Source organism: Nicotiana tomentosiformis, chromosome 9 (assembly GCF_000390325.3).
Source record: "Nicotiana tomentosiformis chromosome 9, ASM39032v3, whole genome shotgun sequence".
Taxonomy (NCBI): Eukaryota; Viridiplantae; Streptophyta; class Magnoliopsida; order Solanales; family Solanaceae; genus Nicotiana; species Nicotiana tomentosiformis.
In genome coordinates this window covers 67,654,021-67,718,646 of record NC_090820.1, presented here as the reverse complement: position 1 = coordinate 67,718,646, position 64,626 = coordinate 67,654,021, and the positions used below count along the sequence as shown (strand labels likewise).

The window sequence follows — 64,626 nt, the reverse complement described above, 5'->3', positions numbered from 1 at the left end:
TCGATCCGCCGTTACGTGTTGTCGCAATTGATGTGTGTTAGAGGGATTGTCAAGAGAATCGGCTCAGGTATGTTAAGGCTATCCCTTCTTTCTTTTGGCATAATCTATAAGACACGAACGAAACGAGAAAATGCACAATTTTCATAAATGACTCTATTCATAGAAATATTAGGGGTGTCTATATTCTTGATTCCCCATATGAATTATTATTATATCTTCTGTTCATGGGTCTCAGAAAAATACGTATTTGATAAAATTTATCCGACGGGCATATTATTTTTATGACATTATGTGAAAATATTATTAATGTATTTCTTATGCATTTTATGCATTTATACATGTACATTGACCCATGACCAGATGGCGTTATATACGGGTATATTATATGTATATGGGATATGGAAAAAGGTTATGGTGTTATATACGCACCACCACCTGATCAGCTGGTATTCGTTGATGATTTGCCCACAGTGGCCGAAATGATATGATGGGATGCCCTGAGAGGCTTGATGATGTTATGAACGCATATACCAATGCATGGCATGATATTTATACGCATATGCATGACATTATAAAAATGAAATGATTCACAGAGCTATGCAGACGTACATGTCGAGTCTTTTACTCAATGTTTCTCTCATGTCTATTATTTACTAATTTTCATTCCTTTCATACTCGGTACATTATTTGTACTGACATCCCTTTTGCTTGGGGATACTGCGTTACATACCTCTAGGTCTCGATAGAGAGGTCGAGAGTCCTCTAAGTAGGCGATCAGCTCAACGGAAGATGTTGGTGCACTCCATTTGTTCCGGAGTTGCTTGTTTGGTCAATATGATTTAGATGTGTATTGTTTGGTATGGTGGGGCTCTGTCCCAACCTTTATGACAATTATGTATTCTTAGAGGCTTGTAGACAGATGTCATGTATATGAAAGGTTGTATGGCCTTGTCGGCCTATGTTCAGTGTACGAGTGATCGTTTTGGGTCTTATAGGCCAGTATGTCATATGTATAAGTTTATTCCCTCATGATTTACTCCGGTTCATTTACCTATGATGGAATGATATGAAAGATATGTTATGATTGGTACTCAGTTGAGTAAGGTACCGGGTGCCCGTCGCGGCCCATCTGTTTGGGTCGTGACAGTTTTCTTGAAGGTCTCGCCGATGAAGGGAATCATGAGGTTTCGGAAGAAGGGCAAGTTGAGCCCAAGGTTTATATGACCATTTGAGGTGTTGGGACGAGTTGGGGAGGTTTTTTATGAGCTTGAATTGCCTCCCAGTCTGTCGGGAGTTCATCCATCTTTTCACGTGTCTATGCTCCGGAAGTATCATGCCGATATGTCGCATGTGTTAGACTACATCACGGTTCAGTTAGATGAGAGCCTAGGTTACGAGGAGGAGCCAGTACCCATTGTTGACAGATAGGTTCGCCAGTTGAGGTCCAAGAAGATTTCTGTGGTAAAGGTTTAGTGGAGGGTTCAACCAGTCGAGGAGGCGACTTGGGAGACCGAGGAGGACATGCGGAGCAGATATCCACACTTATTCGGCACTCCAGGTAAGATTCTAGACCCGTTCGAGGACGAACGTTTATTTAAGAGGTGGAGAATGTAACGACCCGACTGGTCGTTTTACTTTCTAGATCCCCATTCCCCTAAGTAAGACTACCCGTACATGCTTTTACTATTTTATGACTAGTGGGGATGGTTAGTTTGGGTTTGGAAGGGTACGGGTTGAAATCGGAACACTTATTTCCTTAATATTGACTTTAAAAGGTTAAGTTTGACTTGGGTCAAAATTTCTAGTAAACAACCTCGAAATCAGGATTTGACGGTCTCGTATGATGATTTTAGACTTGGACGTATATTCGGATCGGGTTTTGGATGACCCGGGAGTGTTTCGGCGCATGAAGTTGAACGTTGGCGTATTGAAGGTTTTAAAGTTCTTTAAATTTGATTTGGAGTAGGTTTTGGTGTTATCGAGGTCCGTTAGGGATTCTGAACTTGGGAATTGTTCCGTGTGGTGATTTAAAACTTGCACGCAAAATTTAGTGTCATTCCGAGTAGTTTAAGTATGAATCGGCGCGTTCGGAGTAAGTTGAAAGAATTTGAAGTTCATAAGTTGATTTTATTGGTTTTGGGATGCGATTCTTATTTTTAATATTGTTTTCCGCATTCTAAGGGTGCGATCTTGTCCATTTTATGTTTACAAACTTGTTGGTATGCTTAGGCGAGGCCCTAGGGGCCTCGGGTACTATTCGGACGATGCGCGGATCAAGTTTTGAATTTGGAGAAGAGCTGCTGGTGCCTGTCATCAGGTGCGTTCGCACCTACGGTGGAATGGCCGCAAAAGCAATGCCTTGCTCATAGAAGTGGAAAGGGGAGGGGTTAACGACCTCCGCAGAAGCGAACTCGCTTCTACGATGAAGGGGTCCGCAGGTGCGGAAGGGGTAGCCTGGCCATGGTCGCAGGTGCGCGAGGCGAGCCACAGAAGCGGGATCGCAGATGCGGAATTTGGCCGCAGGTGCGATTGTTCATGGGTCGAGCGTGTTTCGCAGATGCAGATAGTTGACCACAGAAGCGGTCCCACAGAAGCGGTGATCCTTCCGCAGGTGCGGAAAAACCACTGGGCGGAAGGGTTGCATTTAAGTCGAGACTTAGGCTTATTTTTTTATTTCTCTCACTTGTTGGTCGAATATAGAGCTCTTTGAAGAGGGATTTTCGCCTAGCACTTTGAAGGTAAGCAATTCCTACCCAATGTAAGTTAAATACATAGATTATGGGGTGTATTTTAATATGAAAAATTATGAGAATTTTTGGTTTAGATGAAAAATTTAGGTTTCGATAAAAATAGGATTTTACAACGAAAATGATTATGGGATTGAGTGAAAATTATATATCTCAGTTCGTGAGGTTCTGAATAACAATTTTCTTCGAAAAGTTCCGTAATCCGGGCAAGTGGGCCCGGGGGGTAAATTTTAAAAATCTTCCAATGTGGGTTGGGTAATTACTCTAATAGCTGAATTATTAAATCATGAGCGTATATTGATTATTTTATATAACATTTGGCTAGTTGTGGATTGTTCGGCACCAAGTGGGGTCTTAAAAGTGAATTTGTGGCCAAAAAGTGAGCTTTGAGACGAGGTAAGTCTCTTGCCTAACCTTGTAAGAGGAAATTTACTCCATAGTTGATTTAAATTACTATTTGCTTCTAATTGTGGGGGCTACATACGCACAAGGTGACGAGAGTCCGTGCGTAGCTACTAATTATGCTTATGTCCGGGTAGTTTAGGACCGAAATAATAAAATATTTGTAATGCTTGCACCCTACTTGATAATTAAAGTGCCAAATTTATATTGGAAGTTGATAGAAGAATTGAAAAAGATCGAATTTCACTCACTTAAGTTTTGGTGGGTTACTTGACCGTTAATAGAAATTGTGCTCCTTTGTGTAGTAGCCTTGTAATAGTTTTTGAATCGGATGTTCATAAAGTATCCTCTCTTCTTGTGGAGCAGGCCGAATGCCTCGACAGTAGAATAGATGCATCTATGGTTCATGCCGCTCGACCCTCGGCAATGTACACATTATCCTGGATCGGGCCGTACGACCTCGGCATAAATGGTGCGTAATAATACACAGAACATAATTATACTTGATATTATTTTATAGCTCGAGAGGTTGTAATTATTAGTGACAGAATTTGACCTAGAATTTATGGTTAGTGAAATAATTATGTATTTACTGCTTGTTATTGAGTTTTTATTATTGTTTATGTAACCCATGCTTATTTAGAATTTACGTATTTTATTGTTAGCCCATAGTAAGTGTCGAAGTCGATTCCTCATCACTACTTCTTCAAAGTTAGACTAGATACTTACTGGGCATATGTTGTTTATGTACTCATGCTACACTTCTGCACTAATCGTGCAGGATCTGAGGCAGGTGCATCTGGCGGTCATATCGGTGCGCACCCCCGTTACCCCGAGGCCTAGGGGTGAGCTGCTTCCTGAGCCGTTCTACAGCACCTAGAGTCTCTCTTTTGTATCTATTTTCTGTCTACTTTATTTCAAACAATAGTTAGAGTTTTATATATTCTACTAGTTGCTCATACACTTGTGACACCAGGTCTTGACACACATACTAGTGGTCTTTATAGTTTTGGATTACTTATGTAACTATATTTGCCACTCAGTTGCCTTCATTTTATTTTATTAAATTTTTCACTCCTTAATCTCTTAATAAATGAAATTTAATTATTTGAAAACTTGTTAAAAGAGTAATCACATGGTCAGTTTACCGTTGGCTTGCCTAGTGGCGACGTTGGGAGCCATCACGGCCTATAGGAGAAATTGGGTCGTGACAAAAGAGATACCATGCTAACACTACTGCTACCAATCTGACAATGCAAATAGAAACGCTAACCGTCCACCCTAATTCTCAATCTTCACACCCTTCTATCAAGGGTCATGTTCTCGGTAAGCTCTAACGGTGTCATGTCCACCCTGATTACATCTCCCCAATACTTCTTTTGTCTACCTCTACACCCCTCATACCCACCAAGGTCAACCTCTCACACCTCGTAACTGGGGCATCTGTGCTTCTTCTCTTCACATGCGTGAACCATCTCATCCTCGCCTCCCCCATCTTATCCTCCACGTGGTCACTCCCATCTTTTCCCAAATAACTTCATTTCTAATCTTATCTAACCTGGTGTACCCACACATCCATCTCAACATCCTCATTTCAGCTACTTTCATCTTCTGAACATGAGAGTTCTTGACTGGCCAACGCTCCGCCCATGAGACTGCTCTGCTCTATTTGTGTAAACTCTTTAAAACACTAGCCTTTTGTCTTTGAACATCGTTTTATCTTTAAGTACAAATTAGAGTAGGTAGGCATTGACAAAAGTGAAACCAGTGGGTCTTTATATGAAAAGAAATTCTTGTGTGAACTTGAAAAATTAAAACTATTGCATCATAAGAATTGTTAATGTGTTGAAATTGCAAGCTTCAGCGTCTGCTTTATTTGTTTGCCTTCTTCTTTTTTTGTGGTTTTATGTCCCCCCCCATAAAAAAAGAAATAGAAAAAAGGGAAACAAAACACAGAAGATATATATTGTTTTTGGTTTCATTTTCCTTTCACGTTCAGAACTGCTTAATCAAAAGGCAATGAGATTGTATTGATCATAACCAGAGCCACACATGAGATCAACTTCTCAAGAGGTTGTATTTCAGTTGAGATGCAAGCAAAAATCCACCCTCCTCATATGCATTGCATTTGCATACTGTTGGGTTACTTGGTCATTCTCAGAAGTTGTTGGTGTTGCATGGAAATTCACATTTATCTTGTCCTTTGGAATGCAAAATTTGACCCCCGGTGAGAATTTTGGAGGTGCTACATTCGGGTTTTGCCCTTGGCTTGTGGATACACTCGACACCTTATTTTGAGATTTGGCTATTCTATCTTCTGTAATTAGATTACATAGTGTAGTTAGCCGTAGCCTTATATACTTTAGATTTGGTTTTGGACAAATTGTAAACATCGAATTATATATATATATATATATATATATATATAATAACCGTTTGACTTTCATGTGCAAATACAAGTTTTATGTAATTAATAATTTAGTATTCATCAACAAACATATTCAAATTAAACAGTGTAGCACCTTGTGATCAACCCCATTGAAAACAAAGAGTATAATACACAAACCTCAAATTTGGAGGATATATTTTACAACCAACCACGTTTAAGTGCTTCCTTTTAGGACATACTATAATAAGTAAATTGTCCGTATAAATATTTTACACTATCAGTATAGTTTCCATGAAATAAACACGTTTACGACTTTTTACAAAGAAACCAATTAAATGCTTAGCATAGATTTTTTCCTTTAATTACCTTATAAGTAAATTAATGTGTAAAATCAATTAGACTCCTCTTTGAGTTTAACTAATATATACTAACAAAGTAAAAAATATTTACACTATTAGGTTTCTTTACCTATTGTAACATGTAATCTATCTTAATTTTAAGATTACATGTCTCACTTTTTATGAAGGTGTCACGACTCGGACCGATCCAAGGTCTCAAAAAACATATGAAATTATCACATCTAAGAATCAAAGGTCAAACCACAAGTTGAACTCTCTTATGTTCAAGAACTTCTATACTTCCAGCCAAGTATCTGATTCATACTTAGACACTTTGGATCTCAACCAAAACCTTACACACAAATTCCATTCAATAACACAAACCTAGGGCTGTGCATAATTTGGTAAATATTGAATTACCGTACCGAAATCGAAAATTTTGGTATTCGGTATTCGATATTTTGGTATTCGGTATGGTATTTAGTTTAAGTTTTAAATTTTTTTTGGTATTACGTATGGTATTTGGTATTTTAAATAAAATATCGAAATATCGATACCGTACCGAAATATATATTATATTACACAATGCATATTTTATTAATTATTATATAAATATAAGAAATCTAAAATTTTACTTTCCTTCATTCTCAAAGTTCATCAATTAACTCTAATTAAGCAAGTAACAAGAGGTTTTCTCTCTCTAGGTTGGTATTTGCTGGTTTTGGACAAAACTTTTGTCAACAAACATTTTTAGTTTTATATTTTTGAGTACTTTAATTAAGAATATTACCGTCTATGACTCTATGCACTAGTTAGTATTCAAACCGAATAAACCGAAGTTACCGAACCGAATAAACCGAAATCGAAAGGAGAAAAACCGAACCATACCGAATTTAATTAGGTACGCTATTGGTATAGCATTTTACGAAATCGAATACCAAAAATACCGAACCGAAATGTCTAAATACCGTACCGTACTTACCGACGAACACCCCTACACAAACCTATCCTGAGTCCCAAAGCAACAATCGGAGTCCAATGACTTCAAAGTCAACTAACCGTCAAACCTATGAACTCTCGAATTCTTCAAATTGTCAACTTTCGATAAATAGAGCCAAAATCCTCTAGGCGCATCTAACACCAAATCCGAATAAACGCCCAAGTCCAAAACCACCATAGAACCTATTGAAACCATAGAAATTCAATTCCGAAATCGTTTGCAAAAGAGTCAAACTTTGGCCAACTCTTATAACTTAAGACTTCCAAAATGAAACAAAGTGTTCCAAATCACTCCCGAACACTACTAGAAATTCGGTAAAAATTGACCAAAAAAACCGACCAACGTTGGTCGGTAATGGCAAAAAACCGACCAAAACGCGACCATTTACGTGTGGACGGTATTTTTGTGGTCGGAAAGGAATACCGATCAAAGTTGGTCGGAAATTACCGACCAACTTTGGTCGGTCAACTAAATTCAAAAAACAAATATTGCAAAAAAAAACCGACCAAAGTTGGTCGGTATTTTAATTATGTAAAAAATATTTCACCATCTGGGAATCGAACCGGGGTCTGTACTGTGGCAGGATACTATTCTACTACTAGACCATTTGTACATTTTGTTTTAAGACTGTATTTTATTTGATTTATACTCTTTAATTGTATTTTCGCACGAAAATAACTGACCAAAGTTGGTCGGTTTTATTAAAAAGTAAAATCACCGACCAAAGTTGGTCGGTTTTTTTAAATGACCCGCCGAATTAACCGACCAATTGTGGTCGGTTTTTTTAATATTAATTTTTATTTATATTAATTGAAAAACCGACCAAAGTTGGTCGGTTTTTTGAAACATAAATTTCACGGGACTCAAAAATAGTTTTTCGCATTTTTGCACCAAAGAAAACCGACCAAAGTTGGTCGGTTTCGTAAAAAAAAAAACTATTTTGAAAAACCGACCAACTTTGGTCGGTTTTTTGGTCGGTTTTTTTACCGACCAAAGTTGGTCGGTCGACCTTGGTCGGTTTTTGCCGAATTTCTAGTAGTGGAACACTTGAAAATAAAATTACCCATCCCCGCAAGTTATAAAATATCAAATAAGCATACGAAAAGTATCAAATAGGGGAATGGAGTTTTAATACTCAAAACGACCGGTCGAATTGTTACAGAAGAATTTATACTTATAGACGACCTAATAGTGTTTGTTACACTATGGATCTAAAATTGTGATTAATTAGGCCTTCTTTACCAATAAAACCATTCATGGTTCTCCTTAATAAGCTCCCACTAATATGTTTATGGTTCATCACTTCCCTTTTTCCTTTTCTTTCTCTTTACCTGTCAACATGAATGGTTTAACGTTCATATCCCTCCATTCTCCATCATGTTCGCTGTCTGTCCATTTCTTCGTAACCTATAAAAGCAACCTTTGCACCTCCAGAATACCTAAGTTGTGCAGTGTTTCTCTTATCACCTAGAGAAAATACTGCAATTCTCAAAGAATAATCAACCTAGATCTCTTTCAAAATCAATACATTTCATAAAAAAAAATAAAAATAAAAATGGCACGACAATTGATTGTTTTTGCTCTTCTCTTTGTTGCTTTAGCAGGATTGGTCTCTGCTGCCACATCACCAGCCATCTCACCATCATCATCACCATCATCATCCCCATCTTCATCCCCATCATCGTCCCCTGCGGCTGCACCTAAGAAAAGTGGAAATGCACCCACACAATCACCCAAGTCATCATCCCCTGCATCTTCACCTAAGGCCAGCTCACCATCATCCTCTACCTCTGAATCTCCAGATTCCTCCAGCTCAGCAGAATCACCTGAGGACGAGGATTATGTCTCATCTCCCCCTTCTCCTTCTACTGACTCTACCACCGCTGACTTAGCTCCCACACCAAGTGCCACATCAGCTGATCAGGCACCCACGTCTGCCAGCAGTGCCGCCACCTTGAAGGTTTCCTCAGTCTTCTCTGTTGCAGCTGTTGTTGGATTCTTTTTCTAAGATGTTAAGGGCATGCTTCATTTAGTCATCTGAGGGTTCTAATTGGTTGAGTTATTCGTTTGTAATACATTTGCAACAAAATTTCAACATCATATAGATAATGATTTCTGTTTGAATAATTACATACGTGTCATCCGTTCTTCTCTTGAAATTAGAAGAAATGTTTTGTTTATGTTTCTATTCATACGTACCCATGCATGTTGCAATTTCTGGCACAATATTTTTCTTAGTAAAAAAAACAAACGTTCAACTGGGCGGTTTCAAGAAAAGAAAGTGGTCATTCATGGTTTGTGAACAGCACCATTCTTTTCGTGATTGGTTTGGTGTCTTTACAGAGCAATTTCAGCTTCAGATCTGTATACTTCTTTGGGTTAAAACCATAGGTATCTAGGTTATATGACAAGCTTAATTAATTCCTGGTTTTGCTTGCATGCAGCGCTCTGCAAATTAAATGACTTGATCAAATATCAACACTTGAATCCGAAATAGCAAGTGCAAATGTTCCTTTTATGGTCTCAAAACGAGGCCCTAGCTAATGATCATTTTGTTCTTTTTACGCTGAAAATGACGATGAAGATGGGGGTTCTCATAGATACGTCATAATAACAACTGCGAAATATCTAATGGAATAAAATTGTTCATGTTGTTCCCTTCCGTTTTGTAAACCTTTTTGGGCATAGTCATTTATTACTTAATAATTAGATTAAAACATCCATGATCTTAGGTGTTGACGTTCTTGGACGAAAAAACAGATCAAACTATAGTTATTGTAGTATTTCACCGTAAATGCTAGTTTAGGAGATTTATGGCTTCTCCTTAGTAGAAAAGGACATGCAGCAACCATGACTTAGGTCACCGGTCATTCGGAATCCTCATAAGCTGATGAACTCCCTTTATCCACATCCTACTAATCCCCTAAATGATGTAGAAAAACTAACAACCATCTTTTGGTTCCCCGCAAGATACAATATTTGATTTTTTTTTTCTACACCCATAATAGTATATTTATAAGTTATAACTAGGGTTTAGGAAGAGGACAAGCTAATGAACTAATTAGCACCACCCTCCCTCTCACACATAAGGGAGTGTGTAAGCTCCACCAAATAGAGAAAAATATATTCTCCTTTAAATTCTCTTGCACCATATATAAAGAGGTAGTGCGACCAACATACTTTGAGAGCATGTTGCTATACAAATGTTAGAAATATATAGCCTCTTGTTGTAAAAAAAAAAAAAAAAATCTTCTAGTAGATCACAAAAAGTATGTGTAGTGCCCTAGATCAATTTAATAACATTGATGCATTCCTCTAAGTATCATGTATCATAGTTTCTAATGTTTGCAATTATGACCTATAAGTCATAATCAGTACTGATAAACATAAACTAAATGAGATTCCATTAATGATCTGTCTTTTCTCATGAGCCTCTCAACTTGTATCCAACTTGCTTTACTAGTCATGCTCCACCAAACCAAATATCTCATGGTCATTTGATAGCATGCTAAGTTAGCATACATTGAACCAAGCTTCAAGACTGATAGGCTATCAAGATGCTAAGCCACACTACGAAAGTCTGGGAGAGGATGGTGGAAGCAAGGGCGAGAAGAAGTGTGTCTATTTTTGAGAATCAGTTTGGATTATTACCGGGGCGATCGACTACTAAAGCCATTCACCTTATTAGGAGACTGGTGGAGGAGCATAGGTATAGGAAGAGAGACTTGCACACGGTATTCATTGACCTAAAGAAAACTTACAACAAGGTCCCGAAAGAGGCTCTACGGAGATGCTTGGAGGTTAAAGATATTCCTGTAGCATATACTAGGGTGATTTAGAATATTTATGATGGTGCTAAGAGTCAGGTTAGGACGGTGGAAGGAGACTCGAAGCACTTTTCAGTCGTGATGGGTTTGCAACAGGGAATCTGCTCTTAGCCCGTTTTTTAGTTGCCTTAGCGAAAGATGTTCTGACGCGGCACGTTAAAGGGGAGGTTCCATGGTGAATGTTATTTGAGGATGACATAGTACTGATTGACAAGACGTAGGGTGTTAACGCGAGGCTGAAGGTTTGGACATGGGCCTTAGAGTCAAAATATTTCAAGTTGAGCAGGATTAAAATAGAATATTAAAATATAAGTTTAGCTACGTGACTCATGATGCAGACGTGAAAGTGAGGATGGATTCACAAGTCATATCAAAGAAAGGGATCTTTAAGTACCTCAGATCTATAATCAAAAGTGATAAAGAGATTGAGGAGGATGTCACACATAAGATTGAAGCGTGGTGGATGCAATGGAGGCTCACTTTCGGGTTTTTGTATGATAAGAAGGTGCCACTAAGACTTAAAAAGGTAATTTTTATAGTATGACGATCTCGCCGGTCGTTTTATATATTTGAGCCACGTTCCCCTATATAATACTTCCAGCATGTTTTCTTTTATTTTATGACTTGCATGGATGGTTGGATTAATTCCAGAAGAGTTTTAGTGTGAATTGAAACACTTAGTTCCATTATTGGAAGCTTAAGTTATAAGAGTTGACCAAATATTAACTTTTAATTAAACGACCTCGGAATGGTGCTTTGATTATTCTGGTAGGTTTGGATGGTAATTTTGGACTTAGACGTATGTCCAGATTGGGATTTAGAGGTTTCTAGGATGTTTTGGCTCTAATTATCAAAAGTTAGAAACTTGAAGGTTTGAAGAATTGATAAGTTTGATTTATAGTTGACTTTGTGGTAATCAAGGTCTGTTTGGGATTTTGAGCATTGGAAAAGGTTCGTGTGGTAATTTATGACTTGTGTGCAAAATTTTGGATATTCCGAGTTGGTTAGACGTGGGTCGACATGAGTTTGGAAGTTAGCAGTTTGTATTGAGGTGCAATTTGTGGGTTTGATGTTACTTTGTGAGATTTGAGATCTCGAGTAGGTCCATGACATGTTTTGGGACTTTTTGGTATGGTTGGACGGGGTTTCGAGGGGCTTAGATGGGTTTCAGACCACCCAGATGGAGATTGGAGTTGGCTGGCAGCTGTTGGTTTTAGTGTTCCGCACCAGCAGAACTTTTTTGCAGGTGCAAGGTTGCAAAAGCATTGAAGTGAGGTTTGGCTTAGGTCTGGGTGTCCGTAGGTACGGAGGTTGGTGCGCAGATGCGAGGTTTGGTCAGAGGAGCAGATCTGTAGAAGCACATGCTTGGCTGCATGTGTGAGTGGTGGGGATTTTAGTGAAGCTCGCAGATGAGTAGCTTGGGTCACAAATGCAACTTCGCAGAAGCGGAAGCAGGAACCACATATGCGATATCCCTGGCATAATATTATAATCGAGTGTTTGGCTTCATTTTATCATATTTTGAGATTGAGAGAACTCGGATTGGAGCGATATGTGAGGCGATTTTCACCCACTTGGATTGGATACGTGTTCTTAACTCAGATTTGATTAATATTCGTGATTATATCCTTGACATTGGTATTTGGTTGATGAATTTAACATAGAAATTGGGGTTTATTTGTTAGAAATTTTGGAGAATGAATAATTGAGATTTGAACCTTGATTCAGATTTGGATGAAACTTGTATATTTGGACTCGTATTTGAATGGGTAGACGAGTTTGTGACTTTTGTCGGGTTGCAAAAAGCGGGGTCGAGTTGAAGTTTTTGTTGACTTTATAGTTGAAGCTTTTGTTGACTTTATATAATTGAATAAAGATTGAAGCTTTATTGTTTGGAATCGATTCATATAGCCTTGTATGACGCTATTGAGTTATTTTTTAGCTAGATTTGACCAGTTCGGCGGCTGATTTAGAAGGCAAAGGATTTTTTGAGTATCAATTCTCACGCTTTGAGGTATGTATCTTGCCTAAGCTTGGTTTGAGGGTAATTTTCCTTTTGGATATGATATTTGATATATAATTGGGGTGACACACGTGAGGTTACGAGCATATATGTATGCACCGTGGTTATTCATTATCCAGGTAGACTGTAGGCTATTATGTGCCTTTTTTTGCTATCATGCCTCGTTGATACCGTGTTTTCTTTACATGTACGACTACATGAGCTATTATTCATGCTAGAAAGTTTGTCTAGGCTATGTGATTTTCTGTTTGAGACATGATAGGGCGATTTTTGTTATATTGAGCTGTATGCCTTAACACTAGTCATATTTTCAATCATGATATTATATTCGTGTATTATATCTCTGTCTCAGTGCTCTCCTTATATGATATGTCACATGTTGTTGTTGTTGTCCTTATTTGTGTTAAACGAGTTTGAGCTGAGTTATGGCATGTTGTTATACTCTATGCGGTATTTTGATTATGGTACTGGGAAAGGTTGGCACATTGAGACTTGAGGAGATTGATAACTATTCTAAGGCCATAGATTCGTGTTAGTATTAATAGTGAGATGACTCGTGTGCTAGGTCCCATCAGGGCTGACTGATATTTATCGTTAGCTTTTGATCCGATCAGCGTTTGGGCTAGGATCCGCTCCTTCGGAGTCAGTGAGAACCCATATTACTTTGGGCCCTGTGAGTGCAGGAAATTGATACATTCTTGCTAATGGACTTATATCAGGCACTTGTATAGTTTTGTGTGTGTGTGAGAGAGAGAGAGAGAGAGAGATGATTGAGGCATTCTTACTTGTTCCAGGCACTATACATGTGCTGAGCTTTGGTATACTTGATGATTGAACTACAATATCGTTAATTTTTGGCATGTAAACCTATCATGTGGGGAAAAGGTTGTATATTTATCATGCTAACTCATACTTGATATCTCTATTTTATGTTTAAAGTTTATAATCATAGTTTAAATTAATAATCCATGTTTAGGTGATTTCTGTGAAATAATTGATGCCTTGTGTGATATAGTTGAAAAGCATTCTTATTTCTCCTCTTATTATGATAAAGTTGAACTAGATATTACTTGAGCTACTTTTCCTTTTGCCGTGATTATGTTTTTATTTATGTTGTTGCCTATTGAAAATTAGCACTGGACCTTGACAAGCATGTCACTGCTTTCAGCCCAAGGTTAGACTTGTTACTTATTGAGTACCTGAGATCGGTTGTACTCATACTACACTTTGCACTTTATGTGCAGATCCAGGTGTTGCCGATAGAGGTGATTTCTAAAGGGTGGCATAAATACCTATTGGAATTTTGAGGTAGCACTACTATTCTGTTCGCAGGCCTTGAAGTCCCTTTTGTTAGTTCATGCTATTAATGTTTAGTCTTTCAGACAGTGTGGTATTTCGGTTTAGACTCCGCATTTAAATTCTGTAGAGCTCATGCACTCAATGACACAAGATTTTGGGATGGTTTTCAATTGTATTGCTATTTTGACTGCAGTTATTTATATTATTCCGCATTTGAGACTATTTAATATTATTATTGAAGTTTATTTATCAACATTGATTCTTGGCTTGCCTAGCAAGTGGTGTTAGGTATCATAATGGCTCCAATGGGATTTTGAGTTGTGAGAAGTTGATATCAGAAACACTAGGTTGCTTACATCTCACGAGTCATGAGCAAGTCAAGTAGAGTCTTGTAGATCAGTACGGAGACATCTGTACTTATCTTCGAGAGGCTACATTACTATTGGGAAAACTTCTCTTTCTTTCATTCTCTGTCTTGCAGATTTGTTTATCCCTGAGTCTAAATATTTGCTGTTCTATTCTCTCATAGATGGTAAGGACACGATCATTTTGTGTAGCTGAGCAGGCGTCGGTAGCCCAGGCGAGGGCTGCGATAGGCCGAGGTAGGAGCAGGGGTAGAGCACACGTGTAACACCCCAGAAAATTTTGAAGTACTTAGGTGGTAAGCCCGGTAAATTTTGCAAAGAAAATAATATTTCATGGTGTCGGACTAGGCTTACATGTTTGAGGATTGTAGAAATTCTTCGCGGCGAGCAAGCTTGCCGCGGCTCAGACGTTTTGGGTTGAATAATGCACTGGAAAGTAAAAAAAATAATTGGCGGAAAAGTGCATTTTTGCGGTCCATTATGCGACCGCAGAATCACTCTGCGGACCGCATAATGGCCGCTTGGGCCATTTGGAAGCAATTATGCGGTCGACTATTGGACCGCCTAACTGTTATGCGGTGCATTATGCGACCGCATAATGGTTATGCGGACCGCATAGTGACCGCATACACAAACAATTCTTTTGGCTATTTTGTAACTAACTATGCGACCGATATGCAGTCCGCATATCGGTTATGCGATCGCATACATTATTCTGGAGCTCCATTTTTGGGTTTTTAAAACCCGACCCTACTTCGTTAAATACACTCTTTGGGTCATTTTTGAGTTATTATCTAACATTTTAGAGTGAGAGAGGGTGCCTTAGAGTGAGAAGGTGTTCTCCAATATTTGTCCTTCAATTCTTGCCCAAGTTTTGGAAGATTAAGAGAGGAAACTCACTAGGTCTTCATCCTAGAGGTAAGATTCTACACCCTAACCCTCAATTTCGAATTTTGTGTAGAAATGGATAATAAGAAAGATAATTTCTGGGCAAGAGGATTGGTTATCTTACATGCATGTGTTATCAAAGGATGTAGGAAGATTGTTGAGCTAAAAATGGTAAAGACTGGGTTGTGGGATGATGGAATCCTCCATAAAAAGGGCCTTAAAACCTTAATGCACACCTAGTGTTTGATAAAAGGCTCAAATGAGCTAGAACCATAATCATCTTCCTAATTGTGGTTCAATTTGTTATATTTCTAAAATAGATTGAAGTTGTTAAGAATTTCGGAACATTTTAGAGTTTAAGGAAGCTCAATTGAGGTATGTTGGCTAAACTCTTCTTTAAGAGTTGGAATTCTCGTTATCCTTGTAAGTTTCGAGATGTTTATTATAAATTGAGTATTTCGATAAGTTTTGTGATGAAGATATATGTTCAATTCGTATTTCAAATGCTCTTATCATATTGCATTATAAATTGAGGATGTGTCCCAAAGTATGGATTACGTATCCACATGTTATAATTTCTAGTCGTGATTTATGTGAAAGGTATTATGCCAAGTTGTGTAGAGATTGTGATTGTGATACACCTCCACCCACATATATATTGGGGTGAGGCGGTATGACCGCTTTGTGTGGGGATTATGGTATAGAGATTGTGATTGTGATACACTTACACCCGCATATATATTGGGGTGAGGCGGTATCATCGCTTTGTGTATGGATTATGATATTGTGGGACTGCACCTCCACCCGCTTACATTGGGGTGAGGCGGTACGACCGCTTTGTGTATGGTTTTGATATTGTTGTGGCACCACCACCCGCATACAGTGGGGAGAGGTGGCATAGCCATTTTGTGTTGGCATTGGTATCGTTGATGCATTTCCACCCGCATACATTGGGGTAAGGTGACATAGCCACTTTGTGTAGGTTCTTGGTACTGTGGTTATACATCCACCCTCATGCATTGGGGTGAGGCGGCAGGGCCACTTGATTAGAGTTGTGGTATTGTACGTACACCTCCACCTGCATACATCGGGTGAGGCGGGGGATCCGCTTTGTGTGAAGATGGTTATAGAGGATCTCATCTTAAATCCTATAAATGTTGTTGATAGCTTTTAATAAGCTTTATATGGTTGAGACGGTTATCTATATTATTCTATTGCCGCACTGGTTCATCATAATTATCTTGTATTTCTAAATTCTTAAATTGGTGTTTAGTTTTCATACTAGTACTATTCGACGGTACTAACGTCCCTTTTGCCGGGGGCGCTGCATCTTTAAATGGATGCAGGTGGTTCCACAACAGGAGACATTGATCAATAATAGCAGTACACCTTATTCCCAGCTGACTTGGTGAGCCCCACTTCATCCCGGGGTCATGTATTTTTTGTTCTGTATGTATTATGGTTGAGGTATAGCCGGGGCCTGGTTGACGACATTATCACTATACTTTTCTTTATTTATAGAGGCTCCGTAGACATAATATGGGTTGTGTATTGGTACTGGGAAAGACAAACTATGCTATGTTGTGTTTGTATTACTTGTCCATTTGAGACTTTAAAAAAATGGTGAAACTTATGGTAAGAAATTGGTAATTGCAGACACGACCACTTTATTGTTTAATTAAGGAAAACATATATTCTCTTTATTCATGAATGAGTTTGGGTAGAAGAAATCTAACAGGCTTGCTCGGTCGGGTTCACTCGGTTGAGCGCCGGTCGCGCTCTATGGTTTTGGGGCGTGACAAACTTGGTATCAGAGCCTAAGGTTTTAAAGTGTCCTAGGATGTCTCGGAGCCGTGTCTAGTAGAGTCCTTATTATTGGTGTGTTATCGACTATATCTATAAGTAGGATGCTACACGGGCATTTAGGAATAATACCTTTCTTTCATGTTCTCGATCGTGCAATAAAGCTGGTTGTAAGACTGCTCCTCCTTTAACTCCTGCATTGCTCTAATTTTTAGTACATGGCACCTAAGAAGAAGGCAAGAACTGGTCAAAGAGCCAATGTCACCCCAGGAGTGACAGTTGACCCTATAATTGATGATGCGGGTGAGCACCCGAGGAGTGAGAATATTCCTCTAGTTACTACACTGCCTGACTCTACTACAACTGATCAGACCGCACATGTCCTTACACCTACAAAAGGTGCAACAGTTCCTCCAATTGATGTTCCAATTCCATCTCCAGCTCCAGTTTCTGATTCTGGTGTGTCTGATATTGATATTTGGGGAGCCATACAAATGTTGACACAGATAGTGGCTTCTCAGGCCCAAAGATCGAGTGTTAGGCCTACTCTTTCCAGTCATCCAGGAGAATCCGCTAGTTCCAGGGTGGACAAGTTTCTTCAGTTAGATCCTCCAGTGTTTACGGGTACTGATCCCGAGGAGGACCCCCAGGACTTCATTGATGAGATGCACAAAACTCTCCGGGTTATGCATGCTACAGAGATAGAGGGAGTAGAGTTGTCCTCTTACCTCCTGAAAGGGGTGGCCTAATCTTGGTTTGAGTTGTGGGAGGAATCTCGTGAGGAGGGAAGCCCTCCGACAAGGTGGGGTGAGTTCACAGATGCCTTTACGGAGCATTTCTTGCCTGCCAAAACTAAGGCAGCTCATGCCGCTGAGTTTGAAAGCCTGAAGCAGGGTAGTATGAATGTGTGGGAGTACCATATGGAGTTTGCGCACCTGTCCAAATATGCTATTCACATGCTGCCCACTATGGAGGCTAGAGTACGCCAGTTTGTACAGGGCCTTAGCCCCTTGGTTATCAATGAGGCCTCTACAGCTGCCTTAAATTTTGATATGAACTATGGTAAGATGGTGGCATTTGCTCAAGCCATAGAGACCCGAAAATTGAAGAATAGAATAGAGCATCAGAGTAGCAGCAAGGCCCGGTCCGCGGGCAACTTTGTTGGCTCTTCCGGTGGTAGTGGTGGTAGGTCTGCATTCTGGGGAGCGTCATCAAGACCATCCTTATCATTCGCCCAGTCTTTGATGGTTGTACAATCGTCTGGACCCAGTCAAGGCAACAGGGGATCCTACCAGCAGGGTCGGGCCGACAGAAGGTTCCAGCAGCGGAGGTTTCCATGCGCTAAATTCTTCGCGACGAGCTTGCTCGATGCGGCTCGGACCTTTTGGGTTGAACAATACACCAGAAAGTAAAGAAAATGTTTTGGCAAAAATGTGCATTTCTGCGGTCCATTATGCAACCACAGAATCACTCTGCGGACCGCATAATGTCCGCAGAGTGAGGCAGTTAATTGGGCAATTTGGAAGCAATTATGCGGTCAACTATGCGACCGCATAACTGTTATGTGGTGCATTATGCGACCGCATAACGGTTATGCAGACCGCATAGTGACCGAATACACAAACAGTTCTTTTGGCTATTTTGTATCCAACTATGCGACCGATATGCGGTCCGCATATCGGTTATGCGATCGCATACCTTGTTCTGGAGCTCTATTTTTGGGTTTTTAAAACCCGACCCTACTTCGTTAAATACATTCTTTGGGTCATTTTTGAGCTATTATCTGACATTTTAGAGTGAGAAGGTGTTCTCCAATATTTGTCTTTCAATTCTTGCCCAAGTTTTGGAAGATTAAGAAGGGAAACTCACTAGGTCTTCATCCTAGAGGTAAGATTCTACACCCTAACCCTCAATTTTGAATTTTGTGTAGAAATGGATAATAAGAAAGATCATTTCTGGGCAAGAGGATTGGTTATGTTACATGCATGTGTTATCAAAGGATGTAGGAAGATTGTTGAGCTAAAAATAGTATAGACTGGGTTGTGGGATGATGGAATCCTCCATAAAAAGGGCCTTGAAACCTTAATGTACACCTAGTGTTTGATAAAATGCTCAAATGAGCTAGAACCATAATCATCTTCCTAATTGTGCTTCAATTTGTTATATTTCTAAAATAGATTGAAGTTGTTAAGAATTTCGGAACATTTTAGAGTTTAAGGAAGCTCAATTGAGGTATGTTGGCTAAACTCTTCTTTAAGAGTTGGAATTCTCGTTATCCTTGTAAGTTTCGAGATGTTGATTATAAATTGAGTATTTCGATAAGTTTTGTGATGAAGATATATGTTCAATTCGTATTTCAAATGCTCTTATCATATTGCATTATAAATTGAGGATGTGTCCCAAACTATGGATTACGTATCCACATGTTATAATTTCTAGTCGTGATTTATGTGAAAGGTATTATGCCAAGTTGTGTAGAGATTGTGATTGTGATACACCTCCACCCACATATATATTGGGGTGAGGCGACATGACCACTTTGTGTGGGGATTATGGTATAGAGATTGTGATTGTGATACACCTCCACCCGCATATATATTGGGGTGAGGTGGCATCATCACTTTGTGTAGGGATTATGATATTGTGGGACTGCACCTCCACCCGCTTACATTGGGGTGAGGCGGTACGACTGCTTTGTGTATGGTTTTGGTATTGTTATGGCACCACCACCCGCATACATTGGGGTGAGGCGGCATAGCCGCTTTTTGTAGGTTCTTGGTACTGTGGTTATACATCCACCCGCATACATTAGGGTGAGGCGGCAGGGCCGCTTGATTATAATTGTGGTATTGTACATACACCTCCACCTGCATAAATCGAGGCGGCGGGGCCGCTTTGTGTGAAGATGGTTATAGAGGATCTCATCTTAAATCCTATAAATGTTGTTGATAGCTTTTAATAAGCTTGCTATAGTTGAGACGGTTATCTATATTATTCTATTGCCGCACTGGTTCATCATTTTTATCTTGTGTTTCTAAATTCTGAAATTGGTGTTTAGTTTTCATACTAGTAATATTTGACGGTACTAACGTCCCTTTTGCCAGGGGCGCTGTATCTTTAAATGGATGCAGGTGGTTCCATAACAGGAGACATTGATCAGTGATAGCAGTACACCTTCTTCCCAGCTGACTTAGTGAGCCCCTCTTCATCCCGGGGTCATGTATCTTTTGTTCTTTATGTATTATGGTTGAGGTATAGCCGAGGTCTTGTTGCCGGCATTATCAGTGAACTCTTCTTTATCTATAGAGGCTCCGTATATATTGTGTGGGTTGTTTATTGGTACTGGGAAAGACAAACTATGCTATGTTTTGGGTTTATTACTTGTCCATTTGAGACTTTAAAAAAATGGTGAAACTTATGGTAAGAAATTGGTAATTGCACACATGACCACTTTATTGTTTAATTAAGGAAAACATATATTCTCTTTATTCATGAATGGGTTTGGGTAGAAGAAATCTAACAGGCTTGCTTGTTCGGATTCACTCGGTAGAGCACCGGTCGCGCTCTACGGTTTTGGGGCGTGACAACACGTTGTTGCAATTAAGGGATGTGCTTGAGCAGTTGCCGTAGAGCTCTCATATTAAAGAGCAGGTTCATGATTAGTTGAGCCGGAGGTACCGGCTCAGGTTCCCAAGGTTTATTTGTTTCGCCAACCGTTCAAGATTCTTTTGTCCATATGGTTAGTATGTTTTAGAATTGGCTCAGGCCGGGGCATTTCCAACTATACTAGCTACTTCACAAGTATGAGACAGAGTGCAGACTCCAGCTACTCATACCCCAGAGCAGGTGACCCATAGTTATCAAACCCCCGGAGGGTTACCAGTTGGGGGAGCTAAGCTTATTGTTGTCGCGCAGCCTGAGGATAGGCTCACGATGCCAACTGACGAGATGAAAGGGCTAGATAAGTTCACATAATTGCATCCTTCTCACTCTAGTGGTACACCTTCAGAGGATGCCCAGGTGTTCTTGGATCGTTGTCACTAGATTCTGTAAAATTTGGGACTAGTTGAGTCCTATGGAGTTGACTTCACAGCCTTCCAAATGCAGGGTCTAGCGTAGAAGTGGTGGCATGTTTATGAATTGGGCAAACGAGCATAATCACCTCCTCTTCCCTGGGCTCAATTATCCAGGGTCTCTTTGGAGAAGTTTTTTCCCCGCACCAGGAGAGAGGAGTTGAGGAGGCAATTTGCGTACCATCAGTAGGGTCTGATACCAGTTACCGAGTATGAGATGAGGTTTACCAAGTTGTCCCATTATGCTACTACTCTGATTCCATATGAGGAGGAGAGAGTGAGGAGATTCATTAATGGTCTTCGCCATGGTATTTGCCTTGTTATGGCTAGAGAGGAAGAGCCCTAGACTAAATTTCACCAGGATGTGGAGATAGCGCATCATATAGAGCGCATCCGCATTGAGACTAGAGAGATTATTCAGGGTAGGGACAAGAGGTCCTAACATTCAGGTAGCTTCAGTGGTGCCTCATTTGGAGGCCAAGGTCGATTTGGGAGAGGTCATTCTTGTAGGCTAGTTTATCATTCACCACCGCCCAGTCGAGGAGCTTCTATGCAACCCTTGTTCATTGCACTTCAAGTGCAGAGTTCTCATCTCGCTCCATCTATTCCGGGTTTATCTATACCAGGTTCTTCTGGTGGGTATTCTTGTTCATGGGGTCTGACTTAGGCCCCGCAATCATTTTCGGTCAGAGATTGCTATGAATATGGATATCCATGGCACGCCAAGAAATACTTCCCCCGTATTCGTAGAGGTTCAGGGTAGTAGGAAAGACATACTATGATTCCTGCACCAGTTGCTACACCCGCTCTGCTAGCTCGATGTGGCATTATCCAGGATGTGGTCGTCCTAGAGGGGGAGCTCAGTTTAGTAGAGCTTAGGACAAATGCTATGCTATCCCAGGGAAGACCGAGGTTGTTGCTTCTGAGGCAGTGATTAGATGTATTATTTTTATGTGCCACTGAGATTCTTTGATATTATTTGATCCTGGCTCTACTTATTCATATGTGTCATCATATTTTGCTTCTTGTCTGGATATGCCACGTGATTTTCTTGCTACCCTTGTTCATGTATCTACACCGGTTGGGGATTCTATTTTAATGGATCGAGTGTATTGGTCATGTGTGGTCACCATATGTGGTTTTGAGATGATGGTAGACTTCCTTTGTTAGATATGGTCGATTTTGATATGATATTGGGTAGATTTTGATGTGATATTGGGTATGGATTGGTTGTCTTTGTACCATACTATTCTTGATAGTCACACTAATACCGTGATGTTGGCTATGCTGATGTTTTCGAGATTGGAGTGGAATGGTTCCCTTGGATGCACTCCTAGTAGAGTGATCTAGTTTATGATGTCTCAACGGATGAGAAGGGATGCTTGGCGTATTTAGCTTTTTCCAATTATGTTAGTGTTTATAGTCCTACTGTTGAGTCTGTTCTAATAGTGAGGGAGTTTTCGTATTTATTTCTTGTAGATCTACTGGGCATACCACCTGATAGGGATATTGATTTTGGCATTGATTTGGCACCGGACACTCAACCTATCTCTATTTCTCTGTATTGTATGTGTAACGACCCAACCGGTCGTTTTTTGTATTTAAGCCTCGTTTCCTTTTCCGATGCTTTACACATGTGTATTTGTGGTTTCAAGACTTGCGGGGTTGGTTAGTTTCGTTCCGGGAAGGTTGGACCCTTTTGTTCTTTGGTTAGAAGCTTAAGTTGGAGATTGTAACGAGCCGACCGGTCGTTTTGAGCTTTAGCATTCCGTTCAGTGGTTCGAGGTCTTGAGTGGCTTCATATTGTGTATTATTACTTTCATATATGGTCGGTTTTGATTTTCGAGAGTTCCGAGATTGATTTGGAAGAATAGTTTTCATTTTAGAAGCTTACATTGAAAATGTTAACTGAAGTTTGACTTGTGTGAAAACAACCCCAGAATGGTATTTTGATGTCTCCGATAAGTTAGTATAGTAATTTTGGACTTGGCCGTGTGCTCGAAATTGAATTCGGAGGTCCCTAGGTTGATTTGGCTTGTTTTGCCGAAAGTGGCAATTTGAAGGTTTAGAATTTCCTTAGGATGGTTTACCTTTATGGCAACCGGGTTCTGATTTATTGCTAAGATTCATCCTACCTTGCTTCATACATGGTTGTTTTTGTGATTCTGTCTACACTGTTTATGTGTTCACGCCAGTTGGGGGGTTCTATTTTTATAGCTCGTGTCTATCATTTTGGTTTAGTCGCTATTGAGGGTCATAAGGCTTGGGTGGACTTTCTGTTAGTTAATATAGTAGGTTTTGATATAATTTCTAAATGGTTTGGTTTTGACTTGTGATTTGGGTGCTCTATAGGTGTGAAAATGTTTGTTACGTGTCGTGGTTATGTTCTATAGGATTGAGTTACTAGAAGGTTTTTAGTCGTCGGGATGATTATCTTGTTTGTGATTCCGAGTTGAGGATGTGAACTTTGTGTTCCTTGTGGTTAGGTATGTTGGACCGGGTGACATGCCACGTTGAGGTTATGTTAGGGTGAGATTCGTTGTGGTGGTTGCATGTGTCTTATTTATTCATGGTAGATTGAATCTGTAGTATGGTACTGATTTGAGTTGTACCTATTGGACTTGTTTAATAGCTTTAATACATTTCTCTTTCCATGTTCAGTTATATTCCACTTGTGCTTATGAGGTTTGGATTGCGATGTATGTGCCCAGGTGGCGTTTGGTGTGGTTTGTTGGTCGGGTGAGTAGTTATGAGATTCACATGTTTCTTGCATCATTATCAGTGTTGGGAAGGTTTGGGATAAGGTTTTAGTTAATATGAGGCTATTTACCGGTACCGGATTTCCTAATGGGCAGATATTCCAGTCAGAGTTGTTGATATGGACATATAGGTGATGTGTTACGATGTGTGGTTGTACCTTGTGGATGTATGCATGAGGGGTTATGGCTGGTTGAGGATTATACAGTGTGTTTATTGGAGAATCAGGTCCTTGATGGATGTTGAATATGGTTCTATGGCATATCGGCGTGAGTGGAAGGAATATGTTTCGGTTGACATGATATTGTCGATCTTATGTGGTTTGGGGTGACGTAGGATCACCCATGTGTATGTGTATGGCGAGTTTATACAGTGATTTGATGGCCTTGGAATGACTCTTAGCACTTTTGAGGATGAACATTTATTTAAGAGGGGGAGAATGTAAGGATCCGACCGGTTGTTTTGAGCTTTAGCATCTCGTTCTGTGGTTTGAGGTCTTGAGTGACTTCATATTATGTATTATGACTTACGTGTGTGGTCGATTTTGATTTTCGAGAGTTTCGGGATTGATTTGGAAGAATGTTTTTCATTTTAGAAGCTTTCATTGGAAATGTTGACTGAGGTTTGAATTTTTTTTTAAATAACCCCAGAGCGGTGTTTTGATGGCTCTGATAAGTTTGTATAGTGATTTTGGACTTGGGCGTATGCCCGGAATTGAATTCGGAGGTCACTAGGTTGATTTGGTTTGTTTTACCGAAAATTGACAATTTTGAAGGTTTAGAAATTCCTTAAGTTTGACTATGGTTGGAATTTATGGCTATCGGGTTCGGATTTTGATTTTGGGGACTTGGAATAGGCCCATTTTATTATTTGGAACTTGTCTTCAATGTTTGGCATCATTCGGAGTTGATTTGATAGGACTCAGACGCGTGGTTGTGTTTTTAGAAGTTTTTGATTTTCAATGTAAATTTCATGCATTTTGTTGTCCGATTCATGCTTCCGGATGTTATTTTGGTGTTTTGATCATGCGATCAAGTTTGTATGGTATTTTTAGATTTGTGTGGCTTTTTGGTATGGAGCCCCGAGGGCTCGGGTGAGTTTCAGATGCGTTTTACAGTATTTGAAAGAGTTTCAGTTCTGCTGGTTTTTGCACAGGGGCTTCAGGTCTCGCATTTGCAAGATATGGTTTGCATTTGCGATCCTTGCACTTGCGAGGATCGGATCACATTTGTGAGGTTAGCTGGGGGAATGCATGGTTCTCTTTTGCGATAATTTAATCTCATTTGGGATGGTGCTCTAGGCAGGGGAGTTCCGCAATTGTGATCATGAGGTCGCTTTTGCGAAGTATTCTTTGTTCGCATTTGCAACTTTAGCAGGACTTTGATGGAGCTCTCGTTTGCGATCATTCTTTGCATTTGCGGGGTTCGCATTTGCGACACCTGCGCTAGAACATAAAGGCTGGAAGACGGGATTTTAGTCTCATTTTTATATTTTAGAACCCTAGACTCGGTATGAGGCAATTTGGAGAGGAAATTTTCATTACAATCACTAGGTAAGTGATTTTGATCTATTTTCTATTATATTACATGATTATATATATGAGATTTAACATCTAAGTCATGCGATTTGAAAGAAAAATTTGGGGATTTGTTTTCATGTTTTGAAAAATGAAAATTTGGGATTTGAGAGTTGAATTAGACTTGGATTTTGAAAGAAAATATATATATGGACTCATGGAGTTGTGGGTAGTCAAGATCTATCCTTGGATGCGGGTTTTGACTGGACGGCCCCAGAGTTGACGTTTGAGGAATTGTACAAAGATCACAACTTTACTTATTGGAATTGGTTTCACTTGCATTATTTGATGTTATTAAGTTGATTTTGGTTAGATTTGAGCCAAGTGAAGGTGAATTGTAAAGGAAAAACTATTTTTGAGTGTTGATTTGGCCTAGTTGAGGTAAATATTTTTCCTAACTTAGTGTGGAGGAACTACCCCGTATTGATTGGCTTTATTGCACTATTTGAATTACATGAAAGACGTGTACACAAGGTGACGAGTGTGTACACAGACTTATATGAATTGACTGGTTTATACTCTTAGTCTATTTTCACACATCTAATTGAAGTTGTCATATCATGTTATACTTTTCATTGTTAAGTTTACTCTTACATGCTATATTTGAAGTTGTTAGTACATACTCTATCGTTTATTGTCAATCTTACTCATACATGCTTTAATTGAAGTTGTTACTTCTTTTATTGTCATGCTACCTCTTTTAATGTCGAGTCGTTCTTAATTAAAGTTCATTTCATGGTAGCCCCTTTTATTATTAAGTTACCCTTATTTGAAGTCGTTATTACATGTTATCTCTTTCATTGCTGAGCTTATTCTTCCATCTCATTGTGTTGTTGTAATTCATTCGTTGATTTACTTACCGTACTCTCGTGTTATTATTGTTGTAGTTGTACTCAATGCTGTTGATCCATGGGCTATGTATTGTTGTGGTATTGGTATTGTTGTTATGTAAATGTTGTGGCTTATGGGCACATGTGGTGCGAGTTGTTGTGTTTTGGCATAGGTGGAATTATTGAGAATATTGTCGGGGTGTTTGCGCGTGAGTTGTCTGTGCGGCTGTGAATGATAATGTGGGCACGAGATGCCATGTGATTACAATTCGTGATTTGGGACCCGTGATTGGTGATTATGAGGGGTGGTACCTTGGGGTGATTCTTGTGTAAACCTTGTGGAAGAAGATTTATTATTTGGTTGTCATTTGTGCTCCTTAATTGGATTCACTGGTACTTTAACTGTATTCAGAGTACTCTGCATCATTATCACATGTTTTCTCCTTGTTGCTATATGTCGCTTCTACTTCCCATTTTCTAGGGTTATATTGTTATTCTTTCCATGTTTAGCCTTATATTGATATTCATTTGTCTTATACCTTTATATTGATGCTTGCACAAGTTATTATGTCTAGTAGGTATCTTGACTTTACCTCGTCACTACTCCATCGAGATTAGTCTTAATACTTACTAGGTATCATTGTGGTGTACTCATACTACGCCTCTGCACATCCTTTATGCAGATCTAGGTACCTTGCAGCGTGCCGGTCATTAATTAGCTGATTGTGAGTTGCAGCGGAGACTTCAAGGTATTACTGCCATTGCATTTGCAGGCCTTAGAGTCAACTTCTGGAGTTTTACTTTGTTAATGTTTATTTTTATTTCAAACAATGATGTGTTTGATATTCTTAGTTTCTTTTAGAAAAGCTTATTACTTTGTACTACCGAATTTGGGATATTGTATATCTATTGATGGTTGTTGGCTATGTGTGGAAATTGTTGGTTCATGTTTAATGGTTAAATGGGTTAAATCCGTTAATAACTTAGCATGGTTTAGGTTTACCTAGTCATATATACTAGGTGCCATCACGACATCCTAATATGGGAATTTGGGGTCATGATAGAGATGTTGACCGAAGCTTGTTTTGTGAACGCAAGGGGAGCAAGTATCACAATTACGATGCCCCACTCGCAATTGTTAAGAGTAGGCTAGTCTGGGTAGGATTGCATTTCCGACAATTTCATCGCATTTGTGATGAGAGCAGGCTTCGCAAATACAAAGGTAGTGTCGCATTTGCGACTTCCCCTTAGGTTGTCAGGAGCCGCAATTGCGAGACTTTCTTCACAATTGCAAGGGTTCACAATTACGAACCCAGTGTCGCAATTGCGACATCTGCAATTAAACAAAAGGGTTGCAATGTCGGGATTTGATCACATTTCCCTCATTTTAGAACCCTAGGCTTAGTAGGAGGCGATTTGGAGAGGGGGGTTGCACCTACAGCTGGATAAGTAATTTTAATTAATTTACAACTATATTTCATGATTATATATGAGATTTAACATCAAATTTATGAGAATCAATGAGAAATTTTAGGGATTTTTGTCTAAGTTTTAAAAAATAAAAATTAAGGATTTGAGAGTTGAATTGAACTCGGATGTGAAAACAAAACACATATATAGACTCATGGGGTTATGGGTAGTCAAGATCTACCCTTGGACTCGGATTTTTATTGGAGCGGGCCCGGAGTTAACTTTTGGAGAATTATGTAAAGATCATAGCTTTATTAATCATCATTAATTTCTCTTGCATTATTTGATGATATTAAGTCATTTTTGGTTAGATTTGAGTCATCTAGAGGCAAATTTTAAGGGAAAAGCTATTTTTGAGTGTTGATTTGGCTTAGTCGAGGTAAGTTGTCACGAACCATAATCCAACTAGTCGTGATGACACCTAACCAACCCGCTAGGTAAGCCAATTAACAACTATCCAATTTAATGAGATTTATTGTAACAAATGAATGATAAAATAACTGAACCTTTATACATTTCCCAAGGACTGGTAGTACAAATCATGAGCTTCTAAGATTTAGAATTTACAAATCTGGTATGAAATAAAATACATCATCTGTTTAAAATATACATTAGCAGATTAAAATTCTAAAGCTACAAAGATCAAGAGGCAGCTATGACCGGAACGCATGTACGTCTTCAAATCCAGCTCCCGTCGTGCATGGCAACATCGGCATCAAGCATCTACATGCAAGGTGCAGAAGTGTTGTATGAGTACAACCGACCCAGTCATCGGCGCTCCGCCTCACTCAGGCATCAATCTCTCCAGTCTCTCTGGCTCACAATGTCATGCAGATCAGCCGAAAATGATGATGTGATGTATCAATAAATGGTAACAGAGACTGAGATATGATATGCAAATGAATGCGTATGACTGAGTATGTAACTGCAATGTAAGAAAATAACTCAACAACATAAATGTCCTCAGTGGGTCCCAACAGGATAAGCATATAGCCTAGACATGGTTTCTAACATGGATCACATCTCAATTACTCTAGCACGTAGACATTTCATTGATACAAATAAGATTAGGTAACTACACACTACCACAAAAATAACCGAGTCACAATTCACACAGTGCACGCCCACACGCCCGTCACCTATCATGTGCGTTACCTCAACACCAAACACATATCACGTATATTGAGGGGTTCATAGCCTCAGCACCAAGTTTAGAAGTGTTAGTTACCTCGAAAATGGTACTCCAAAAATTCCATGTGATGAATCCTCAATTAAATGCCAAAAACTAAGATAGATTCATGAAATAAAATCGAAACCGAGTAGAGAACACTTACCCCAATCCATGTGATGAAAATCACCTTCAAAATCGCTTCAATCCGAGCTCTATTGCTCTATGATAAAATGACTCTAACCCTCGAAATGAAAATTAATAGAGTCTGCCCAGTTGTTACACTTCACAAACGCGGACAATCCTATGCGTTCACATAGAACAAATCCCACTCATTGGCAATATCCAAGGCTACATATGGTAAAACTGGTGAGAAGATCAACTTCCTTTGTAGTAGTGGAGGCTTTACATATGATCTCTCATGAACATGGTTGGGTAAAAGTAACTTTGCTGAGGCTTTTGGAGATATGGTTATTCCATTTTCCTATGTAGATTGTTCCACATCGTTACATCAAGCTCCATGAGTGAATGTCACCACTGTGATACCATTGTCCTCAAACCTTGAGGACAAGGTTCATTTATAGGAAGGGAGTATTATTATGAATCAATCCCAACCAAATAAGAATACCACCAAGTATGTCACACAAATAGATCTTGGGCTAAGAAGAAGCAATGGGCCAGGCCTTCACAAAGGTTAATTTGGGATCTAGGCTAAGGGCACTTGGTATTGTGGTTAAATAGCACAGGGTATCACATTCAGAGGCTATCGTGAATTATGTGCAAAGGTATTTCTGGTATCTTTCCATCCCCAATTATGTATCAATCTTTCTCATCCCTTTTTTTCTTAGTTCTGTTGCAATTTTCCCTACTCTAGTTAGTGTTTGCTTTGTAATTCCAATTTAATATTCAATATAATTGATCAGTTCTATTATAATAGAGTCGTCCACTCTTAGTTTGTTACATCTGCATTTTTGCTGTGTTTGTAGTTTTTGTAGAGAATATTTGAAAATTTAAAATGTGAAGAAAGACTGTGATTTATTGACCGATCATAAATTGTTTTACTTGACTTCGGTTGGTATATACAATTTGTATTGTGCATAAAACTTTTCACCATATGCTAGCCAGCTAACTGAGATCAGCTTATGGGTAATGCCTACAACTTCGAGTGGTACCTCATGTATACCTAAGTATCGACAAGATTTGTTCCTCTTGCTTCAATAAAAGGTTTTGAATTTTGCCTATCCTCATGTTTCAAGTGCCCTCACCACAAAGAAAGTCCTAATTTGCACACACTTTTTTGAAGTATTGTTTTAGGACATTTTTTAGTACACTCAACTCAGAAAGATATTCAATGCGTGCGATCGAGATACCATATACTTGGCCTTCATGTAAGTATCCAATAATGTGAGAACACTTGGAATAGGATCATGTAGGGCTTTGTTATTGGCTTGTAAGGTAGTCTTAGGGACGGGTAAGATATTGTTTTTTTTGGTGATAAATGTGACTAATCCTTCTTTGAGCATTGTACTTCATCCGTATTTTTGGCGTTCGAACCCTGCTTTGACGCCTGATCTGCTCGGCACATTGTCCCTTTCTTTTGTTTTGACTTCTTATTGAACTTGTAGGAGGTTCCACTTCCTTTTTGGAATTTATTCCTTCCTTTTTATTTTGAGGTTTTTCCTACTTTGCAGGAGTTTTTCCCTTCTTATTAGAGCTCCTCCTCTTTCAATTTGTGGACTTTTCTCCTCTTTTTTTATTTTTCTTCGAATTAGCGGAAGTTTTCTCCTTCTTGTTGGATCCTCCTTTAGAATTTAGGGAGTTTCCTTTTTTTGTGTAATGAACCAATTGGTTGTTTTGTGTAATTGCACCCTGTTACCCCTTTTCATTGCTTTACACTTGCGTGTTTATGTCTTTATGACTTGCGAGGGTGATTAGTTTCGTTCCAGAAAGTTTTCAGGTTGATTTGGATCCTTTATTCTTGACTTAGAAGTTTAAATTTGAAAATGTAGACCAAACTTTGAATTTAGTGAAAATGATCCCCGAAACTGTTTTTTTATGACTCTGATAGCTTCGTATCATGATTTCGGACTTGGGCATATGCCTGGAATAGATTTTGAAACTCCGTAGGTTGATTTGCCAAAATTTGGCAATTTTAAGTTGAAAATTTTGACCGTAGGTTAACTTTTAGATAGCAAGATCGAAATTTGATTTTGATACTTGGAATAGGTCCCTTATGGTATTTAGAACTTGTCTGCAAAATTTTGTGTCGTTAGGAGTTGATTTGATAGGATTCAGACGCTTAAATGTAATTTTAGAAGTTCTTTAAAAAAAATTGAATTTCATGCATTTTTTAGTTCAATTCGTAGTTTTAGATGTAATTTTGTGTTTTGATCACGCGAGCAAGTTTGTATGAAGTTTTTAGACTTGTGTGGATGTTTGGTTTGGAGCCCCAAGGGCTCGGATAATTTTCGAACATGATACAGAGAGTTTAGACAGAAAATTTGTAGAAATTTGGTACATGGTGCTCTGGTGTCGCAATTGCAAACACCAGGCTCGCAAATGCGAAGGCGACAGTAGGGGGCTAATGTTGCAAACGCGACCACCCCTTCGTATTTGCGAAGAAATCAAAATCTGGGCAGAGTTTGCAATTGCGAACAAATGTTCGCATTTGCGATAATTACAGCTTCGCAATTGCGAAGCATTTCTCGCAATTGAGATGAAGTGTAAGGCTGTTAGGGTTTGCAAATGCGAGGGCTAGTTCACAAATACGACATCTATTGTTGGTTAAAGGGTTGGGAGATAGGAGTTTTGAACTTATTCTCTCATTTTTGAACCCTAGACTCGGTAGGATACAATTTAGAGAGGGCATTTTCACCTACAATCCTTTGGTATGTGACTCTAACCTATTTCTAATCATATTCCATCAACATATCTTAGCTTTCAAAATCAAAATCATGTGAATCAAAGTAGAAATTTATGAAACTTTGTCAAGTTTCTGATAAATAAGAAATTAAGTTTTGAGAGTCGATTTGGACTCGGATTTTGAAACTAATCACATATATCGTGGGGTACCATTGGTCCCGAGTTTTGACCGGCCGAGCCCCAAATTGACTTTTGTTGACTTTTTGGAAAAGGTGTAAAAAACATAATTTTATCTATTGCAATTGAATTTCCTAGTATTGATTGATGATATTGAGTCGATTTCATTTAGATTTGAGCCGTGTGGAGGCGAATTTTAAGGGAATAGCTATTTCGGAGTGTTGAATTGGCCTAATTGAGGTAAGTGTCTTGCCTAACTTTGTGTGAGGGAACTACGCCTTGGGATTGGTATTGTTTGATTCAATTATGCTAAGTGAAATCTGTATACCCAAGGTGATGAGTGGGTACACGGGTTATACGTAGTATTTGACCGGTTTAGGCTACTTAGACTATTTCCATGCTTAAATTGAAATGCCCTATTATGTTCTAAACTCTCATAGTCAAATTATCCTTAATGGTGTTAGAATATCCCTAATTGCCTTAGTTGACTTATTTAGTAGTTGTTCTACATCCTACGTGCTAAATTGCTCACATGCTTTAATTGAACTTGTTGTCTCCTTTATTGTTGCATGTTATTTCTTCATTGTTAATTATTATTGCTGAAGTAATTGTTCATATTATCCCTTAACTTGTTGATTTCCATTATTTGAGACTCATTGTTGAATATTATCTCTTTTACTTTGAAGTTGGTTTTATCTAATATTGTCGTTATACATTATTTCTCTCATTGTCGAGTTATTTGGTGTTGAAGTTGTGGAAGTCGTTAATACGTTGAGGCGATATTGGTTATTGTTAAAACATTTATCTTATTGAGCATTTTTCATCCATTGTTATTGTTGTTGATATTCTCGTATACATTGTGTTGGAGCAATGGGATATTGTTGTGGAAACACTAATATTGTTGTTGTTGGCAAGTTGTGATATATGGGCACTTGTGGTGCGAATTGTTATTGTGATATGATGTTGACGCGCATGCGACGGTATAAGGTTTGGGTTGATATGCCTGCGGCGGTATAAGGTGGGACTTATGTGCGTGATTGCTTGTAGGGGAACTACGTGAAGCCATGCGGCTTCATAAGGTGGGCTAAAGTGCATGTAGCTATTTCGGGAAAACTGTTTTCAAAACCTATTTTCATATGTAAGTCTCACATGGCGGTATAAGGAAAGATTGTGATTGAAATTGAGAAATGTGAATACAAGGTGGTACCTCGGTTGTGATTCTTGATTATACGAGGTGGTACCTCGTTGTGTTTCTCGCTGTTTGTTTCATGTTTCAAAATGTTGCGGAAGGAATATTTCTCGTTGCTTCATTCTTTATTATTCTAGAAGTTGTAGTCCGTACATGATCATTGTAGCACTTTAGTTGCTTCTTTTATGTTATTTAAAGTGTTAGCTTCTGGTACTAGTTCTTGCTATTATCTTGTTCCGTATCAATTATTCTACACATTTTGTTATTTATCCCTATTACATATTATACTATATTTCATATCCTAGTAGGTGTCTTGACCTAGCCTAGTCACTACTCTATTGAGGTTAGGCTTGATACTTACTGGGTGTCGTTGTGGTGTACTTGTCGCGCCCCCATTTTCTCATGAAAGAGGACTTCACGTATGACAACTCTTTTAAGTGGGTGTTAAAAAATGAGTCACCACCTAAGGATTTTTAGGGTTCGTTAGGGCACCTATTTGCAAATAACTCTGTTTGACTAGTCTACATCACCAAAGATCGGGTAAGGGCTCAAATTACCTCAAAGAGAAGGTGTTAAGCAGTCTTCGAGGACGACAATAGTGGGTCCCGACCGAAGTTTACACTATGTGGATTATAAATCATAACTGTCCTAAGCGATCATATAAGTGAAGAAAAACACGGAATTTAAAGGTTCTATTTATGAACACGTGCAAAGAAACCGGACAATAATTAGACGAATCAATACAAGTCTTTAGAGGTTATACGGTACAACTTGATTGTTCTATACGTAATAACTAAGTGTGAATAGCAAACATATAAAAAGGTGGGGGTCCTAAATTTTTTAGCTTAAAGGATCACCCAGTGCAACATAAATAATTCTTCACAACTCACTTGAGGTAGAGGTTGCTCATATTATTCAGTGGGCACAGTCCATCATCTCCTGCTACCCGATTACTATGTTAAAGTTGTTTACCTAAAGGCACTCTAATTCAATTCTAGGTCGTGTCGTATGCGTGCACTACCCATCCCATACTTATCGTTCATGAGGCTTTAGACCTACAATTTGGGTGGTTCTAGGCTTTACTTAGGGTGCTCAAAATCATAAAACTAATCGCATATTCAAAACAAATAGGACTGCACATAATAGCAATTAGCGGCTCATGTTAGCCTCCACACATAGCAACAAAGGCACGCAAACAGATTTTAGGTTATGCAGTAGACAGTTTCAGAATTACGACGTATTTGAGTCATTAAGTCCTATAGACATATCGTCTATGTGATTCTTATTTCCAGCAGTGTACATGCAACGTTAAAACTTTAGGCTAACGGAGTTGTAGATTAAAAGTATTACAATCCTATAGGCAGGATATCCAAATGTTCATGCAGCGAGGTTATAAGGCCAAGATTAACAACGTTGATCTTATAAATATGTTGTCCAAGACGAATAATAGCATCCTATAGGCAGGATTTCTAAGGGTTGACGATTGGAGTTTGTTTTATAATACTTTATCCCTATAGGCATGTCATATAAGTATGACAATACAATGAAGCATCACAAGTGATTGATTAGTTAATTAAGATCTTGTAGTCATGGTATCTAGATGAGTAGTGTATTAAAGAAATATAAGCGATTGATTGATTGATTAGTCATATAGACATGATATCTGGATAACAAAGCATGTGTTATTGCATCCTATAGGCATGATGTCTAAGTGTGCATAGTAGTAGACATAGAAACAAGTATGGCAAATACTTGACCTAACATGCTTTGAATAGTGTACAAGTGAAGTGTGTGTGATCCCTATAGGCATGATCTCTATGAGTGTGTACAATAGGAGCACGTCAAACGAATAGCAAACAATGCAATTAAATCGTATAGGTAACTTTTCTACCCATTCATGCGAGAATCAGAATACCCCATCCCTCTTTCACTAATTCCCCCATTATTCATTATTACAAGTTATTACAGCCCAAATGGAATAATACAAACTCGAATATGAACAGTTACAGAAGAAAACAACTACAAGCTCAATAGAACAGTTACAGAAGAAAACAACTACAAGCTCAATAGAACAGTTACATGCCCAATACAAAATAACCTAGTGCTTTTTTGGGCCTTCAACAGCTTTCTTTCATATGACCAGTAGACCGAAATCCCAAGCTCATAAGATAGTATAGTAAGTCTGAATCCAACGGCCAAGTCCAACAACATATGTAACCAAACACGATGCCCAAATGAATGACTTACATCCCAATTAGATGTCAAACAGTCGCGAATAATCAAACAAGCAAATAAGAAAAATAGTTCCAGTAATTCTTCAAGGGCAAAGAGAGAAGCAGAACCCTAAAGTTCTAAGTGTGTCAAAGTTCCCAATGGCTTCAGATGAATCCAGGGCAGTGTTCACACTGAGAGAGAGGTTGAAATAGTCGAAGTCTGGTGGCCTTGGCTTTCAGCCGGCCAAAATCGAAGTCTCAGAATAATATAGAGTGGGTGAGAGAATAGTGATAGTAACAATATTCAAAAATAGTAGTTCTTGCAGTAGTCGTTTAGACCTAAAAAGGGAACGACGAAGTGGGTTTATATAGTGTTCAAATTAAGCAGACAAACATGGAAAATTATCAATCAAACACAAAGAAGGAAAGAATATATCGCATGCGATCAAAATCAACAAAGGAGAAGGAGATTCTCAAACCCTAGTTGGGTCCAAACGTATGACAATCGAACCAAGAATCAAGGATCCTTCCTTGTATGATGTATATAGATGAGACATTGTCCAAGTCCCCACGGAATCAGAGTCAACCAAACCAGATCTTGGAAGATAGTTCTTGCCAAAAATAAGGCAAGAACTTAAGTAACACCACAAGCGTGTATACACCATCGTAGTACCTTCAAATCGGTAAGTAAATCATGGATTAACTCTATATTTAGGTTGGAATCAAAGAGGATCAGAGGCGACTACTAGGGTTTCTTTCAGAGAAGAGAGAACATTTGAGAGGGTTTGGGGTGACTGTTAGATGGGGAATGAGGATTAGGGTTTGGGGCAGATTAATTAAAGATGGGAGACAGGTTGTGAGCCGTTGATTTCTGAGATCAACGGCTGGAATGAAAGGAAGAGTAGGGCGGGTCGTATAAAATGGGTATCGACCGGGTTTAGTAAAGGGTTGTTTGGTTTGGGCTGCTGAGGGATAAAAGAAGTGAGCTGAGTATTTGGGCCAGCTTTTGGTTCGAAAATTGCTTTAGGATTGGGCTAGATTTTAAATACAAGAAATTAAGGAAAATATAATTTAATAAAACAGCTAACTAAAAAAATACTATTTATGCAACTTAATTTTTAAAAAATAATAGATGAAGATTATAAAAATATAAAAAATTATTTTGACCCTAAATGAAATGACAAAATGTAATTAATTGTAAAGTATAGGCTATTATTTTTAAAATGTGTAATTAGCATAAAGAATGCAAATGTATTTTTAGAAAATAAAGTAAAATATTATAAAATATGCATGTAGGTGTAAATAATAAATTTGGATGATTAAGTCATCACAAAATAATTTGAAAGGATAATTAATAAATATTTGAACAATTTAAATGCAAGAAAAAAATCAATTTCAAAGCCTTAAAATTTATGAAAAATTACAGAAAGTACTTATATGACTCTTGTAAATTGGTGATTATGCAAGAATAATATTTTGAAAGTATATATTATATTTAGAAAATATGAGGACAAAATTGGGCACCAACAACTGCCCCTCTTTACCCGGGAATGATGAAAGAGTTGTCGGGTAAAGAATTGATGACCAATTTTGTCTTAAATGAGTGAGGATGATGTGTTTTTGAAAACAATTGGGGTCGAACCCTGTTTCCTTAGTTACCTACATATCTCTAGTGTTATGGGAATCAGGTCGTGTTTAGTTCTAGATCCAACGGTGAACGAAACCAATGGAGTTGTTATAAGAGTGGTCGCGCGTTTCGAAAAAGAATCTCATGGATAGGACAGCATCGTGAATAATGAATAATTTTAGGTGGAGCTACGAATGTCAATTTGAACGTTATGGATGTATAAGGCAAGTATTTGAGCAGTTATGGGATAAAGGGTAATCAATTGGTGATCATCGGGTTATGTTCGAGATGATATAAAGATGTGAACGTTGTGAACGGAAACCAGAGCGAGATTTGCTCCTATTTGTAAAACAGCCTCCTTCCGAGTTACCTGCAAAACTTAAACACGATGCATGTGAATATGCGGGGTTATTGTGAAAATTTAAACATGATGCAAATAACCATTGGAGTTGTCTTTTGATGAAGAGGATGATGTCCTTAGACCATGACGTCCTAGGCCATGAAGCATATGATAAGGGATTTGTAGGCCATGAAATGGTGTCCTCAGGCCATGAGGATGGTGCATCTGGACTATGACGCCTTTGAATAATGATATGCAATTTGGATAGATCCTCCGGCCATGGCATTAGGTCTTCGGGCTATGAGGATGATGCCTTCAGACCATGACGCCTTCGGACAATGTGGCGATGTTTCAGCGCATGAAATTCAAAGATGCGGCGATGTTGATTGTTCGATAGAGGAAATAGGCAATGCTTAGCCACAAGCGAGAATGAAGAGAAGTCGTGCTTAACCTTGTCTGAGGTGATGGCAGTGTTTAACCCTATGCAGATAATGAGGGCAATGATTAACCCTATGTGAATGAAGGCAATTTTTAGCCTTATGCAATGACTGAGGCAATGCTTAACCTCATGCAAATAATAGAGACAGTGCTTAGCCTCATGCAAGGGAAGGAAGTGCTTAGCCTTATGCAATAATGGAGGCAGTGCTTAGCCTTATGTAATGTAGCGGAGATAGTTTTTAGTCTTCGTGCAAGGGAAGGCAGTGCTTAGCCTTATGCAATAATGGAGGCAGTGCTTATCCTCATGCGGTGAAGCAGAGATAGTGCTTAGTATCATGCAAGGGAAGGCATTGCTTAGCCTTATACAATAATGGAGGCAGTGCTTAGCCTCATGCAAAGAATAGAGACAATGCTTAGTCTCATGCAAGGGAAGGCAATGCTTAGCCTTGTGCAATGATGAGGGCAGTGTTTGGCCCTGTGCAGGAAGAGCAATGGTTAAATGTGAGGGGGGAAATGATTCTTAACTTGACGTGTTAGTGCTTGGAGACTTTTGTCGGTGTGAATATAGTGACCTTATTGTATGCATAAATTTGCAAACATGCTTGTTATTTCCATTGTGCCTGCATCCAAAGCAAAATCGTGAGTTATGTGGGAAAGGTTGGTTTGTTCCTTTGATTCTTCATCTCGTCTTTGATCCTTATCTTGTGGTCTTGTTTGAGTCACCCTGGGTAATGTTTCGCTACTACAGAAAATGAAATTTTTGAAAAATATGCATTTGTGATAAATTGTTTATATAAAAATGCAGTTTGTTCAAAATATGTGATGATGCACAAAACAAATAATGTTCGAATCAGAGACCGTGACACGTTTTGAGATATCACAACCTCCTCAACTAGGAATTTTCAGGACCATCCTCAAAATTCTACCCCAGTTGAAATGCACACTTCCGGCAATGCATTTCTTGGTAATCCTTGACATAATGAGATTGATAACTCGAAATCTTGCCCCAGTTTCTGGCTATAGAGGGGAATGAAGATTATATTATGTTGTGACCGAACCTACAGGGCTGCCTACGTATCCCCTCTTAAACGGGAATTAGGTCAAGCCCAATTCTGGTTACATCAAATAGAAAGTGCAAAGATAATCTTAAACATAATATCTCTTGACTGCGTCTGAGTTGATAAGTTTTGGCCATGTCTCTCCATCCATAGCTGCTAGTATATATGCTCCTTCTGTCAGTACACAGTGAACCATTTAGGGGCCTTTCCAGTTGGGTGAGAATTTCCCCTTTGCTTCATCATGATGCGGGAAGATCCGTTTCAGCACTAATTGTCCCGGTGTGAATTGCCTCGATCTAACTTTTTTGTTGAAAGCCCTTGCCTTTCTATTCTGGTAGAGTTGACTGTGACACACTACGTTCATTCTTGCACCATCAATGAGAGCCAGTTGTTCATACTGGCTCCGTAAACATTCTGCGTCACTGAGCTCGACATCTTGTATGATTCTTAAGGAGGGAATCTCCACTTCGGTGGGAACAACGGCTTCAGTACTGTAGACCAGTAGATAGGGAGTTACCCCAGTTGACGTACGTACTATGATGCGGTACCAGAGCAAAGAAAATGGTAGCTTCTCATGCCATTGCTTGTACTTGTCCACCATTTTCCTCAATATCTTCTTGATGTTCTTGTTGGCGGCTTCTACGGCTCTATTCATCTTCGGCTTGTATGTTGTAGAATTCTGATGCTTGATCTTGAATGTTTCACACATAGCTTTCATCAGATCACTATTGAGATTGGTGGCATTGTGAGTAGTGATTGACTCGGGTACTCCAAATTGACAAACAATCTGATCCCGAACAAAATCTTCTATGACCTTATTAGTCATAGCCTTATAAGAAGCAGCTTCAACCCATTTTGTGAAGTAATATATAGCCACCAAAATGGACCTGTGTCCGTTTGAAGCAACGGGTTCAATTGGTCTGATGACATCCATGCCCCCAAGCAGAGAAAGTTCAGGGAGAACTCGTTGTATTGAGTTCGTTGGGCGGCACTCGTATCATATCAGCATGTATCTGACATTGGTGACACTTCTGAACATATTTCATGCAGTATGTCTCCATGGTCATACAAAAATACCCTGCTCTTAATATCTTCTTGGCTAAAACAAAACCGTTCATATGAGGTCTGCAAGTTCCGGCATGTATTTCTTTGAGCAATCTAGATGCCTCATTGGCATCGACACATCGCAACAATCCCAAATTAGGATCCCTTCTATACAGAATTCCTCCACTTTGAAAGAAATAGTTGGCCAATCTTCGAAGCGTGCACTTCTGAGTGTGTGTGGCATTCTCTAGGAATTCTCCTTTCTCTAAGTATTCCTTGATATCGTGGAACCATGGATTTCCGTCAAACTTTTCTACAACATGAGCACAATAAGCTGGCTGCTTATGAATTTCTATTGGGATAGGATCGATGAAATTCTTGTCTTGATGTTGTATCATGGAAGACAAGGTGGCTAATGCATCTGCAAACTCATTCTGAATCCTTGGAAAATGTTTGAATTATATCTTTGTGAACCTCCTGATCAACTCTTGTACACAATGCAAGTATGGCAATATTTAGTGTTCTTGGTAGCCCATTCTCACAGTACCTGGTGTACCAGTAGATCAGAATCTCCGATTTCTGATACTAAAAAAGCTTTGATGCCCATTCCCTTGAAATTTGTTGCTCCATCGAAAAGCATCCAACCTTCATATGTTAAGGCAATATCTTCTCCTATAAATGACACTTCCTCATCGGTAAAATACGTCTTGAATGGTTCATATTCTCCGTCTACGGGGTTCTCTGCCAAGTGATTGGCTATTGCTTGCCCCTTGACTGCCTTCTAAGTCACATAAATGATGTCAAACTCACTTAGCAATATCTGCCACTTTGCTAACTTGCCAGTAGGCATGGGTTTTTGAAAGATGTACTTCAGCAGGTCCATCTTTGATATGAGGTAGGTAGTGTATGCACATAAATAATGTCTCAACTTCTGGGCTATCCATGTCAAAGCACAGCAGGTGCACTCCAGCAAAGAATACCTGGCCTCGTAAGGTGTGAAATTCTTACTTAGATAGTATATCGCCTGCTCTTTCCTCCCTGTTTCATCATGTTACCCCAGAACGCAGCCACAGGCTCCGTCCCACATGGACAGATACAGTAGCAGAGGTCTCCCTGGTTCTAGCGGGACCAACACGGGGGGTTTAGATAAATATTCCTTGATTTTGTCGAAGGCTTTTTGGCATTCTTCAGTACAATTTGTTGCATCATCTTTCCTCAGCATCTTGAAGATCGGCTCGCATATCATCGTTGATTGTGCTATAAAATGGCTGATCCAATTGAGGCATCCTAGAAAACTCATCACGTCCTTCTTGTTCTTTGGCGGTGGCAAGTTATGAATAGCTTTGATTTTTGATGGGTCTAGCTCAATACCACAGCGGATGATAATGAAACCCAACAACTTCCCAACAGGGACTCTGAAGGCATAATCTGCAGGGTTCAACTTCAAATTGTGTTTTTGAAGTCGGTCGGAAAACTTCTTCAGGTCTGCTATGTGGTTTAAACTCCTTTTGGATTTGATGAAAACATCATCCACGTACACCTCTATTTCCTTGTGTATCATGTCATGGAAAAGAGTCGTCATGGACCTCATGTAGGTAGCCCCAGCATTCTTCAAACCAAATGGCATCATTTTGTAATAATATATCCCTCATGGTGTGATAAAAGCTATCTTTTCAGCATCCTCTTCATCCATCCAAATCTGGTGTTATCCTGTGAAGCAATCAACAAAGGATTGGAGTTCATGCTTAGTTCAGTTGTCGATTAGTAGGTGTATGTTAGGTACCGGGAAATCATCCTTAGGACTTGATCTGTTCAGGTCTCGATAGTCAACACACACTTTGACTTTCCCATCTTTCTTCGGAACCAGCACAATGTTGTCTAACCAGGTCGGGTATTCGACCACACAAAGAACCTGGGATTTGATTTGCTTAGTATCCTCCACGTTTATCTTCATACTCATATTTGGCTTGAATTTCTGAGCTTCTGCTTTACCGGCGGACACATGGGTTGGTGGGTAATTTGTGAGCTACTATGGATGTGCTTAACCCAGTCATGTCGTCGTAGGACCATGCAAAAATATCTTCATATTCCTTTAGAAACCTGATATACTCTTCCTTCTCTGTCAGTGATAGATGAATGCTTATGCGGGTTTCTTTGACTGTTTCAGAATCCCCTAAGTTAACTGCCTCAGTTTCCTTCAAGTTGGACTTTGGTTTGTTCTCAAAATTCTCTACTTCTATGATATTTTCCTCATGTATTATATCATCTTCAAAATCTTCCGAATCACTGTCGTTATGTTGCGTTGTCTCATTACATGTCACAATCGTAGGTTCATCAATATATGTAATAATTACGCTGAAAAAAACATAGAAAGATAATAATAAATACTAAAAGCAATAATGCATTAATGAAGCTTAAAACAATCAACAAATACGACTCGATGGCTCGAGTAATTATTTCAAAATAAAATACTGAAAATATCTTAAATGCATAAAAAAATTAAAAATAAGTCATGCTAATTCTGCCAGGCTACCCAGATACTCGGCGAGCCCAGGATGGTGCAGCAGTCCAGTTCTTGAGAACAACTCCTTCTCCCACTGTCTAAATAGTAAGGTCTTCCTCCTCCTCTTCCTCTAAAATTACACTGCAGTCCATATCTTCCTCTTTTAGAAATAGCTTCCTCACACCAGCCAATATCTCCCCTTCCTCGGATCCCCACATCATGTCAGTCTGGCAGAATGTCTGGTGCAACAGTGGTATAGGTTATTCCAGTGGATAGTAATTGGCGTGCCACAGCACTCTCCAATCCTGATATTCTTGCACGGTATATTCATACCCAATCCCAAAGGTCGTGCCATGATATTGCGGTCGTATGGGTTCGGTGATCCCCTGAAGCTTTCGGCCAAAACCCTTGCCCGGTTCATATCCCGTCCACAACAATATGCTTTCTATATTATTTCTCTACCATCGACCCTTCTCAATTGCATTTACCCGTTCAATGTGGTGGTATGTTTCTCCTCCCAATTTCCTCCTATTTTCGATGAATGGAACGGTCTGGTTGGTGTAGATAGGGTTGATTCCGTCTCCATGAAAGATCATGTCCCAATGATTCCACTGGAACATCATAACCTAGTGCAGTGTAGAAGCCACTACCCCAGCTGCATGTATCCATGGTCGTCCCAACAACAGGTTGTAAGTGGTAGATATATCGAGCACTTAGAATTCGACATCGAACCAGGTCGGGCCCATCTGTATATCAAGGTTGATTTCTCCGATAGTGGCTCTCTGAGATCCATCTAACGCTTTCACATTCATGCTTCCCATCTGTATCTAATGCATGCCTTTACCTAATATTTTAAGTGTGGTTAACGGTCATATGTTCAGGCTCGAACCTCCATCTATCAGGACCTTGTCAATGAACTTGTCTTCAAATTGCACAATGATGTGCAATGCCTTATTGTGGCTCAATCCCTCTGGTGGTAACTCATCTTCGTGGAAAGTAATTTTATGACTCTCCAATACCTGCCCGACCATGTTATCCATCTCTCAGCTAGCGATACCGGCAGGTACATAAGCTTCGCTCAATACTTTCATCAAGGCATTCTTATATGCGTCTAAATTTTGCAATAGTGACAAAATGGATATCTGGGCGGGAGTCTTGTTTAAGTGATCAACAACAAAGTATTCTCTCTCTTCTACCTTCCGCTAAAGATCAGCAGTGCTTGTTTCAACGACATATGGCTTAGATGCTTCTTCTTTGCTTGTTGCTCCAAGATTCTCAAGTGTGTAAACTCTGCCAATCCTAGTCAAGCCTTGCGCAACACCTGTCTCTTCCATCTTGGCCTTTCCCTTTCTTCTTGCCTCCGCAAAATAATCCCATGGGACGACATCTGACTTTTAAGATGGTGTGGAGCTACCATCACAGTGAAAGGTATAGCTACCTCGACCTCAAACGGTGGCTGAGTTTGTATCACAATCGGCGATAGGGTGACATGAGATGTCTTGGGAGTATCTCCCTCTCAAATAAGTTCAATGTATCCCTCCTAATCCCATTCTTCATCATTTCTATCATGTTCACTCTCTCACCCCTACGATCCGGGAGAGGGTTATTACGTACATTTGGTGCGGCTTCGTTTGCTTATATAAATTTGGTGTCGATCAATGTCTGAATCTTGTCCTTTAACATGCAGCACTCCTCGATGTTATGACCCTTCATGCCTGAGTGATAGGCACAAGTTTTGTTGGGGTTAATCTACTGGATAGGGTTCTCAACAGCAGTAGCAGGAATAGGAGTGATGTAACCAGTGGCCTCCAGCCTCTCATACAGTTGGGCTATGGGCTTAGTGATTATGGTGTATTATCTGGGAGCTCTGCGGTCAAAGTTTGGACGTGGCTTTGGGTAGTTTTGGCTGGCGGGTGGAGGTGAATGGTAATATATAGGTTAAGTGTTATAAGCGATGTAGGTGGTGGCAAGGTATTAGTATTTTGGAGGTGAGGGTTGATATGTGGGTGGAGGTGTTTGGTATGTAAGGGGAGACTTAGGTCCCTAGGCTACCATCATGGCACCCATTGCTTTCTTCTTCAAGATACCTCCTAATTGCAAGGCTTTGTTTGTGGCTTATAGTGCCTCAAAATTAGTCACCATCCCACTCTTGATTCCTTCTTCTTTCCTTTCTCGTGACTTGATGATGTCTAAGAACTTGTGATTCTCGATGACCATCAGCCTTTCATAATACTGCGAATCTTGAGCTCTAACAAAGAGCTTGTGCATCTATTCCTCTTCAAGTGGCGGTCTCACTTTTAAGGCCTCTGATCTCCAATGCGTAGCATACTAGCGGAAGGTTTCTGTTGGCTTCTTCTTGAGGTTCTGGATGTAGAAAACATCTGGCGCATTCTCTGTATTAAATCCATGAAATCTGATGGCATGCTCACCCAATTTGCCCACTTCTTCGAATTCTGACTGATATACCAAGATAATGCGTCTCCTGTAAGACTTGGGATGAATAGTTTCATGTGGATTTGTTCATTCTTACCCAGTCCTCCAAGCTTATCATAGTAGATTCTCAGATGTACCTTTGGATAACCAGTGTCATCAAACATCTCAAACTTCGTAGGTTTGTAACCCTCCGATAGTTCTATATCTGGCTGGATACACAAATCTTTGTAGTTTTAACCTTCAACACCTTTCCCACCTTCAACACTATGGACTCTCCTTGTCAGTTTATTGAGTTCTTCTGCCATGTTTCGAATGCGTAGGTCCTTCTTGGCTGGCTCAAGTATGTATAGGGTTTGTTGTGGGGTATGTGATAGGGTTTCCACGTATATCGGGTTGCCTTGATGGGTTCCTGGAACTTGGATCATGATCATTGATTGAGGTTTGAGGGGGATCGGGGTAGGTTGTGATGCATTTTGAGGAGTGTGATAAGTGGTGGTTTGCGTATATTGAGTTGGGTGATGGTGGTGTTATTAAGGGGTTTGCACTGTTGGTGGGTTAAGGTTTTGGGGAGGTGTGGGATTTGTGATATTGGTGCGGTGCGGGAGGATTCAGAGCTATGGGTGGTGGATTATGGTTTTGTGTGTTTTGTTGTAGTGTTTGGTTCTGAGTGGTTGTGTTTTGCTAGTTGATGTCGGGAACAATTAGAGTAGGGGAAAGGTTTACCAAATTTTGGACCTACTCGAGCTCACCCTGCAACTCCTGGATTTTCTTCTCCAAACGTAGGACCAACTCATTTTGTCCTGGCGTTCTTCTCCCATCTGAGGTTTTAACATTCTCTGCCACGGTAGCATTGTCTTTTCGAATACCGCTTAAATCATCTATCTTCCCTTTGCCTTTGCCTTTGTTTTTTGGGTCACTAGGTTGAGGAGGAGGTGGAGGACCTCTGGATCTGGTGTGGTATGCTGATAATGCCAGTATGAACGAACCAACCTTTGGGAATGGGAATAATCAAAATAAAAACAAAAGATAACCAAGTCAGTAAGACGAAGTAAAAGAGTGTTTGCAATATTTAGACATGTATCACATAAGTTCATGCAATTATTCGCGTCCTAACTTTCGGGACCTCATTGCTCCTGAGGTAGGCCTAAGAGACACATAAACTTGGATAAATTTCATGCCAACGTTTGCTTCATTTCCTTAGTGCGAAAATAAGCCAAAACAATCTTTCACTAAATCGAAATAATAATTATAAAGTCACTAATGGCATTAAGCCTTATTAAATCGAAATCTAATCTAAGCTAGAAAGCAGTAAAGAATATTATCTCCTAATCTACTTGGTCCCTGAAGGACCTTCTCCATGTTTGGCTCTCTTGACCCCATCAATCATGCTTCCTAGATCGTGCATGTCCAGTAGTAAGTAAGCCTTTGCTAGCTTCCCTCATTCATCATCATCCATGCCTTGACAATCCCAGAGCCTTTTTCTCATCTTCCCTTCTAGCTCCATCAATCCTTGATCCAAGCATTCTAACCTCTCTGTCGACGTATTGGCAATCTCCTTCCATTCCCTTATCGCCTCCATGTTCACTTTATGTTGTTCCAGATGTTTAGCTTATGATTTGAACACCCTTTTCTGTAGTCTCTTATACTTCACATGTGCCTTAGCTACCTCGTCTATGATCATGTCCTTCAGATTGACCCCCGATTTTACGTCCCCAGCTATGTCATCCTCCAACCACTAGAGGTATTAGTACATATGACTGGCGTGATACCTGTATGGTTCAATGGTTTCTCCTTCCATGATGATCTTTTGGTTCCACATGTGTTGTGCTTTGAACTCTAATGGGACGTCATCCCCTTTGAAATCTGTCGTGTACTAAACCATGTTGGAAAACCGAGCTATGACTTGTTTCCTTCTACCTTGCCTTATTACACTTATATGAGCATAAGGGTAGATGCCTCGCAGCTCGATTAGTACTAAGTGAGTAGTTCCTTTGGATCTGATAATGAACTCACTACTAGGAAACCATTCAAACATCCAATGCACTTGCTCATTTGTCAGATTGCTGAAGAAACGCACACAGCCTACATCATTTCCAGGCTTTGCAAACCTGTCTTGAATGAATGTCATCTTCTTTGGATGATGACTAGCTATGTAGTCATTCAGCGGCATGCGCAGAAGCTCCTGGCGATACTCACCCCTTTGAAAGTGTTCTAGCAGCCAAACTTATAGCAAGAGATTACAACCCTCAAATTTTCGGACCCATGCTTCCACCGATACAAAGTATGGTACCTCTCAGCTAAGATCATCGAGATGATAGTGTACTTTTTCCCCTCGATACCCTCCATTAAGGTCCTGGCAGCCATGGCTAAGCGAGTATGAATTCTTCCCCTCTTGCATCGGAAAGATCAACAGACCCAGGAAACAGACTATGAAAACATTAACCCGGTGGTGCACCCATCCCAAAGAGGTAATGGCTAGCTTCTCATGATGAAGGCCATATGATTTGATATGCCCATAACACTCATAGAGAAACTCAAAGGGGATGTATGATTTTTTCAAACATACCGGCTCATCATTCTTCTTAAAACCCAACATTTTTAGAAAACCACGTGGAGTGCGATTCTCTGGCACCAATAGTCCTGGACTAACCCATGGTAACTTGACGAAACCCCCTATTTCTTCCAAGAGAGGAGTCATTTCTATATTTCCAAATCGGAAAACAACTCTCTTCTCATCCCAGAACATGGTAGCAGCCTCAATCATTTCCCTGTTTAGTTGAATGTTTAGCAAAGATGACAGATTACCCAATACTCTCCTCACATGATTTCTGTCACAGGGTGCAAGGTCATTCCACCAGTCAATTAGCAGAGGTGGGATATTCTGGACCATACCGAACCTGGGGATTTCGTGCTTCATTTTCTGCAAACAAATAAAGGTTAACCCTTTCCCTCTCTAGATTCGACTATTTATGCAATAATGATCAACATGATGGCACGTTTTCTCCAAGTAATGTGCATAATATGATGGTGTCCTACGGGATTATGGAAATCCTGTCGGACTTTGGACAAGGTTCATCTAAGCGAGTTGTTACATCAATGACGTCTCAATCTATACTAGGTTTATCATGATGCATGTACATTTCAAATCGGAGTGTGGTTTTCTAGAAAGTTCTAGACTGGTACTCTCAAGTGGACAACTTAAGAGGAAAAAGCACGGGACCATTGACTGCACCGCTGATCAACTAGTCTACCGTAAATAAGCCTTTCCAGTTTAAAAGGGTATTTTTTAGGAAAGTGCGGACACTCATCAAGCACTGCTATGTTGATAATAAGCACGAGTTGAGTATGGTGTGGAGCATGCTTTATGAAGAAATAGTAACATGTTGTCAAGTATTTTCATGATAAAAGTGCATAAAACAGTAAATAATATGGTAAAGATAAAGATGAGAAGGAAAAGAAGAGAAAAGAAAAGAAAGACAAAAGAGAGAAGTCAGTTTAACTCATGAAAATGTGCAAGAACGTAATGAAACAAATAAGGAAGTAGGGAAGGGAGAGTCATGATATAGCAGTCTTAGACAGGATGAAGGAAATAGAGAGAGGACATACATGTCGTAGCAAATAAAGGGAAGTAAGGGAAGGGATGTACATGTCATAGCAAATTAAACAAATAAAGGAAGATTAGGGAAGGGATGAGTCGCCACCTAAAGATTTTTAAGGTGTGTTAGGGAACCTATTTATAAATAACTCTGTTAGAGTAGTCTACATCACCAAAGATCGGGTAAGGGCTCAAATTACCTCAAAGTTAAGGTGTTAGGCAGTCTTCAAGGTCAACAACGGTGTGTCCCAGCTGAAGTTTACGCTTTGTGGATTATAAATCATAACTATCCTAAGTGATCATATAAGTGAAGGAAAACACGAAATTTAAAGGTTCTATTTATTAATATGTGCAAAGAAACCGGACAGTAATTAGACGAATCAATACAAGTGTTTAGAAGTTATACAGTACAACTTGATTGGTGTATACTTAATAACTAAGTGTGAATAGCAAACATATAAAAAAGGGGGTCCTAAGTTTTTTAGCCTAAAGGATCACCCCGTGAAACATAAATAATACCTCGCACCTCCCTTGAGATAGAGGTGTCTCCTATTATTCAGGGGGCACATACCATCATCTCCTGCTACCCGATTACTATGTTAAAGTTATTTACCTAAAGGAACTCTAATTCAATTCTAGGTCGTGTCCTATGCGTGCACTACCCGTCTCATGCCTATGGTCCAGAAGGTTTTGGACCTACTATTTGGGTGGTTATAGACTTTACTTAGGGTGCTCAAAATGATAAAACTAATCGCGTATTCAAAACAAAATCTCTTTTTAAACGTTTCATGAAACTTTCCGAATTATCAGTCACAATCACATATTCGACCTTTTACTGGGTAACAAGTAGTATTCTTCGCAGAAGCTTCATCAACATCACGCAACCGTTAACCTGCTCATAGGAGATAACCTACCTGTGGGATTCCTTACCGACATCTTCCATAGGACTGCACATAATAGCAATGAGCGGCTCATGTTAGCCTCCACACATAGAAAGAAAGGCATGCAAACAGATTTTAGGATATGTAGTAGACACTTTTAGAATTAAGACGTATTTGAGTCGTTAAGTCCTATAGACATAGCTTCTATGTGATTCTGATTTCCAGCAGTGCACAGGCAACATTATAGCTTTAGGCTAACGGAGTTGTAGATTAAAAGTATTACAATCCTATAGGCAGGATATCTAAATGTTCATGCAGTGAGGTAATAAGGCTGTTCGGAAGACCAAGATTAACAATGCTGATCTTATAAATACGCTGTCCAAGATGAATAATAGCATCCTAGAGGCAGGATTTCTAACAGTTGACGATTGGAGTTGGTTTTATAATACTTTATCCCTATAGGCATGCCATCTAAGTGTTGCAATACAATGAAGTATCAAAAGTGATTGATTAGTTGATTGAGATCATATAGTCATGATATCTATATGAGCAATGTACTAAAGCAATAGGAGTGATTGTTTGATTGATTAGTCCTATAGACATGATATCTGGATAACAAAGCATGTATTATTACATCCTATAGGCATGTTGTCTAAGTGTGCACAGTAGTAGACATAGAAACAGGTATGGCAAATACTTGAACTAACATGATTTGCATACTATACAAGTGAAGTGTGTGTGATCCCTATAGGCATGATCTCTATGAGTGTGTAGAATAGGAGCACGTCAAACGAATAGCAAACAAGGCAATTAAATCCTATAAGCAAGTTTTCTACCCGTTCATGCGAGAATCAGAATACCCCAGCCCCATTACACTAATTCCCTCATTATTCATTATTACAAGTTATTACAACCCAAAGTGAATAATATAAAATCAAATATGAACAATAATAGAAGGAAACAACTATAAGCCCAATAAAACAATGACAGGCCCAATAAAACAATGACAGGCCCAATACAAAATAACCCGATGCTTTTTTGGGCCTTCAACGGCTTTCTCTCACACGACCAGTATACCCAAATCCCCAACTCATAAGAACAGTACAGTAAGTCTGAATCCAATGGCCAAGTATGACAACATATGTAACCAAACACCAGGCCCAAACGAATGACTTACATCCCAATTAGATGTCAAACAATTACGAATAATCAAACTAGAAAAAAAGAAAAATAGTTCCAGTGATGCTTCAATGGCAAAGAGAGAAGCAAAACCCCAAAGTTTTCAGTGTGTTAGAGTTCCCAAGAGCTTCAGATGAACCCAGGGCAATGTTCATACTGAGAAAGAGGTTGAAATAGTCAAAATCTGGTGGCCTTGGCTTTCAGCCGGCCAAAATTTAAGTCTCGGAATAATATAGAGTGAGTGAGAGAATAGTGATAGTAACAACAGTCAAAAATAGTTGTTCTTGCAGTAGTCGTTCAGGCCTAAAAAGAAGGGGGAAGGGGGTTTATATAGTGTTCAAATTAGGCAGACAAACATGGAAAATTATCAATCAAACACAAAGAAGGAAAGAATATATCACATGCGATCAAAATCGACAAAGGAGAAAGAGATTCTCAAAGCCTAGTTGGGTCTAGACGTATGAGAATCGAACTAAGAATCAAGGATCCTTCCTTGTATGATATATATAGATGAGACATCGTCCAAATCCCCACAGAATCAAAGTCGACCAAATTAGTTCTCAGAAGATAGTTCTTGCCAAAAATAATAGAAGAACTTAAGTAACACCACAGCCGCGTATACACCTTCGTAGTACCTCAAAATAGGTAAGTAAATCATAGATTGACTCCATGTTTAGGTTGGAATCGGAGAGGAACAGAGGCGGCTGCTAGGGTTTCTTTTAGATAAGAGAGAACATTCGACAGGGTTTGGGGGCGGCTATTAGATGGGGAATGAGGATTAAGGTTTGGGGCGGATTAATTAAAGATGGGAGACAGGCTGTAAGCTATTGATCTCTGAGATCAACGGTTGGGATGAAAGGAAGAGTGGGGCGGGTCTTATAATACGGGTACTGACCGGGTTTATTAAAGGGTTGGTCGGTTTGGGCTGCTGAGGGATCAAAGAAGTGGGCTGAGTATTTAGGCCAACTTTTGGTCCGAAAATTGGTTAAGGATTGGACTAGATTTTAAATACAAGAAATTAAGGAAAAGAGAATTTAATAAAATAGATAAATAAATATAAAAATACTATTTATACAACTTAATATTTTAAAAATAATAGATGAAGACTATAAAAATATAAAAAATTATTTTGACCATGAATGAAATGACAAAATGCAATTAATTGTAAAGTATAGGCTATTATTACAAACATATGTAATTAGCATAAACAATGCAAATGTAATTATAGAAAATGAAGAAAAATATTATAAAACATACATGTGGGTGTAAATAATAAATTTGGATGATTAAGGCATCACAAAATAATTTCAAAGGATAATTATAAAATATTTGAACAATTTAAATGCAAGAAAAAAATTAATTTCAAAGTCTTAAAAATTATAAAAAATTACAGAAAGTACTTATATGACTCTTGTTATTGGGTGATGATGCGAGAATAATATTTTGAAAGTATATATGATATTTGTAAAATATGAGGGTAAAATTAGGTATCAACAGTACTCAAACTATGCTTCTACACATCTTTTTGTGCAGATTCAGGTACATTTGCTCGTGCCGGTCGAAAAAGATGTCCTGCTAGCTGCTTTTACCGGAGACTTCAAGGTATGCATGCTCGGCGTCCGCAGGCCTCTGAGTCACCTTCCCTTATTTTCATTACTGTTGTATTTCTTTTCGGATAGTGATGTAGTAGTACTTTAGTTGCATTCTATATAGCTTATGACTTAGTTCCATCGATTTTTGGGGTGTGTATTTGTGAGATTCAAATTACAGGACGTTTTATCTATCATTCAGTCGTTTTCAGTTAATTGTTATAATATTTCTGTTCAGTTGTTGTTATTTGATAGGCTTACCTAGTCATAGAGACTAGGTGCTATCACGACATCCTTCATATCGGAATTGGGGTCGTGACAAGTTGGTATCACAGCTCTAGGTTCATAGGCGTACGATTTATAAGCAGTTTTAGTAGAGTCTTATGGATCGGTACGGAGACATCTTGTCACGCCCCATCCTCGGGAGGCGCGACCGGTGCTCAACCGAGTGAACCCGGCCGAGCAAGCCTGTTAGATACCTTCTACCCAATTCACCCATGATCAAGACAAGACGTGATTTCATTACTTATACAGTAGGAAGCTCATTCATACAATCCTAAATCGTTCATTAGTCTTTGCACCTTTAAGTCTCAAAATACACAATTCTTATAGTTCGAGTGGAACAAGTGATCAAACACAACATATACTTGTTTAACATTCCCAATACCCATATACAACCCACATAGTGTCTACGGAGCCTCTAAAGCTACAAAAGAGAGACCACAAAAAGTGGTGCCGGTAACAAGGCCCCGGCTATACCTCAAAAAAGTGACCACAATATAAACAAAAGGTACAATACATGACCCCGGAATGAAATGGAGCTCACTGAGTCCGCTGAGAAGAGGATGCAGCACTATCTGTGATCAACATTGTCTGCTATGTAACCACCTACATCTATTTAAAGATGCAGTGCCCCCGGTAAAAGGGACATTAGTACCGTCGAATAGCACTAGTATGTAAAGCTAAACACCAACTCAATAGAATGAATAATAATACAAGAGGAACAGTCAAGAATTCAATAAGGGCTTCAAATAATATTAGAACAACAAGTTAAGGATCATATACGTTTTCAAGTCAATTTCCGTATTATTAGGTTGGGTGATCTTTAGTACCGATACTCCACAATTTACAATACCTTTGTATTCTTACACGGAGTCCGATCTCGACACGATCGGCTAGGTCGTCTCATTTGAGACATTACCACAATTTTGTTATAATTTCTAGCATAGTACCACCATGTGTACGGCATAGCGTCCGATCAACGGTCCGATCGGCTAGGCCGTCTCACCCAAGATGTTACCTTTTTCAGTCAATCAATTCACATCATACTTCTTTCATATCTTTTCAATTCATTGGCACTACTGATCATGATTACAAAGTCATTCTTGTCACTTGGCCGTATTTCATAGTTCCAGTTCCATTTTCCACATTCAAATTTCATTGTCATTATCAACAACAATAGGGCTTCCCATTCAAGACATTAATTCACATATGAGAAATCTGGGAAAATTTTAGGCACATAGAGGCTTTTCATACAATTTGGCCTAACAATCTTCATTTCGATCTTGACATGAAGTCTTAACATTTCTAACACATATTCCACATTTTGAACACATCCTCAAATGACAAGATGACATGATGAAGCATTTAGAATAAGTATTGAACATACATCCTTCAACACAACCACATTAGGAATAGCCATTCAATAATGATCAAGGACTTACTCCAATTACATGAACACTGTGGGATTCGATTCTAAGAAGAAGGGGGTTTACCCAACAAAACTCAATTGAGCTTCTCAAACTCTAAAATGACCTGTAATTTTTAGAAACTTCAATCTATTTTAGAAATATAACAAGTTGGACCAAAATTAGGAAGATGAATATGGTTTTAGCTCATTTGAGCATATTATCAAACACTAGGTTTGCATTACTGTTTTAAGGCCCTTTTTGTGGAAGATTCCATCATTCCCCAACCCATTCTCCATCATTTTTAGCTCACAATCTTCCCACATACTACAAGGATACATGCAGGCAAGGTAAGCACTTCCATCCCCATGAATTACCTTACTAATGGCTCATTCTAGATACATTTTGAAATTAACAGTTTGGGTGATAGAATCTTACCTCTTGGAAAGAAGACCTAGGTGCCTCTCTTGATAATCTTCAAGGTTTTAAATGAGAATTGAAGAGCAATTTCATGAAGATCACTTCCACCCTCTAGGACCCTCTCTCTCGCTCTAAAAATATCAAAAAATATGATCAAAATGGTCCAAGGTATGTGTTTTAATGGAATAGGGTCGGGTTTAAAAACCTCAAAAATGAAGCTCCGGAACAGGTTCTGCGGTCGCTTATATGACCACATAATGGTTATGCGGTCTGCGAAATGACCGCAAAATTGGGGTGCCAAAACTAGAAAAAGAACTGACCGAGTCTGCGGTCCGCGGACCTATTCTGCGGTTGCATAATGCACCGCATAACGGTTCTGCAGTCGCATAGTGCACCGCAGAACCTCCCTCTGAATAATTCCAAGGCGGGATATGCGACAAGAGAGCGTCCCGCGAAACAGTTATGTGGTCGCATAATGGTCATGAAATTGACAACAAAAATGCCCTAGAACACTGTCCCACTCTGCGACCAGTCTGCGGTCCGCAGAGTGGCTCTGCGGTCGTAGAATAAAATGGACGCAGAAATGCTTACTCTTGCCCAACATTTTCCTTCAACTCCCCAGCACACTATTCAATCCAAAAGGTCTGAACCACGGTTCACAAGCATGCCGCGAAGAATTTCTACTATTATTAACCTCTACGCCTACTATGGCATCACGGAATCCAGGTTTTTAGGAAAACTTTTATGGGGCCTTACATCCTCCCCCACTTAAGATCATTCGTCCTCAATTGAGGATCAGGGTCTACTATTAGCACCTTATACAACTCAGTTTTTCATACCCTACACCAGCAACCCCAAATTTAACTAACTCCCTAAATTTCCAAAAATTTTGCTAGAGTTTTCTTTTGTAACTAGGCCTATCCACCTATCAGAGAGCCCCAGAATCACATCCTAAAAACATATGCACAACCCAACAACGTAACAAAGCTCATAACAATACCAACCGTGGCCTCATAAGCTACATATAATCATAAGGAACACCTTTACATTAGTTGAGCAAGTGCTACAAAATTCATAGGCGACAAGTTCATAATAAGAAAGGATTACACAGTTATTCAAACAAGTGAGGATACTTCTTCTTCATTTCTTCTTCTGCCTCCCACGTGGCTTTTTCAACCTGCTTCTTTCGCCATAACACTTTCACGAAGGCAATTTATTTATTTACCAACCTCCGGACTTGCTTATCAAGAATGGCAACTGGAATTTCTTCATATGACAATTCTTCATTAACCTCAATGGCCTCAACCGGTACAATAGCTGATGGATCTCCAACTACCTTCTTCAACAAAGACACGTGGAATACCGGGTGCACTAATGACACCTCTGGTGATAGCTCAAGCTTGTACGCCACCTGGCCAATTCTCTGAATAATTTTGTACGGCACGACATCCCTCGGACGTAATTTTCCCTTTTTCCCAAACCGCATAATACCCTTCATGGGAGAAACCTTCAAGAATACCCAATCATCTTCTTTGAACTCTAAGTCTCTGTGACGGACATCCGAATAGGATTTTTGACGACTCTGAGCAGTTCTCAACCTCTCCTTAATGATTTTAACTTTTTTCATAGCCTGATGCACGAGGTCTGGCCCTATTAACTCAGCATCCCCAATCTCGAACCACCCAATGGGAGATCTACATCTCCTACCATACAATGCTTCAAATGGTGCCATCTGAATACTTGTATGAAAATTGTTGTTATAAGCAAACTCTATGAGTGGAAAATGATCATCCCAACTACCCTTGAAGTCAAGAACACAAGCACGCAACATGTCCTCAAGCGTCTGAATAGTCCGCTCTGCTTGCCCGTCGGTCCGTGGATGGAAGGTTGTACTAAGATTCACCTGAGTACCCAAGCCTTACTGAAATGTCTTCCAAATATTTACCGTGAACTGAGCCCCTCGATCGGAAATGATAGAAACTGGAGTACCATGTAGCCTGACTATTTCCTTGATATACAACTGAGCATACTATTCTGCTGTGTCGGTAGATTTAACTGGTAGGAAATATGCTGATTTTGTGAGCCGATCCACAATCACCCAAATTGAGTCAAACTTGTGTGGAGTGCGAAGTAATCCTATCACAAAGTCCATATTAATCATTTCCCACTTTCACATTGGAATTTCTATGTTTTGTGCCAACCCACCAGGCCATTGATGTTCGGCCTTCACTTGCTGACAATACGAACACCTTGCCACAAAGTCCGCAACATTCCTTTTCATTTCATTCCACCAATAGACTTCCTTAAGATCGTGGTACATCTTTGTAGAACCTGGGTGCACAGAATACCTAGAAGCGTGAGCCTCGGTCATGATTCTTTCCTGGAGACCATCTACATTCAGAACACATAGTCGCCCTTGGTACCTTAGTGTACCATCATCCATGCCAAGTGCAAAATCCATAGTTTTATGTTTTTGAATCCCCTCCTTCAATTGCACCAAAAATGGATCGTTGCATTGCTTCTCTTTGACTTTCACTACAAGCGACAGATTAGCCTTATTTTGGACAATTACCCCCCCCCCCCTTTACTAGAGCCCGCAAGACGAACTCCTAAACTAGCCAATCGATGGACTTCCTTGGCCAATAGCCTTTGATATACCTCCAAGTGTGCCAAATTACCCATAGATTTCGGTCTAAGAGCATCCTCCACAACATTGGCTTTCCCCGGGTGATATAGAATATCGATGTCGTAATCCTTGAGTAACTCAAGCCATCTTCTCTTCCCCAGATTCACCTCCTTTTGTTTGAAAATATATTGAAGGTTATTGTGGTCCGTGAATACATCCACATGGACCCCATACAAATAATGTCATCAAATCTTCAATGCAAAAACCACTGTCACCAGTTCTAACTCATGTGTTGGATAATTCTTTTCATGATTCTTGAGTTGCCTAGAAGCATATGCTATAACCTTGCCATGTTGCATTAACACACACCCAAGCCCAATTCTTGAAGCATCACAATATACCACAAATTCATTTGTACCCTCTAGCAGGGTCAACACCGGTGTTGTAGTCAATCTCGATTTCAACTCCTGGAATCTCCTTTCATAAGCATTGGACCATTGGAACTTGACCGCTTTCTGAGTCAATTTAGTCAACGGAGAGGCAAGAGTAGAGAACCCCTCCACAAACTTCATGTAATACCCTGCTAAGCCCAAAAAACTGTGAATCTCAGTTGGCATTGTAGGTCTAGGCCAATTCTTTACTGCTGAAATCTTTTGAGGATCAGCCTTAATTCCTTATCTAGAGACAACATGACCCAAGAATGTGACAGATTCGAGCCAACATTCACATTTTGAAAATTTTGCATACAATTGGTGTTGATGAAGAGTCTGCAAAACTGCCCTGCGATGATCAGCATGGTCCTCCCGACCTCATGAATACACAAGAATATCGTCACAAAGGAGTCGAGGAAAGGCTTGAAAACCCAATTCTTAAGATCCATGAAAGCTGTCGGGGCATTTGTTAGCCCAAAAGACATTACCAGAAATTCAAAGTTTCTATACCTAGTTCTGAAAACTGTTTTCGGAATATCCCACTCCCTGCACTTCAATTGGTGGTACCCGGATCGTAAATCAATTTTGAAGAAGTATCTAGCACCTTGTAACTGATCAAACAAATTATTTATTCTTGGTAACGGGTACTTATTTTTAATTGTGACTTTATTGAGCTGTCGGTAGTCAATACACATCCTTAGCGATCCATATTTCTTCCTTATAAAGAGAATCGGTGCACCCCATGGTGACACACTCGGCCGGATGAAACCCTTCTCTAAGAAATCCTTCAATTGCTCCTTTAGCTCCTTCAACTCTGCTGGTGCCATCCTGTAGAATGGAATAGATATAGGTTGCGTGCCTGGCATCACATCAATCCCAAAATCAATCTCCCTGTCTGGCGGAATTCCAGGGAGCTCATCAGGAAAGACCTCTGGAAATTCATTCATAACTGGCACAGACTCGAGTGTAGGCGCCTCAGCACTGGTGTCTGTAACCCGGACCAAAATGATAGATACACCCCTTGTTAATAACCTTTGTGGCCTTAAGGTAAGAAATAAACCTACCCTTTGGCACCACATTATCCCCCCTCCACTCAACAACTGGCTCATTAAGAAATTCAAACCTCACAGTTCTAGTTCGACAATCAAGCTTGGCAAAACATGAATAAAGCCAATCCATTCCCAAATTACATCAAAATCAACCATCCCCAATTCAATGAGATCGGCCACGGTGTCCCGACCATGCACCGTGACAACAAAACCCTTATACACCCTTGTAGCCACAATAGACTCGCCAACCGGAGTAGATACAGAGAACGGCTCAGGAAGCTGTTCCGGTTCTATCCCAAATTCCATAGCAACATAAGGGGTAACATAGGACAAGGTGGATTCGGGATCAATAAGAGCATATACATCATGAGATTGGACAGTCAATATACCTGTGACAACATCTGGAGAAGCCTCTGCACTCTGGCGACCACTCATAGCATAAAACGGTTGTGTCCTCCTGAACCTTGTGCCCCACCACTAGCTGCACCACGCCCTGCTGGTGCCGGAAGGCCTCGAGCTGGAGGGGGTGTTGAAGATGTAGCAACAAAAGAACTGGATGGTTGTGATATGCCCCTGCCCGCACCCTGGAGGGATGAACGGCACTCCCTCTGAATATGACTCCTTAATCCACACCCGTAACATATAGGTAAGTCCATGTAGCAGATCCCCGAGTGCATCTTCCCACACCTGGGGTATGGGGGTCTCCGCTGCTGCTAAAATCTCCCTCCTGATCGGCCCTGATGGTGGGGTCCCCTGGTGCCCTGATTGGACCTGAAGCGACTCCCCTACTGCTGACTGTGCCCCGATGGCGGTGCACTGGCTGAAGAATGAGCATGAAACTGGTTTGGCCCTGATGACCCTCCCCTGAATGCTGATCTTCCCCCACCAAATGATTCCCCAAAGTTTCCCGCGGATCGGGTCTTGCTGGTACCCTCTCACTCCCTTCTGTTCTTTAACTTGCGGTCCTTTGTATCTTGAGCAAATGCTACCATTTTCCCATAGTTCATATATTAATTCAAGGCAGTAGTAGCGACCTCATTAATAACCAAGGGGCTAAGGCCCTGTACAAACTGGTGCACTCTAGCCTCCATAGTAGGCAACATAAGAATGGCATACTTAGACAGACGCTCGAACTCCATGTGATACTCCCACACACTCTTACTCTCTTGCTTAAGATTCTCAAACTCTACGGCACGGGCTTCCCTAGTCTCGGCAGGAAAGAAATGGTCTATAATGGAATCAGCAGACTCGCTTCATCTCGCTGGAGGGCTCCCCTCCTCCTGAGAGTCCTTCCACAGCTCAAACTAGGAATATGCCACCCCTTTCAGGCGGTAGGCAACCAACTCCACTCCCTCCATCGTAGTAGTGCGTATAACCCGGAGAGACTTATGCATCTCATCAATAAATTCATGTGGATCCTCCTTGGGATTAGCACCTGTGAACACCAGAGGATCCAACTGCAGAAAACTGTTCACCCTGGAACCTCTAGAATCTCCTTGTTGGCTAGAAGAAGTGGGTGCATCATTTGATCTCTGAACTTGAGAAGCCACTATCTGAGTGAGCATCTGAATAGCTCCCCTAAGATCCACATCAAAAACACTAGAATCAGAAGTCGGGGTTGGTAGTGGAACCGAAATATCAGTTGGAGGAACCGTTGCACCCTCTATAGGTACAGGAACTGGTGTGGCCTGGTCAGGTGTAGTGGAATCAGGCAATGTAGTAGCCGGGGGATTATCCTCACCCCTCGGGTGTTTACCCGCCTCACCAAATAAAGGATCAGCTTCCACTCCTAAGGCGACATTAGCTCCTTGTCTAGCTCTACCTCTCTTCTTACGTTCCATGTACTGAAAGTTAAAGGAATGCGTAAGTTAGAGGAGGAACAGTTTCACAATCAGTTTCATCACACGATCCAGAATATCAAAAAGGGGTATTATTCCTAAATGTCCAAGTAGCCTCCAACTTAAAGATGTGGTCAACAACACACCGATAAGAAGGACTCTACAAAACACGGCTCCAAGACATCCTAAGACATTTTAAAACCTTTGGCTTTGATACCAAGTTTGTCACGCCTCATCCTCGGGAGGTGCGACCAGCGCTCAACCGAGTGAACCCGGTCAAGAAAGCTTGTTAGATACTTTCTATCCAACTCACCCATGGTCAAGAAAAGACATGATTTCATTAATTAGACAGAAGGAAGTTCATACATACAACATTACACCATTTCCTTAGCTATTTCGCCTTTAAGTCTCAAAATACACAGATTCTTATAGTTTGAGTGGAACAAGTGATCAAACACAACATATACTTGTTTAGCATTTCCAACACCCATATACAACCCACATAGTGTCTACAGAGCCTCTAAAGATACAAAAGAGAGTAAAGATGGTGCCGGCAATAAGGCCCCGGCTATACCTCAAAAGGTGACTACAATATAAACAAAAGGTACAATACATGACCCAAGAATGAAATGGGGGTCACCGAGTCCGCTGAGAAGAGGATGCAGCACTATCTGTGATCAAAATTGTTTGTTATATAACCAATTGCATCCATTTAAAGATGCAGCGCCCCCGATAAAAGGGACGTTAGTACCGTCAAATAGCACTAGTATGTAAAGCTAAACACCAACTCAATAGAATTAATAATAATACAAGAGGAACAGTCAAGAATTCAATAAGGGCTTCAAATAATATTAGAACAAGAAGTTAAGGATCATATACATTTTCAAGTCAATTTCTATATTATTAGGTTGGGTGATCTTTAGTACCGATATTCCACAATTTACAATACCACAATTTCGTTATAATTTCCAGTACAGTACCATCATGTGTGCGGCATGGCGTCTGATCACGGCCCGATCGGCTAGGCTATCTAACTCAAGACGTTACCTTTTTTAGTCAATCAATTCACATCATATTTCTTTCATATCTTTTCAATTCATTGGCACTAGTGATCACGATTACAAAGCCATTCTTGGCACTTGGCCGTATTTCATAGTTCCAGTTCCATTTTCCACATTCAAATATCATTATCATTATCAACAACATTAGGGCTGCCTATTCAAGATATTAAATTCACATATGAGCAATTTGGGAAAATCTTAGGCACATATAGGCTTTTCAAATAATTTGGCATAACAATATTCATTTCAATCTTGACATGAAGTCTTAACATTTTTAACACATATTGCACATTTTGAGCACATCCTTAAATGACAAGATGACATGATGAAGCATTTAGAATAAGTATTGAACATACATCCTTCAACATAACCACATTAGGAATAGCCAATTCAATAATTATCAAGGACTTACTCCAATTACATGAACGTCGTGGGATTCGATTCTAAAAAGAAGGAGGTTTAGCCAACATACCTCAATTGAGCTTCTCAAACTCTAAAATGACCCGAAATTCTTAGCAACTTCAATCTATTTTAGAAATATAACAAGTTGGACCAAAATTAGGAAGATGAACATGGTTTTAGCATATTTTCAAACACTAGGTGTGCATCAATGTTTTAAGACCCTTTTTGTGGAAGATTCTATCATTCCCCAACCCATTCTCTATCATTGTTAGATCACAATCTTCTTACATACTACAAGGATACATGCATGCAAGGTAAGCACTCCCATCCCCATGAATTACCTTACTAATGGCCCATTCTAGTTACATTTTGAAATTAAGAGATTGGGTGATAGAATCTTACCTCTTAGGAAGAAGACCTAGGTGCCTCTCTTCATAATCTTCAAGGTTTTAAGTGAGAATTGAAGAGAAATTTGATGAAGATCACTTCCTCCCTTTAGGACCCTCTCCCTCACTCTAAAAATATCATAAAATATTATCAAAATGGTCCAAGGTAGGTGTTTTAACGAATAGGGTCGGGTTTAAAAACCTCAAAAATGAAGCTCCAGAACAGGTTCTGCGGTCGCATATGCGACCGCATAATGGTTATGCGGTTCGCAAAATGATCGCGAAATTGGGGTGCCAAAACTGGAAAACAAACTGATTGCGTCTGTGACACTATGCGGCCCGTAGAATGGCTGATGACGAGTGCAAAACAGCTAGACATGGTCTGTAGATAACCCTAGAATAGAACGGCTCCGATACCACTTTTGTCACGACCCAAACCGATGGGCCATGACGAGTGCCCGAGTCCTACCTGTCAAACACCCCTAAGCATGCGTCTAAGATATAAACATGAATTAAGGGTAGGTCATGAATAACATCTATCAATAAACTGCTGAATCACGTGAATAACATACATGATGTAGACATGTCAAAAAGACATATATACATATACATCGGAATACGGTAGGGTGAGCCGACAAGGCTGCTATAGACAACTATATATCCAAAACTAGAAGCCGACAAGGCCACATACTACCCAACTATACATGACTGTCTAATAGAGTGCACAATTGTATGAAGGACGGGACTGGGGCCCGTCGTACCCATATCTACATACACAAATAGCATACCAAAATCAATAATAGCTCCGGATCAAGTGGAGCACACCAACTCTCGCTGGTCAAGGATCCTAAAAAAGGGGACCATCAGCCTGTCTACCTGCACCTGCTGACAAAAAATGTAGGCCCCAGGAAATAGGGGCGTCAGTACGAATAATGTACCCAGTATATAAGGCATGAAAATCAGTACATAGAATACATAAAAGAAATATGGAGTAAAGGAATCTGCCGGTCTAAATAACTTTGTGAACCCTGAAATATTTATAATGTCATGCATGTGCATATAAATGTCGTATCATGCATAGGTATATGCGTACATAACATCATCAAGCCTCTGAGGGCATCCCGTCATATCATCTTGGCCTCAGTGGGCGAAATCATCAACGTATACCAACTGATCAGGTGGTGCTGCGTATATAACGTCGTAACCTTTCCTCATGCCCCATATACATATATGTATATATATATATATATATATATATATGTATGTATGTGTGTGTGTGTATATATATATAACGCTATCTGGTCATGGGTCAATGTGCATGTGTAAATGAATGAAATGCATAAGAAGTAAGTTAATAAGATTTCTCAAAATGTCATAAGATAAATATGTGTTCGGATAAACTTTATCAATTATGCATCGTGAACAGAAGATATAATAATAAGACACATGGGAATTCAAGAACATAGGCACCCCTAGTGCTTCTATGAATAGAGACATTTATGAAAGTTGTGTGTTTGCCTGTTTCATTTGTATCATATGGATCATGACAAAAGGAAATAAGGTATAGCTTAACATAACTGAGTCGATTCTCTTGACAATCCCTCTAACACACGTCAATCGCAAACAAATACGTAACGGCGAGATCGAATGTCACGCCCCAACCTCGGGGAGCTTGACCGGTGCTCAACCGAGTGAACCCGATCGAGCAAGCCTAGTAAACCTTTCCTACCCGACTCATTCATGATCCAAAAAGGGAATGCGTCACCATTTGTAAAACAGGGGAGGAAACCCCGAGTTTTTACTATAATAACGCAGGAATCTAACTTGGCACCACGAAACCTAGAGTTTTCGGTTAAAAATTTTATGGGTCCTTACATCGAAGTAGGGAAAACTCCTTATGATATTCTTGAGAAAGGTTATGCCTGGCTCCCTTAGAATTGTAAGTCACATTGCTATTACATTAGGTAGTTTCGTATGAATTTTCTTGAAGCTTTCATCCGTTACTTTGTAGATATATCCATCTCCCTTTAATGAATTAGGGAGGTCTCTTATCATAGTGGTTGTGGGCCCCACTTGATAAGGATTACTTTGCCAACATCCCCTAAATAAGCCACCTAGCCACCTAGCCAAAGAGTTATTGTTTGGTCTTAGCAAATAAACCCATTGCTGCCACGTTGAGGTGATGTCTCCATTAAGCTTATCCACAAATTCTAATTACCTTGTTAATCTCCCACTAAAAATCAATAATTAACCAATTATCCACATAATTAAGAATTATTTGAAATTACTTAAAATATTAATCACTTTTAACACACTTTATATACCTTACTATCATGGTCATGTGGTACCTTGTATGGCACTAGTCCATAAATACGGGGTATTATAGCTTGGACCGTATTTTATCCCAAATTGACAACCTTCAACGAAACTCATTTTCTTTGATTTGTTTACCCTCTAACCTTCATGGTACTAACTTATCACCTGTTATAAATAGCATAAATACTTATAACCTCAAAAATAATCTTATTCCCGAGCCTACATCAATTAACTTATGACAAAACTTTAACGTACGAAAACGCGAAATGTAACATCCTTCCCCCCTTAGACACATTCGTCCTCGAATGTTTAACTCCCCGGGATCT

General features: G+C 39.7%; 1 protein-coding gene and 1 long non-coding RNA gene across 3 annotated transcripts; one reads left to right on the top strand and one right to left on the bottom strand.

The window, feature by feature from the left end:
• Positions 1-4,923: 4,923 nt before the first annotated feature.
• On the bottom strand, positions 4,924-8,057 carry LOC104117855 (uncharacterized). 2 transcript variants are annotated; one of them, XR_011410884.1, is made up of 3 exons: positions 7,922-8,057; positions 6,850-7,176; positions 4,924-5,466 (listed from the first exon to the last, which is right to left on the bottom strand). It is a non-coding gene; the product is annotated as an uncharacterized lncRNA (long non-coding RNA). The 2 variants fall into 2 exon arrangements; XR_011410883.1 differs by lacking the exon at positions 4,924-5,466 and having other exon boundaries at positions 6,708-7,176.
• Positions 8,058-8,431: 374 nt separating this feature from the next.
• LOC104117856 (classical arabinogalactan protein 6-like) lies at positions 8,432-8,884 on the top strand. The gene has a single exon (XM_009628977.1). It carries the CDS (start codon positions 8,432-8,434, stop codon positions 8,882-8,884), a length of 453 nt encoding a protein of 150 aa, XP_009627272.1.
• The last annotated feature ends 55,742 nt before the right edge of the window (positions 8,885-64,626 follow it).

Coding starts and splice junctions, on each gene's coding strand:
- LOC104117856 (XM_009628977.1), top strand. CDS start 8,432: ATGGCACGACAATTGATTGTTTTTGCTCTTCTCTTTGTTGCTTTAGCA.